The sequence below is a fragment of the Schistocerca cancellata genome, chromosome 7 (genome assembly GCF_023864275.1).
Source record: "Schistocerca cancellata isolate TAMUIC-IGC-003103 chromosome 7, iqSchCanc2.1, whole genome shotgun sequence".
NCBI classification, from domain to species: Eukaryota; Metazoa; Arthropoda; class Insecta; order Orthoptera; family Acrididae; genus Schistocerca; species Schistocerca cancellata.
In genome coordinates this window covers 203,380,807-203,452,895 of record NC_064632.1, presented here as the reverse complement: position 1 = coordinate 203,452,895, position 72,089 = coordinate 203,380,807, and positions in this window count along the sequence as shown.

Genomic DNA, 72,089 nt, shown 5'->3' with positions numbered 1-72,089 from the left:
TATTAGAGTATCATGTAAGAATCTGATAAGTCGATTAAGGACTTTTTAAGTTTTCTACTAAACTTTCCTTTATACATTATGTATATATACCACATGAATTAAAATTTATCTGACCATATATTACAGTATTATGTAAAAATTTGAAGTAAATCAGCCAGGCATTCTTTTATATACTCCAACAAGCAATTAAAGTTTTGATGAGATTTGATGAACTCTATGTACCAGATTTTGTGTGTGCAATAATTACAATTAACTGTATCTAGTGCATAAGACATGAAATATTAAACACAATGATTTACAATTTAACACATATGAGATAACAATTAGAAACTCATATTCTGTCTGTTATCAATTCTGTAATGCAACAGGAAAAATTTGGAGTGTGGCAATGCCCATTCATCACCTAGGATCAATCACCCAAATGACTGAATAATGCACGATATCATAGGAAGCTTCTTGCAGAACAAAAATGAAAGTGTCTTCTTCAAGATCTAACCGAAATCTGCCTAGAATCGCTCCCTTGAATGCACAACTCGAAAAGTGTCTGTTTCCACTTCACTTGAGCAGCGTTCCGTCACTGTCTGCTTCTTCATTGGCTTAAGGTCACCCCTATTGTTCTGAAGTTCTATAGAAATGATCTGACTCAAACTGACCACTTCCCAGACGGAGCTGACACATTACAACAATATTTGGCTAAAGAAATGTGCTCATGTTAAATGACAACACATTGCTTATTCCCTTTAAATTTTGTTTGAACAGTTATTTACGTCTTTTGTCACTATTTGCGATACTGGTGTCAGCTAACACATGCGACTGGCCACTTCTTAAATTACCATGATTTTGTGTTAGCAATTTTAATCAATCATTAAAGAAGTATCTGGCCAAAATATAAACAGACCTTTGCGTAATGAAAATCTATAAAAACGTAACAAATCAGGAAATGAAATAGATACAGATACTTAACTTTCAGGGATGATAACTATAGTACAATGCTATTATCTGAGAAATTGTTTGTTGAGATCGCATGAAGCATTTAAAACTTGCTAATTCAGAGGCTCAGTGCGAAAATGTTTTGTTACTGGAAAATATTACTTGTATAGTTTTAAAGATATTGAAAATATTTTTGTGTCATTGGATGCATCACACATTCTCTGAGATGGCAGATGTGTTCAGATTCACTCTAATATTTGACCGAGAATTATTACAGATTTCCTAAGCATTACAACTTAGCCATCATTCAGATTGTCCCAAAGTATGCCATTTCTGGTGCATTCCGCATTGTGAAAAGCAAGCAACCACTGTCCAGCTCTGCTCTTCTCATATTTTCCCCATTTCTGGCCATGCTGGTTATCTTCATACCTGGTTGGGCCATACTGGTTGCTTAGCTGGACTAGCTACATCACACCCTCTGCCCTGTGACCTCCAGGTAGCGTTTAGCTGTACAAGCAAATTCAGTTCACCTCATAGCAACTCCAGGTGGCCTATTAACATGTCTACATACAATCTCGTTTCATCTGCTAGTCCAACCAGTAGGAGAGTTACAAAATAGAGCAATATTCTAGGAAGGGTAACATAAGTGTTTTTCAGTCAGTCTCCTTTGTAGACTGATTTTCTCCACTGTTCAGTCAATGAATCAAAGTCTCACATATGCTCTACATGTGAGTGAGCTTATGACATTGTTCCATTGCAAACTACTCGCTACTGTTACACACAGGTATTTGTGTGACTTGATCAACTCGGTTTGTGAATAATTGATACTTTCATTGTAAGACATTACGTCTTTTCGTTTCGTATAATGCAAAATTGTACATTTTCGAACATTTAAAGTAAGGTATCAATATCTCTGTCCAATTGCATGGCCTGCTCATTGACAAGACCTCAGCATGTGACATACCTGGTTATGGGACCATCTCAAAAGTACTATGTATGCAGAGCCCATTCCAGACATGGAGACTGGAGCAGTATATCTATGCTGCCTTTGACACTGTTCAGATGCATCCTGGCTGATGTGAATGTGTGAGACAAAACACTCTACTGCTCATATGCAGATGCGTTGAGGCACATAGAAAGCATTTTCGATACATACTGTAACTGTGGTTGCATAGTACAGCACGTATTAGACCATAGTCCCTGTAGCAATGCATGACTGAATAAATGGTCTGTAGCATAGGAACCGCACATTTCCAGACATAAGTTCATTAGATCTTTTTTGTTCCATATCCTTTCATTGATTAGTCCCCAGAGTTTGTACACAGTGGAAGAAGTCACTCTGTATAAGTTTTATCAGTTATACCAATTGACAGCCATATCTTTTTTAATATTATTGGACAGTTAAGATATAACATGGGTCTTGTACTCAAAACCACATGTGTTTTGAGAAGTAAGACTATTTTATTTTTGTGTAAAGTATTGTATATTACAATAATGACTGGTATGTATGAATGTGTGTGAGTGTGTGTGTGTAATTGGAATCGTTACTTATTTTGATAATTTTTTTTCTTTGGGAAAGAGTGTATTTTCGAGATCAACTTTTCTGTGTTATTCTAAGATTATCTTTGGCCACGTTTCATCTCTGCCTTGTTTCACTACTATCTTTGGTCATGTTGGCTAGTATGTAAACATTTCATATTATTAAGTTCTCCCTGTGTGTCATGAGAAAGGCAGTTTATTGAAGTATCACTATAAAAATCTCATCAAAACATCTTTTCCCATCTCATACTGATGCTTGCTCAGTTTGTTTGTCTTTTGGCTATATTGTGTTTTTTTTACATGTCATATTTGGGAGCATTACAGTTAGATTTTAGCATCATTTAATGGGTGGCAATGGAAAATGAGTCTGTAAACGTTTAAGACATCTTTGGCACTATAGTTCTGACTGATAAATATTGCAGTCTTTGTCAGAAGCAGTTTTTGTACATAACCTCAAGTAGGCCACATCGTTTGTAAACAAAAAAAAGTAATAATGGCCAACCAATGTCATCAGTTATATTTTTGCTGTGTACAACACCATGCATTATCTACTTCCATCCCAAAACTGTGCTTGCTAAGGGGAAACATGTGGTACAGCATTGTACACAATGGTTCTGTATTCAAAACTCTCTTACTGAAAAACTTGTAAAAATATCAGCTGATGATACTTTGCTCTATGAACCATCTATAACACAGCCTCATATTGAAGTTCCAATACCCTTTACGTATTTTAGAAGTGGAGATACTATTGTAACACTTAACAAGCGCGATAGGTGTGTAAACATTCAAACTGAGAGTTCAGTGTGTCATTCAAGAAATTTGGTAGAACGATTGACCTATGTAGGTTCACAAGTGCTGTTTTCTGTTGGCAATGACAAGCAATGGGAACATAATGCAGCAGTTGATTTTATTTCACGTTTTAAGGTTTTGCACTTGAACTAAGATTCATGTTTGACAACTATATAATTCTGATTTGTTAGTTACAATGGATGGGTAAATTTTGGTTTTCAACCATTTCAGGTCAGTATATATTGTATTCATTCCCACAGTCAGCAAATGCCATGTGGTTTCCAATGAAAGTCACAGACACAAAATGAAATTTACTAACGAGGTAGTACAGTAGTTGACATAAATAATTTCTTTGAGTGGAATATAAAAACAGAAAGACAGAGAGAAGAGAGACATTAAATGTGTGTACGTGTGCACTTATATATTTAGTGCATTGTAAATAATGCTACACTATAGCTGTAGTCATGGACGATGGTGGTTGAGTTTAGGCTTGTTCTGCACATCTATGTCACGGGTTCAGAAGTGTTCTGGGCACTGTGCTGTGAATACCCTAGCGAATGCGAGCATTGAACTCTATCGTAGCAGACTGTTTAGTGAATTTCTATTTCATTTGTTGTGTGTTGTCAGTATTGATGGTGTGGTAAGTGATAAACTCTGCATAAGGAATCAAGAGACATAATTTGCAGAATATATGCTTTCTTCGAGTGGGAAGCACGCGCATGCGCGTATCGCAACTGTGGCTTGGAATCGCCAACAATCGTTCGTGGAGCGGACTATTGTACTGTGAATACTGCACATTCTTTAATATGACGCAAAATATAAATCATTTGAGTACTTTTGAACATGGTGCAAAATAGTGTTTGTGTGTGTGTGTGTGTTATGCTGACGTATTTGAGATGTGGAAATACTAGAAGTTGCAGAAATTATGTAATTTTTTGGATAAATACTTTCGAATGTGATGCACGAAATTCAGGTTGTTTGGATACTTTTGAGCACAGCTAAGATGACTTCTCTGGGACTACATTGTGACTGGCTGTTTCGTTTTAATGTCCACAAAAATACTATGATATGATTGACTTTTAAAAAAAATATTATGCTGTTGTTGGATGGAGAGAGGAGAGGGTGGGGAGAATATATCTTGTCCCATGTTGACGATATCATTGATAAAGGTGATGACATTATTGATCAGGGTAATAATTTCATTGATAAGGTGGATGGGCTTGTGACATCATGGCTAGGGCACTGACCTTCTCACATGACATCACAAATGTAAACGAAGTGGGATGCTGTACTGCTTCCATGTATTTATAAATGTGAGGATAGTTTGAGAATTTCTTTGAATGGGATATAAAGAAAAGATTTATCCCAGTGAAACTATTTCTGGTTTTTGATGTAGTCTTTCCATACTCTAAACCACTTGGTCCAGCGATAATCTAATGGCTTGATCCCATCTCTGAAGCTGGATTCCTCCAGGCCTGCAAAATACACACCAAGTTTGGCTGTCAGTGCTTTGTTTGAAGAGAAACTCTGTCTACTGAGAAAATTTTGAACTTGGAGGAGATACAGAACTTTGATGGAGTCAACTCAGGCTACTAAGTCGGGTCTGACTAAAATTCATCTCTTATTTCATGCCTTTTTGCTACGGTATCGACAGTTAGGTGTGCGCGAGCGATGACTTGATGAAAGATGACTTTCTTCCTTCAACTTGGCCTTTTTTGGCTGTAGTTGGTCCAGGAGGTTAGAGTAGTGGTGTACCTTAATTGCTTGACCAGTGGGAAGACAATTTATCAGCAGAATCCCTTTTACATCCCAGAAAACTGACATAATGACCTCTCCAGCCGACTGTATTGCCTTTGCTTTCTTTCGTGGTAGTGAGTCAACATGTTTCCACTGCTTATCTGTTGTTTTGTCTCTGGTGCATAGTAGTCGAGCTAACTTTCATCTCTGGTCACAAATGGGCGCAAAAAATCTTGTTGGTTGCTCTGAAAACGCGTGAAATACTGTTCAGACATTTCCATTCTGATACGTTTCCAATCCTGCATTAAGAGTCATGGCACCCATTTAGCAGATAATTGTCTCATGTGCAATTCCACTGATCAAAAGTTATATTCTTTTTCAGATGACATCCCTACAGCTTCAGTATGCACTTTCAGACAGTGATGCTCTATGATCATTTCATGCACTTGGGCAATAATTTCTGGTGTAGTGACACATCCACTGGGTGGATCATCGTTACAGGTGAACAACAACAAAGTGACGTCCATGTTACAGATATATCCAGAGCACTGATGTGTCACATGTTTACTTATAAAGGATGACCTATTATAACAAGAGAACTTCATTGCATTGGCACTAACACCTGGTGGTAATTCAGAGAAATTTTCAAGTTACACTCGTAAATGCACACCTATGTGATATATATTGATAATCTATAAATTTTGTTGTGTAAAATATACCTCAGTTCATATAATATTATGCTTGCATGAACTTAGAACCAACAATTACATATCATGCTTATCCCCACACAGGGATTAAGTCTGTACAAAGTAATAACACATCATTCCGGATAATTATTTAATAAAATTCTTAGATATCTATCTGTTTTCCATTTCTGTCTTTTGAATAGAAGCTTAACAGTGCATAGCTACACTTAGTCAAGGTTTTGTGATATTATGTATCGTTTAGAACTGTCGACCAGGCATACAAAATTTATTGAAGAAACAAAGTTCAGAAAACCATAGTTTCATACAAAGTCGCTGAAATTCACCACAGCCCTCTAGTTCATGATTTAAATGATATAACCACTCTCTACGCTTTCTGGAGGAAGGTACAAATTAAAGTAACAATGGCTTGTCCTCTTGTTTACCGCACAGCAGCTGTCTCCCTCACAAAGACCACCATGCAACAACTGTGCCGATCACACTCTGTTTTGCCACAGCCAACTAGTGTGGGCAGTCCCATCCCTGTCTGTGTCTTAAGCCTGCACAAGGAAGAAGAAATCTCCTATGAAGTTATGCATTTACAGAGTAACAGCACACTAGTCTACAATGGTTTTGTTACAGACAAAGTAAATATTAAAGTTGATTTTATATCGTAATAACATTAACACCATTCAAGGGTTCAGCCTTAAGCCTATCTGACTTTCTGACTGCCGCCTACATTGCAGTACCAGGTTGCAGAAATCAGTGTGCCCATCAGGTCAAGTTTAAAAGTTGTGAGACGCAAGTGATGTAACTGTTGTGAGATTCATTATATAATTTTAAGTGCTTTACGTTCAAAAGCAGTGTGTAAAAATAAGTGACCTTTTGACTCTTAACATAATTTAATAAGAGGTACCATGTTGCCAACCCCTCTCCCCACCCCCGCCAATGAACCATGGACATTGCCAGCGGTGGAGTTGCTTGTGTGCCTCAGTGATACAGACACATGTACTGTAGATGCAACCATAATGAAGTGGTATTCATTGAGAGATCAGACAAATGGGTGGCTCATGATGAGTGACAGCAGCCTTCCAAGTAAATGGATGGCAACAGTCTGGACGATTGACTGATCTGTCCTTGCAACATCAACCAAAAGATCCTTTCTGTGCTGGTACTGTGGACAGCTGAAATCAAGGTAAAACTGCAGCTGTACTTTTTCCCGAGGGCATCCAGCTCTACTATATAATAAATGATGGCATCCGCTTGGGTACAATATTCTGGAGGTAAAGTAGTCCCCCATTTGGATCTCAGGGTGGGGACTATTCAAGAGGATGTCTTCATCAGTAGAAACAAAACTATTGTTCTACAGGTCGGATTGTGGAATGTTAGATCTCTTAATTGGGGAGGTAGGTTAGAAAATTGAAAAAGCATAGTTCATAGGTTGAAATGAGATATAGTGGGAATTGGTGAAATTCGATGGCAGGAAGAACAGGACTTTTGGTTAGATAAATGCAGAATTATAAATACAGAATCAAATAGGGATAATGCAGGAGTGGGTTTAATAATGAGTAAGAAAAGAGGAATGGGGGTAACCTACTGTGAACAGCATAGTGAATGCATTAAAACATAGCCAAGATAAACACAAAACCATGGCTACAACTGCCAACTGCCAAGTTTATATGCCAACTAGATTAATAGATGATGAAGAGATTGAAGAAATGTATGATGAAGTAAAAGGAATAATTCAGATAGTTAAAGGAGACTAAAATTTAATTGTGTGGGAGGACTGGAATTCGAGAATACTAAAAGGAAGAGAATAGGGAAAGAAATGAAAGAGGAAGCCACCTGGCGCAGTTTCCACAGAGCATAATTTAATCATCACTAATACTTGGTTTAAGAATCATAAAAGAAGGTTGTGTATGTTGAAGACACCTAAAGACACCAGAGCTTTCAGATTAATTATATGATAGTTAGACAGTAACCAGATTTTAAATTACAAGATATTTCCAGGGGCAGGTGTGGACTCAGACCACAATTTACTGGGTGTAAACTATAGGTTAAAAGTAAAGAAATTGGAAAAAAGGAAGGAAATCAAGGAGATGGGAAATGGATAATTTGAGAGAACCAGAAGCTGCTGAGAGTTTCACAGGGAGCATTAGGTAACAGTTGACTAGAACAGAAAAAAAGAAAACAGTAGAAGACGAATGGGTAACTTTAAAGAGATGAAATAGTGAAGACAACAGACTATCTTATAGGTAAAAAGACAAACCCTAGTAGAAATCTTTGGATAATACAAGACATACTGAATTTAATTTATGAAAAAGGAAAATATAAAAATGCAGCAAATGAAGCAGGTGAAATGGAATATGAACATTTAAAAATCATATTCACAGACGCTCAAAATGTCTAGGCAGGAATGACTAGAGGACAAATGTAAGGATTTAGAAGTATAGTTCACTAGTGGAAAGATAGATACCACCTACAGGTAACTTAAAGAGGCTTTTGGGGAAAAACAGAAGCAGATGTATGAATATCAAGAGCTCAGATGGAAAATCAGTGCCAAGCAAAGAAGGGAAGGGTCTCTCGTAGCTCTGTCAGATTCTTCTGGCAGTATCATATCTCCCATCTCATCTTCATCTACGTCCACTTCCCTTTGTATAATATTGTCTTCAAGTTCATCTCCCTTGTATAGACCCTCTACATACCCCTTTCACCTTTCAGCTAGATAGTTAGTTCCATGGGTCATTTTGCACTATAGACCATAATGATGTGGAACCAGTCATTATACATTCACATCACGAATTAATTTGTACATATGGTTACATTCTGAACATTTCTATTTCTTTTACAAAAACTTAAAGCTATGTGAGTTAGCAATTCCTACCCACTGCTCTTTAAACATAACAGTAATAGAAATTCTTCTGTGGAAGAGGAGTTGTGAAGGAGAAACTTCCTCAGTTTGTTGTCAAATTTTACTTTGCTGTCTGTCAGATATTTTATATCAATGGGTAAATGGTCAACAGATTTGTTGCAGCATTGTGCACCTGTTTTTGTGCTAAAGAAGAACCTAATGTGTAGTAATGAATGTCATTTTCCCTTTTGATATTTTAATTATGTACCTCATTGTTGCTCTCGAACTGTAGTGCTTTATTTACAACAAACTCCATGAGGGATTTAATATACTGTGAAGCCGAACTCGGAATGCTCATCTCGTTAAACAGATGTCTACAAGATGATTGTGGGTGAGCACCACATATTATTCTCACAGCACATTGTTACACAATGAAGACTTTTTTTCTTAAAGGTGAGTTACCCCAGAACATAATCCACTATCACATTATTGAACGAAAATATACAAAATATCTCAACTTACTGATTTGTCTCTCCTAAAATTTGCAATGATTCTAAGTGCAAATGTGGGTGAAATAAGTTGTTTTAGGAGTTCCATAATGTGTTTTTTCCAATTTAAATTCTCATCAATATGGACCCCTAAGAATTTTGAAATTTCCACCCTATTTATTATTTCCTCACCATGTGTTACACTTATCATTGATGTAGTACCTCTAGACCTTTAAAATTGAGACCATTCACAGAAACTCAATCAATGATACTTTTAAGAACATTATTTACAATTTCCTCTATTTCTGTATGTATGCTTGCATTGATTACAATACTAATGTCATCTGCAGAAAGAACTAATTCTGCTTGCTGCACACTAGATAAAAGATCGTGTAAATATATGAGGAACACTAGTAGACCTAATATTGAACTTTGGGGAACCCCATACATGATTTCTCCACAATCGGAATTATGTCTCTGAACTAAATTGCTTGAATTACTAAGCACAATTTTGTGCATTATTTTGCTTGAATATGATATTATCCATTGGTTGGCTATACCATCAATCCCATAAAATTTTAATTTATTTAGTAGAAACTGTGATTCACACAGTCAAATACCTTAGAGAGGTAACAGAAAATACCAACTAGTGGTATTTTATTATTTAATGATTGTAAAATCTGGTTAGTGAACATGTAAATGGCATTCTCAGTAGAGCAATCCTTCTGAAACCTAAACTATGGTGTGCTAAGGATATTATTGTTGCTAAGGTGAGATGCTATTCTATAATACATCACCTTCTCAAAAATTTTGGAGAATGATGTCAGCAGTGAAACAGGTCAGTAATTATTGACATCTTCCTTATCACCTTTCTTAAAGATGGGTTTAATAATGGCATATTTCAGTTTCTCCAGAAAAATGCCTTGAGTCAGTGATGCATTATATACTTCAGATAGTACTGGACTTATTACATGGGAACAAATTTTTAGTACTCTATTGGAAACACAATCAAAACCAGATGAGCTTTTATTTTTGAGAGAATGTATAAGTGCCTTATTTTCAAAAGGAGGAGTTGGTGATACATTCATTTGACTGAACTTTATGAAAGTTAAATTTTCAACATACTCTATGATTTTGTTCTTGAACCATTTGTCCCTAAGCTTCTGCTACATTTAAGAAATGATTATTAAATGCATTTGCTACCTGTGACTCGTCATTTATAGCTCTTCCATTCTGTCCTGTAGTGCTTTTGTGTTGTTTTGTGGCTCGCTGGACAGTCTCTCACTTCACTACATTCCATATTGACTTAAGTCTTTTGACAGAAGACATTTCTGACATTATGTGCAAGTTCTTTGATTTTTAATAACCTTTCTAAGTAATTTCGAGTATTTTTTGTAGTGTGCAACTACTGCAGGATCCCTACTCATTCTTGCCAAAAGATACATTTCTCTTTTCCTTTCACAAGATGCTTTAATCCCTCTAGTGACCCATGGTTTTTTAATTGGCTGTTAAGTGTCGCTTCTCAGTAGCTTATGCAGGAAGCTATTTTCGAATAATGATATGAATTTACCATGGAAGAACAGATTAAATTTTATGTTAGCATTTGGTTCATTATAAAATACATCCCATGTCATCTCCTGTAAACTATTCTTTGTCCTGGAGCCATTAATTATTCTGATTTCCAGTCAGGAGTATCCATACTGTAAGGTGCTGTATTATTTATCCTAACTAACTGCACGTCATGACCATTTGTTACTGGGTAAACAGATATTTTCTTACTTAGAGTTTCAACAAAGAAAACACCATAAACTAGGATCCTACTGTCTTTATCCACCTCTGTTGCATCACTGAGACCAAATTGTAGGACACAAATGAGGTTTCTATATCATTTTTCCTATCGGAATTCTTTAGAAAATCTATCCTGAAGTTACCACAGACTATTGACTGCTTGCTGCTGTCTGACACATAGCAGTGTAAGGAATCCACATCCCAGTGGGGATGTATATACAGCTACAATTAAAGGTGAACTATTTTTCAGAATTAATTTGTAAGCACGCACTTCTATGTGCTGATCACTAAAAATCTATTTGATCCTATGTCTTTGAAATTGTGCTCTGTCTTAAAGTATGTAACAACTCCTCCTTTTTCTAGGTTACTTTTGCATCAGTAAGCTGCGATAGTGTAATCTTTGATATGTAACTCATCTAACCTTCTGGTTACATGCCAGTCAGGCAGGCACTGGATGTGTCTTTTCAGAGCATTTTCTAAACAGACAAGAAGCTAGCTTCTACTTCCTACTCAGTTCAATAATATTTTCATGAAATAAGCTACCCTTAATTTTCTAAGCATTGCAAAGCGTTTTATAGGGCTCTACCGTTATTTCCACTTATTTCAAAAGAGGGTGCCTGAATCCTGAGTCTAACCTAAGAAACGCGCCTCTCTGGCACCAATTACCACAGGGACCTTGCTATGTTTGATGGTGGCTCCAGCATATTATGTGCAAGAAGCTCAACAATATTTTCCTTTCCTGTTCAGGAGAGTAGATAATATTTCGTCAGAATCACTAATAGCCTTGGGAGAACTAGCCATGACAAAACTTCTATCCGTTGTGCAAGATGTATGAGACAATCGAAATACCCTCAGACTGGAAGAAGAATGTAATAATTCCAATTCCAAAGAGAGCAATTGCTGGCATGTGTGAAAATTACGGAAGTACCAGTTTAATAAGTCATAGCTGCAAAATACTAACACGAATTCTGTACAGAAGAACAGAAAAACTGGTAGAAGCCAAACTCAAGGAACATGACTTTGGATTCTGGAGAAATGTAGGAAAATGTGCGAGGTGATGCTGACCTTATGACTTACCTTAGAGTACAGGTTAAGGAAAGGCAAACCTACATTTATAGCATTTGTAGACTTAGAGAAAGCTTTTGAAAATGTTGGCTGCAATGCTCTCTTTTACATTCTGAAACAGCAGGTGTAAAATACAGGGAGCAAAAGGCAATTTACAACTTGTATAGAAACCAGACAGCAGTTATAAGAGTTGAGGGACATGAAAGCGAAGCAGTGGTTGAGAAGGGAGTGAACGGAGTTATAGCTTATCTCCGACATTAGTCAATCCATTGGCTGAATGAGCAGTAAGGAAAACGAAGAAAAATATAGAGTAGTTATTAAAATTCAGGGAAAGAAATAAAAACTTTGAGCTTTGACGATGACATTATAAATCTGTAAGAGACAGCAAAGGGCTTTCAAGAGCAGTTGAGTGGAATAGACAGTGTCAAGGAAGGAGGATATAAGATGAACATCAACAAAAGCAAGACAAGGATAATTGAATGTCGTCGAATTAAATCAGGCAATGCTAGGGGAATCAGATTATGATACGAGATACTTAATAGCTGAGTTTTGCTATTTGGGCAGCGAAGTAACTGATGATCTCTGAAGTAGAGAGAATATACAACATAGACTAGCAATGGCAAGAAAAGCATTTCTGACAGACAGAAATTTGTTAACATCGAATATACTTATAGATTTAAGTGTTATGAAGTCGTTTCAGAAGGTTTGTCTGGAGTGTAGCCATGTACGGAAGGGAAACATGGACGAAGAGCAGTTTAGACAAAAAGAGAAGAAAAGCTTTCGAAATGTGATGCTACAGAAGAATGTTGAAGACTAGATGGGAAAATCGCATAAGGTAATGAATAGAACTGGGGAGGTACGAAATTTGTGGCACTACTTGACCAAATGAAGAGAGAGGTTGACAGGGCACATTCGACATCAAGGGCTCATAAATTTAGTGGAAGGCAGTGTGTGGGATAAAACTCGTAGACAGAGACCAAGAGATGAATACAGTAAGTAAATCCAGAAGGATATAAGTTGCAGCAGTTGTACAGAGATAAAGAGGTTCATACGGGATAGAGTACCGAGGAGAGCTGCAACAAATCAGTCTTCAGACTGAAGAACACACTAACAAGAAGTAATGTTTAAATATGGCACACGTTGTGTATTTATGTGCCTCATCCAATTAGCACCATACTTTTGCTTATCTTATTATTGTAGGGCGTCTATTAAATTGTATATACCACTTCTTTCGAAAATCAATAAGGCCAAAATTAATATGACTTTTCTCACACTTGGCTGTACAGACATTCATACTTATATAGCGCAATTGAACGGTTTGTTTCATTTAATACATTCTAGGTTAGCAGGAGAGATACTGAAATTTATGCTTTCATGTATAATTTGTTATGTTCCGTCGAAATCACCTCACAACGTCACAACATCACAAAAAAATGAATAAAGTGTCGAGTAGCCGCTGTCACTAAGCTCTCAAAGTGACTTACTTTATCTGACCTGAAAATAATTTGCTAATCGAAAAAGACGTTCTTTGTGAGCAACTACTACGAGCGAACTGGCTGTTTTGATTAAAATCAAACGACTTGGAATAGGTACGAGAATATGTATTTAAGCATTTCCACGTACGCATCAAGCTAACCCTAAAGTTTTCTTTCTTATATTACCTGATAGATCTGATGTTTCACTTGATTAAGTTTACGAAAGGAGCTAAACTGAAACAAAGATGTGAGATTTCGCTAACTTAATAATTATTATTGACCTCATAACTTACAAAAGCGTTGTACAATTAAACTGATTAAGGTACAATCATCAGATGCTCTCTGCATAGTCATAGAAAGATCGGTTCCTTAATATACGTTTGAAAATGCCATGAAAAGTGCAAGATCTATTTGATGCATGAAGCACCAACTTACTACATCTAATCGAGAGTTAAATACAGTTCAGAAACACAACATGTGCTGCACATTGATAGTAGCCATTACTGCCAATCTGCTACCACATTAAACGAGAAGAACTAAGAAAGCAAGCTGCTTGAATGCGACACGCCAAGCCATTAAGAAAAAGTATAAATTTTCTTATGTTTTTTAGCAAACAAATAGAGAGGAGCAGTATATGTTTGTTGTTCTCACGTCCTCAACTCTTTACTACACTCACGCATAGCTCACTCTCTCCCTTTCGGTGCATCTTATTATAGCGACACTGATTACCATTTAATACCAATGTCACTCCCTTTAATGACAACAGTACCAAAGCAGAATACATTAGACAACTGTCTGGCCATCACATACAATTTCTAGCGACCATGTCCTGGTCTGTGCTATCTGCTTCCTCACCACGACAGTGACAAACACATTCCGACGGAGTGCCACACTCCAACTGTTACTTTCTCGTATCGAAAATTACCTTGTCCAAATAAGGCAACCACAACCTCGCTATTCACTGGCTGAGCCAAATTCGTTCGAAAGACCACAGACAAATAACTAAATTTATCGATGTAGCAGAGAAAGTGCGGAAATCGATAAGTTAGTTACTGATACAAAAGAAAAAGTGCATGCCAGTAATCCACGTGTAAATAAATGGAATCTATGAAAGATGGCTGATTAAAGCAGACACCTTTCATACTTACGTATTATGTAAGGTCAAATGCACTTTTGTTTTATATTTCAGGAATTGATTTGGTAACTTGCATTTGCTTGACAGTGTTTTGCATGCATAGAATATAAACCACAAAGAAATGAAGACATGCATGTAAAAACCATCCTCATACATTTTCTTACATACGCTGTGAATTCACGAGAAGAAAACATAGACATCCAATTTCTAATCTATTCAAGTCGTCGTAACTTTTATACTTCAAACGCCAACTGCGAGATCGGTATAAAGATTGGATACCTCACCTGACATGCACTAGGTCTAAGTTCAAACTAATACACTAGCTGAAAGGCAGTAAAGAGCACTTGCCATGCGGCATACCAATGATCTGTCTAGTGCCTCAAAACCATGTTGATGATTGATACTTCTATTTGACCAATATGAACGTCTTTTTACCAAAGAATAAAAAGAATCCTGAGTACGCTGGCCTATCCTCAGCGATTAGATCTGACCTCCATGGTGAAGGACCACCAGTGCCAACCTCTCAACCCATATTGGGAGAAGTTCCTGATTCAGACGCTAATTCAACAGCCACAGAGGAAAAGCAGTCTGTCAAGTGGACACTTTCCAGAAAAATGATCACATATAATAACACAAGTAGATGTGAATGATTTAGTTCGTGATTTATTCTTATCCAAGGAGTACACACGAATTTTTTATCTTCACATCTTAAGGAGCGGAATGTTTTAAAAATTACTCAGTTCATACAATGTAACAGGAATCTGGTGCTTTACAACCATATGGTGGGCACGTTTTGTGCTCTTAGCGTTGTAATAGTTTTAGTGATACACATCACATCATGCTACAGGTTGGCACTTGTGTACAGACATACCAAGACAAGTCTGATGTCTGTGCTATTAGAGTGGCAGCTTGAGCAAAGCTATACCAATGTGCTATAGCGTGGTGGTCTATATCCTTTTGACTTACAAGGGTAGTAATCATAACTAAATTAAATATATTAAGTCATGTATATACATTAACTGTTGAAATATATTTATATTTTGTAATTTATCGTTAAAACTGCAAAGAATAAAATGAAATGCAAAAAATTGTGGTAGCAGCATTAAGCAAAACTGAACCAACGAACTGCCAATCAGTGCATTTGATCAGTGGGCTATTAGCCAATACGTGAACTGCTGATAAATATTCTTCATACTCTCTGCATAAATCTTTAGAGAGCATTTTACCTTTTTCCTATAGCTCATTCAGGTGAAATATTGTAGGAACTTGAAATGGGCATCTACCTGCTTCTACTCATATAGTATAAGCCAACAGGAGGGTGTGGGATGAAGCTCACCAATTTGGTGAGCCTTAGCTCACACCCTCCTGGTTTTATTCTTACATATGGAGAAGATACACCTAAATCTTTAAATCTTACTTTCTACTCCAAAGAGTTCCTCGAGAAGGGTCACTTTAACATATTGTCCATAGAAAACACTTTTGTACTAAATTTACTCGTATACTCATATTTTTTAAGATCATCCACAGCTTTTTGACTTAACAAGGGTAGTATTCATAACTAAACTGAATACATTAATTTTACATTTGTAAATTAAACTGTTGAAATATCTTAAAATTTTATAATGAATAGTTTAATTTTGTGATGAATAAACAAAATTAAAAAAAATGATGAAGGCAGCGGGAATGAAACCCATGCTCACGAACTATCAGTCAGTGAACTTGACCACTCAGCCACAGGTGTGCTCTAGGGAAGTGTGTTGAGACTTTTTTTGTTGATGTTGTGCATGAATGACCTCACACACCATATTAATAGTCATATCTGACTTCTTGCAGATGATGCAGTTATCTACAGTTAAGTATTTTCTGAAAAAAGCTGCACAAATATTCAATCAGATCTTGATTGTATTTCAAATTGGTGCAGAGATTACAAATCACTTGAAGGCTTCAAAAGTGTGAAACAGCGCACTTCACAAATCGAAAAACCATGGCATCCTACCACTACAGAATCTGTCAACTCAGACAAATACATTACATATAGATATTAAATGGAATGATCACGTACTCTCAGCCATAGACAAGACAGGTGGTAGACTAAGTAGATAAAATCAGTCTACAAAGGATATTGCATATAAAACACTCGTGCGACCCTTCCTAGAATACTGTCCAAATGTGTGAGATGTACACCAGATAGCACTAATAGGCGATACTGAAAGCATACAAAGAAGGGCTGAATGAATGGCCTCAGGTTTGTGTGACGCATGGAAGAGCGGAATCTGGCAGACACTTGAAGATAGATGCAAACTATCCTGTGGAAACCTGCTTAGAAAATTTCTAGAGCAAACGTTAAATGGTGAACCTAGGAATATACTACAGCGCCCTGTATATTGCTCTCACAGGGATCACAAAGATTACACTTATTGTAGTGCACGCAGATGTGTTAAAGCAATAGTTCTACCCATGCACCATATGTGAATGGGACAGGAAAAAGTCGTAATAAATAGTTCTATCAGATGTGCCCTTCGCCTCTCCATAGTCGTTTGCAGAGTATAGAGGTAGATGTAAATATGAGTGCATTGTTGGTATTTCCTTTGTCTCTGGGACAACCGTGCATCAGATAAATATTGTACTAACAAACAGAGGCTACCATGAGAAGAGTTGGCCCAGGGAAAGAAAATACGAAATATGTACTTTGTTGGACACTCAAAATGCCTTACTTCCACCATTGCGTATAAAGCTCAGACTTATCAAGAGTATTGTAAAGGGGATGGACAAAAGTAGGAACGGTTTCATGCATCTACATCAAGTATTACCTGAATTAAGATGTGCAAAACTAAAGACGCGATTTTTATAATGCCACAGATTAGGAAGTTAACGCGCCATGACAATTTTGAAGAAAAATTAAGTCAGTTAGAGCTTGCAGTCTGCTGTTCTTTTAAGTAGATCGTTGAAAGATTACTACAGAATACGAGAGCAGGAAACAAAGACACCATGCTCTGGACAATATCTCCTTTACTAGTCTAGAGATAACTTATAGAGAACTATAAATCTTTGGCTGCAGAACGTCGCTGAAAAAGCACTTTCTTCATTCTTACTTATATATCTTTCATGCCATCAGGGACCGGTTAGTGAGGAGTACAGACATATTGCAGTTGGAAAGCTGCTTCAAAGGTATGTCGAACCCTCCAGTGTTAAGCGACTCCTGTTGGCTTTTGAAGTGTGAAGCATCTAGACCATGGAGAAGAGAATTGTCATCAACAGGACTCAACTATCCACCTACAATGTCATCATACAGCAAATGAATGCTGCTGTTTGATGTTAAAGATTGATACAGTAACATACTTTTGTGATGGTAAGTATGTTATAATTGTACAGAGGCAATGTAGGAATTATGTAGATCACTGTAGCCTCTACTTTTAGGTATAGCTATTTGAAATCCTCCATAACTAGAAATAGGTGGCTGATGGCGAAAAACTAAGTACATTTTCAGAATCAGCAGGTCAAATTTAGTTAGGCCACCATGTTTTATCTCTGTACCTGATTTTTAAAAATGTTGATTAGTATTATCAGCAGTGAAATGATTGTTCGAGAATCTACATGGAAAACGAGTAAGATATGGAACTATTTGATAACTTGTCGACGTATGTAATCCTCCCCAACTATGAGGAGGAACAAATCGATTTCCTTTATGAGACGAGACCTTGTCTTGCCTCCTAAGAGTACCTGAAGTTTGAATGATCCATGAAGATTTCTTTAGAATTTGCAGTGAGGTGACATAACCTGCTGAAGTGGAATTTGTTTAAGCTGGTGACGTGTTGCATGCTATATACAATACCAACTAAGGTTTCCACAGTGAATAACTATGGATGTAGACTTCATTATTTGTAGAATTGAACATCCAAAATGCTCATCATAGTTGTTGTTCACCAGTAGTGGAAGGCTCATTCATGTATGGTGCCAGCAGTGAGTGGAGTAGAATGCCCCACCATAGTCTGTGAAAAGGGGCCTTTTGCTGGTCTAGACAACAGCAGTCGTCGCCATTTGTTCACAGAGATCCTTTTGCCCTTCCCTGAAATTCTCCTCGTGACAACCAAACTGCTTGTTGGTGTAGCAGAATGACTGGCAGATTTCAGAAACTGCTGCCACAATCTCTTTTTGCTCGCTTTAATAAGAAGACGCCGATTTAACCTCACAATCTGAAATGTTGCAAAGTCCTGAGGACACCAAACGAAAAATGAGTTACCACCAGGAGACAAGACGCTGTTACTATCTAACACCACCACTAGCGTTGGTAACAGACTCAATCCGGTGATGGAGAGAGTCCACAAGTTTCTTTCGGTACGCCATATCCAATAAAAGTTCAATTAAACCATTCTCTGTGTCCATCACTCTTATTATTTCACGCCACGACGCATTTTTAGAGTTTACAATCTCATCTTCAGGTGGAACAGTGATATTATGCTACAGTATTGCTAGCTAGATGCAGCCGGCTTTTTTGTTGTGGTTTCATTTTCCTATAAAAACGTATAAAAGGCTCTTATTGGAGTAATATGGCACTAAGGTATAAATTTTAAACTGTGGCTGAGTTACTTAAATTTCTTCCAGTGCACAGAGCTCTGTGGTTCGTCATAAACTTCCATTTTGAACTTTGAACTTAATTTGTCTCGCAGAACGCAAACCAATAAAATAAACCTAAGAATATAATGATGTAATGATATGGTACCTTTCCCCTGAGATAATTCTTTAGTTGAGTCCTGTTAATGATAATATGATTCCTTTTCCACTTGGGATTTTTGTGAATGTGAATCTAATTATATTTATGTATCTTAATATTCAATTACTTGAAAATTCTGATCTATCTGTTAAAAAACAAAAGACGAAATAATCTGTTTATACCGACTGTGCAATGGCGTGAAAAATCTATTTTTCGTTACAATGTGTGCAATTTTTGTTGCACGGTAATCGCCATAGAAACGTTTGTAATATAGCCTGAACTCTTATTCCACTATGGACAAAATAACGCAGATGAAGATATAAACGAAAGAAAGATTTGTAAGTAGAACGAAATTCAAGCAAAATGGGGAATAGATATAATGAACGCAATAACCAGGACAAAAAAAGAGAATGATAAAAAGAAAAGAAATAATATCGAAATTAATACATAAAATTAATTAATAACACATGTACAAAGAAATAAAGTGGAAATGATAGGAAGAAAAATGAGAGCAAACGAAGTAGTTGACATTATGATTGAAATGATGTGGCAAAGGAATGGAAATAAAAATTATATTTAAATCAATTAACTGAATAAAAAGGATGATAAAGTCAGTTTGATAAAGATTTAAAAATGAGAAAGAATTAATGCAAGTGACAGATTCGAACCCACATGTGGAACCCTCAATATATTCATTACTCCATTCAACCAGTCGATGCAATACAACTCTTTTAATGGCATTAAGTGTCACACAAAATTTCGAATTATTTTTTAAATTACTCACAAATGAAGGCCCACCAGGATGAATGTGTGATACCTGGGATCTTAACCTACATAACCATATAGATAGTTTCAAATAGTCGATCTCACCATGGGAGACCATCCAGTAACTATACACCTGATTTTTCAGCCTTCCTCACTGCACGCAAATTTTGAACGGTTTTGGAATGACTGCAGTTCTTGACATTTGCCCTTTCTCCAGTACAGTGACATGAATCACTGTGGATTAACGCGTTTAGACGATCTTCATTAAACCCCAGAGGTCTTTCTGAAAGTAGAGAGTCATTGGTGTCAAAACGAATTTCCTTAAAACGAGAAAATGATTTTATTACAGTGCTTTGACCAATGGCATTATCGTCACACGTGGTGCAAATGTTTATGCCTGGTTCCTCGACTTTCACCCCTATACTGAACTCAAACAGAATTATTCGGTTTGTACGTTCTTCAAAGTCCTTTATCTTTGTCTGAAGTCGACTGTGAAATGTTTTCTTCCAAAGTAAATAATCACTGATGTCTCGAAATAATGGCTGCAATTAGAGAAATGTACTTGCTTGCTCACCACTGCCTTCTGCAGCAGCTGACTCTCACAGATGTTCAGCTGTCCACAGATAGATGAGAGTTAGCTATCTCGTAAATGAACAAATTAATTTAGGAAAATACTGTTAATTCTCATCGTCACCCTGATGCGCCATCTTGCGTTGTAGACTTCACTGATAAACCTCCTATAACTTTGTAGAAAGAAAACTGGAACATGATGTGCTATGGTAATATATGAACACTTTTTTTAAAGCTAAACAATGGATGCTCATGTAACTGTGTATTTGAGTGGTGTGCTGTCACTTTATTAGTGTTTCACTGTTAAGTTTGGAGCTGACTTTGGCTCTCACACTGAATGCCTTTTAATGTTAGTTTGATCAGTTTTCTCTGTCCACCTTGCTTTGTAAAATGCTAATCAATAAATTGTCACCTCTTGTAACACATTCCATTTTACCACAGTAGTTCACAGTGTCTCCTCTTTTCCTAGCAAAATAAAGGCTTTATCCACTTAGTACACGGTATATGTTAGTTCTTTCTGTCTGTCTTTACATAGCCAAGTCCCAGCTTCAAATAACTCACTTTCATTTAATGCTTCCATCTTAACAAAATAAATAAATTTATCCTATTGGACCAAAGCATTCCCTTTTTCTTATAAATTGCATACACTGGAAGTTACACAGAGTATAACAAGATATTTACAGAATCTATATTTAAATAAAAAACTAATGTTGTTCAGAATATATAAAATATCAGAACATACATTGTCTATCATTGATAATGCACTGCAATAGTTTGTGTGGAGAAAATCTCCACCATATGTTAAAATTATGAATACTGCATATGAGCGATTTTTGTATCAGAATTTGAATGCTGTATTTGAATTTTAATTAAAAAGTTCAATGATATTTTTCCCCTTTGAAAAAAAAATGTAAAATTTCATTATTTATTGATGCCCATGAATAATTATTCAAATATATTGGACAACACATTTTCTTACTTTGCTTTTGATTTAATGACTAGACTTTCAGTTTTACAGTAACAAAGAGTAAGCCGGCCACAGTGGTCTAGCGGTTCTGGCGCTGCAGTCCGGAACCGCGGGACTGCTACGGTCGCAGGTTCGAATCCTGCCTCGGGCATGGGTGTGTGTGATGTCCTTAGGTTAGTTAGGTTTAAGTAGTTCTAAGTTCTTGGGGACTTATGACCTAAGATGTTGAGTCCCATAGTGCTCAGAGCCATTTGAACCATTTGAACAAAGAGTAAGTGTTGGCTATCCACGGAAACAAGACAATAATATGTATTTTGGCACATGGTCTATGAAAGTGGCATTATTTGTGTGTAATAGATGGTATGGGTACGTACTTTACTTAGATGAAGGAGTGTTCTTTCTGTAGTTGATCTCTCATATTTTTATCTCAAAAATTATTATTAAATTTTTAATTTTTTCAGCAGACCCATTTTAGATACCAGAAAAACATAATTTGTTTTAGAATTAGGAAAAATATTTTTGAAATCACTGAGCTTATTAAACAAGATAGTTGTAATTTATTTTTTGAAATGTACTGAAAGACGCAAAACTATTATGACGATTTACTCAGAGGCTGGGTGGAGAAAAGCGAAATAGTGTGACGACTACTGTGAGGACTGCAGCCTGCTTGTCGACCTACTTGCAAATTTTTTTTTTCTGAGTGGAGTTGTTGGAGGTCACAGGAAGATAAATAGGTAAGTAGTGAATCTTCTTTTTCTGGCCTAACTTTGTCCGTGAAAGATACAATGATTGCACTGCAAATTAAATAATCTGCCACTGATCACATCTCATCTTTGCAATTATCTTTTCAACTGTGTTCTAATTTTAATTTTAATTGTTCTGAAACAGTTCCTGTGTCAAATGGAATACAGTGCTTGCTATATTCAGAGCTAGTAAATATCTTTGCCCTAGAACTTGAGCAGAGCAATAGAGTTGTCTGACGGCAACGCCAACCAATATAATGTATTTCTGGTCTTTATTGACTGGTAGTTTATATTTTGTTTTCAAGGAGAAAAGTTTTATAGTTAGTGCATTGATGGTCAATCGATGTTATATTGTGTTCAGTACTTTTTGTTTAAATTCATAAATTCTCTAAACGTGGGATTTTTCTACTCACTTTTGGTTGCTACTAACAGATACTCGTAAATATTTTACAGCTGCAATTTTTCCCAGTGGTTAGTCACTCATGGTGTAATCGAACAGTTATGAATCTTTCCGCATGTTTACGTGTAACTGTATCCATTGACAGAGCAACATCTCGTAACTGACACTGAATTCAATCTGCAGTAGCAGCCCGAAGGCATCATTATGTAACTGGAGGGCTTTATATTTTTAGAGGCTCACGCTTTGACATCTTTTGTTGGAAAATGTTTTTGGTAATAGCAAGCGGCTCGCTATTGCTATAGTTACTCGTTCACAAATTGGACATGGTGGGCCTGAAACTTCATTGACGGTTTGGGATAACAAAGAAAACTGGATTATTGCGGAGTGTACCTTATGAAGTAATCTGCGGAGACAAACCATCTGAAAACTGTAATTTCCCTAATTCCTCTAAGTCTGTGAGAACCGAAGTCAATATGCTATTATCTGGCCTGCAGCTTCTCTGCTCTAAGTTCACATTCTAAATGTTTCTACATATTTGCCACTCAATCAGTTAGTTAGTTCCATAGATCATTCGAACGATTCTTTTGTCAAAATGAGGAGGAACGAGCTAATTTGCAGGTTGTGTGTACTTGATTAGTATTAACATTAATGAACATTCCTTCTCATGCAACTACACTTAAAAACAAGCTTATTTTTTTATACTTGCTATCAGATTTTATGAAGAAATTCGTTAGTGGAATCGAAGGAGTTGTCCAGGTGAAATGATTTTAAATTCTATTTAAACTTTGCTTCGACACCTGCCAGACATTTTTATGTTTTAGGTCAAATGACCAAACATTTTTATTGCTGCAAGCTGAACTACTCACCGAGCCACTGCAGCTTTAACAATGGGTAATAAAGGTCATTTTTCCCTCTAGTGTTGAGGGTATGTACGTCACTGTTCTTCTCAAATTGAGATGGAATATTTATGAGGAATTTCCTTAGTGTTACGGCGCAATTTAAATGCCTAGCTCCTTGAAGAGGTACCTCCATGCTGTCTGTAGGTGAACACCACATGCTTTTGTGCACTCAGTACTTTCTTTCTAAGTTATAAGTTACTTCAGGGAATTATTCAGTGCTACATTATTGAGTGGAATTATGCAGAATATGTCAGGAGGCTGATACGTTTCTTTCCAAGATTAGTGGTTATACGAAGAGCAGAAGTAAATGAACTTAATTATTTGAAATTATTTGAGAAGCTCAATTATCTTCTTCAAGTTCAGTTTTTCATCAATATGCACACCCCAAAATTTGGAGCTTTCTACCTTCTTAATGTAGTGTTTTTTTTTTCAAAATTTAAGGAGAGTCCATTTTCAGAGAAACACATGACGATTCTTTGGAAAATACACTCCTGGAAATGGAAAAAAGAACACATTGACACCGGTGTGTCAGACCCACCATACTTGCTCCGGACACTGCGAGAGGGCTGTACAAGCAATGATCACACGCACGGCACAGCGGACACACCAGGAACCGCGGTGTTGGCCGTCGAATGGCGCTAGCTGCGCAGCATTTGTGCACCGCCGCCGTCAGTGTCAGCCAGTTTGCCGTGGCATACGGAGCTCCATCGCAGTCTTCAACACTGGTAGCATGCCGCGACAGCGTGGACGTGAACCGTATGTGCAGTTGACGGACTTTGAGCGAGGGCGTATAGTGGGCATGCGGGAGGCCGGGTGGACGTACCGCCGAATTGCTCAACACGTGGGGCGTGAGGTCTCCACAGTACATCGATGTTGTCGCCAGTGGTCGGCGGAAGGTGCACGTGCCCGTCGACCTGGGACCGGACCGCAGCGACGCACGGATGCACGCCAAGACCGTAGGATCCTACGCAGTGCCGTAGGGGACCGCACCGCCACTTCCCAGCAAATTAGGGACACTGTTGCTCCTGGGGTATCGGCGAGGACCATTCGCAACCGTCTCCATGAAGCTGGGCTACGGTCCCGCACACCGTTAGGCCGTCTTCCGCTCACGCCCCAACATCGTGCAGCCCGCCTCCAGTGGTGTCGCGACAGGCGTGAATGGAGGGACGAATGGAGACGTGTCGTCTTCAGCGATGAGAGTCGCTTCTGCCTTGGTGCCAATGATGGTCGTATGCGTGTTTGGCGCCGTGCAGGTGAGCGCCACAATCAGGACTGCATACGACCGAGGCACACAGGGCCAACACCCGGCATCATGGTGTGGGGAGCGATCTCCTACACTGGCCGTACATCACTGGTGATCGTCGAGGGGACACTGAATAGTGCACGGTACATCCAAACCGTCATCGAACCCATCGTTCTACCATTCCTAGACCGGCAAGGGAACTTGCTGTTCCAACAGGACAATGCACGTCCGCATGTATCCCGTGCCACCCAACGTGCTCTAGAAGGTGTAAGTCAACTACCCTGGCCAGCAAGATCTCCGGATCTGTCCCCCATTGAGCATGTTTGGGACTGGATGAAGCGTCGTCTCACGCGGTCTGCACGTCCAGCACGAACGCTGGTCCAACTGAGGCGCCAGGTGGAAATGGCATGGCAAGCCGCTCCACAGGACTACATCCAGCATCTCTACGATCGTCTCCATGGGAGAATAGCAGCCTGCATTGCTGCGAAAGGTGGATATACACTGTACTAGTGCCGACATTGTGCATGCTCTGTTGCCTGTGTCTATGTGCCTGCGGTTCTGTCAGTGTGATCATGTGATGTATCTGACCCCAGGAATGTGTCAATAAAGTTTCCCCTTCCTGGGACAATGAATTCACGGTGTTCTTATTTCAATTTCCAGGAGTGTATAATTTAGTAACTCTTCTGCTACTTTCTCTCATATCTCTCATGTTCCCGCCTAGCCATCGAAATCTCGCCAGAATATCAGGCGTTTTCTTTAAAAAGACCTTTTCCCGTCCTCATCCTTCTTCAACAAACAAATTCTCTCTCTGATAACCTCGCTGTCGATGAAAAGTTAAATAGAGCCTTCATTCCTTCCTTTCGCACACAGAATGCGTTCGACGTACGAAACAGTCGCGAAGTGTCTCAGTACTCTTCTGGCTTAAAGAGCGAGCTGCGACGCGCCTCTCGGCAGCTGACTACTGACAGGTTTTGGGCGTAGCCCGGCAAAACCCACTCAGGTCTCTCCTTTAAAACGTTTGTCCTTGACCGCCGCGAGCCCGGGGGCCGATAGGTCATTCAGAAACGGCTTGCCACCTCGCTCAACACTTCCCAGGAAGTGTAATGACTGCCGCTGCTTAGACTTAACAAACCGGCAGCAGCCGATAACATTTGCCTGGAGCGTTTATTGACTGCCAGTATTCTTACAATTGAGCCCTCAGAATAGATTCAGGCTTACTGAGACTCTCAAATGCTTATGATCTGTATAATACGTACTTAAAATGCTCATTATTCAGCTCATGGGAAAAGTAAACACAGTTAATGACTACCGGAAAGTATTTCGCAAGAACGCAGGTTTTATGCGTCTTTTACTAACCGTAAACCGGACTTGCTTGAGTTCAATTTTGGCAGTTTTCCAGAGGACTTTACAGCGACGTTCAGAGTGTTACATGATCCAATTGCACAGATACTGCAGTCTAGTGTAGTGGTTCTAAGTCCTCCCAATTTAGCGCCTTCCTTTTGTCTTGGAATAGGGGCCAGAGAACCCTCCCCGCTCCCCCCTTTCCTTCCGCACCCCTTATCTGTTGAGAGACATTGCCACCTCAAGTTTTCCTAGTTTAAATATAGTCAGTTTCGCCTGTGGACAAAGTTCTCCCACTATAAACGGTGGAAAAATGGAAAAGTATTTACAGATAGTAATTTCATATTAACGTAAGTGTAGTTATATCCAAAAAGCTCTTTTTATAATTTCAGTGAAATTTCTGTAACTTTACTTGACAGAACTAATCGTAGATTTCTGATACCAAATACATTTTGATAAAATTTGCTATTACCAGATAAGCAATAATTCTGAAAACAACGTAAGAAGTTTTTCAACATCACCTTAATGCTTTCTGTCGTTCCTTAGCTGCTTCTATACTATTATTATTGCTATTATTATTATTATTATTTATATCTTTTGGAGATGAGATCCTTCTATGCAACTAAATGAAAGGCTGCTTTCCTGCTTACACCAGGATGTCTGTGCCTACAGAACAAATAAAGAAGTATCAGTGTGCAGGCACCAAACACAAACAAAAGACGAACGAAAAACGCACAGCGACGATTGGCAGCTCTCTAAAGAGCATACACACACAATAAACAAACTTTTTTAAAAAAAAAAAAAAAAAAAACGCACTCAGTGAAAATGAAACATTTACATGAAATGCGTTGTTCATAAACGCCGAAAATCGGACATCCTGGTCATCCTCGTGTGGGCAGGAAACGAGGTACAGTTATGATGCTATCGATATATAACAAGACCCCAAAAACTGTAAGCAGAATCAAACAGCAATTTAACTTAAACTTGTGCTCCAAATAATTGTTTTTCTTTTTTTTACCTGACAATAAGAGAATAACTAAAAAGCTATAATATAATTACATATCCAGAAACACATTCGTTATAGGCACACAAAAAAAAAGTTTATTACAGGCCAATGTGGATGCTTCTAAAGTAAAGTGAAGAAAAAGACGTAGGGCATAGAAACAAATAGCCTTTCAACCAAAAGAATGAATATGGTCCCAGAGATTTTCTCAAGTCTCAAACATCTATGACGCATCGGTACAGAGTGAAGTGATGAATTTGTAGCAAGGCTGGGATTCGAACCCAAGTCTTGGGCTCACGAAGCACATAAGCTAAGCACGCCAGCGTGGGACGAGGCTTTGCGCAGCTGCGCAGACTAACCTAGCGCATCTCTTTCCTCAATCCAAATTCCCATTCACGCCTGAGCCCACTTGTGGGGTAGGCACGCTAAGGTAGTCCGTGCTGTGGAAAGCCACTGTGCTACTTTGCTGTAGTGATTACCGCACCTGCTTACTGAGCGGAAGACCTGGGTTCGAATCCCAGTCTTGATACAAATTATCATTCCCTACTTCAGTCTGCACAAATACATCATATATGTTTGAGACTTGAAAATGTCTCTGGAACCAAATAGGATCATTTGATTAAAGCGCCCATGCCTGGGTTTCAGGCAGGATCCCTACTTTTCGTTCGATACTAGGTGCTATTCCAGTGCAGTTAAAGAGCCTCTGCAATGTTTTTCGAATTTAGGGAGAATACCAAGTGGACTGAGGCGTGTATGAGATTCTGGATTGAGGAGTGAGGTGTCCAAACCCACTGCGGCAGGGTGGCATAGTAGTCAGTGCATCTATCTAGTGAGAAGAAGACCAAGGTTCGAATGCAGGCCTTGGAACAAATTTTCATTCAGCACTTCAGCCTGCATAAATACAAAATAGCCTTTCATTTAGCAGCATAGATGAATCACATATTCAAGAAGATATTATTATTAATAATAAAGTATTTTAACACCACCAATAATCAAAAATAATTAAATTGTGATTCAAATAAGCAGTTCTGATGATTGACATTTTTATGAATGACTTTGAGAACAAAGGTTTCAGCTCTTTTCCAGAAATTAAGGAGAAGTTAATTTATCACAGACGGTATGTAGACGACACTATTTTATTATTCAAAGGGAAAAAAGAAGAAGTAGAGGAAATGACTAAAGTTTTAAACGAGCAGCATCCAAAAATTCAATTCACGCTAGAAATGGAGAACAATGGGGCGATTAACTATTTAGATTTGACCGTCAGAAACGAGGGAGGTAGGCACGTTTTCGGCGTCTATAGAAAAGACACTTGTTCTGACAACATCATAGAAGCAACGTCGCACCACCCGGCACAGCATAAAAGAGCGTACTTTCATGCAATGTGCAACAGAGCCCTGAGATTGCCACTAAAGGAAGATGAGTTGTAGAAAGAACTAGGTATTATTAGGCAAGTAGCAGCAGCTAATGGATACAGGACACAAGATGTTACACGTATGTTTAACAAGATCAAAAACAAATCCGCGGGTATCAGAAACGATTCCAGAAAAATTAAAGTTAAGAAGAAGTTTGTCACCATGACATACAAAGGGCGTGTGTCGGGAAGAATAGCTAAATGCTCTCCAAAAAAACATCGCTGTGGCATTCCAGAATGAAGGGCAAATGGCACATAAAGTAAGACATAAACCAGCAACGACAAAACAAATGAAATACAACAATTCCGGAGTATACAAGATAAAAAAAAATGGTTCAAATGGCTCTGAGCACTATGGGACTCAACATCTGAGGTCATCAGTCCCCTAGAACTTAGAACAACTTAAACCTAACTAACCTAAGGACATCACACACATCCATGCCCGAGGCAGGATTCGAACCTGCGACCGTAGCGGTCACGCGGTTCCAAACTGAAGCGCCTAGAACCGCACGGCCACACCGGCCGGCTATACAAGATCAAATGTGCTGAATGTGACAGTTATTATATAAGACAGACAGGGCGGAATTTTGAAATTCGATACAGGGAACGTTGCAGTCATAGCAATCGGACAGCATTTGGAGCACATGTAAAACGTAGTAAACATGAAGTGAGTAATATAAATGAACAAATGGAGGTGCTACATAAAGCTCCAAAAAGGCTCTATCTCAAAGTGCTCGAAGAGATTGAAATATACGCTCATCAAAGAAAATCCACAGGCTTACTATTTAATGAGCAAAGTGATTTTATGCACATGAGTTATTATGAGATTTTTAAAGACCTGTTTTAGGCTTACTCTTGAATGCAACAGCACGCTGCAGTAAGAACCAGCTGCAGCGGAACGGCCCTCAGCGTACTGGCGGCGAGGTGAATTGGGCGCGAGGACTTGGCGTGGCGTTGTATACGCTCTGACTTAGGGAAATCCTCTCCACCATCAATCAATACAAAGGAGGGGAAACGCACACTTTCGGAAAGAATATCTATATTTTAATTATATGTTTAAGTTTCTTTATAAAGAAATTTTATAGTGTAAATTATTTCGGTTCATGGTCCACTCAAAAAAGATTGTTCATAAGTTATTACTTTAAAAATTGTTTTATTAAAAAGTATATTCGCCACTAATATGTACGGTGAAATAATAACATATGCACAATTCTTATAGGTAGAGGGTACTTTTTACTGTTGCCAATCAGGTTTCCCTAAAGCTGCGATATAAGGTTTTAACAGATTAAAATTTACTTTAGTTATGACAGCGAACCGATAGTTCTGTACTGACAAGTTACTCTGTAACTGCAATATATGCTATGTTGGCATCTAGTACGTTCAAAAATTTCTTTTGTAAACTAAGATATTCCTATCACTAACTGTATCTCTCTTGTTAATTAAATTTTTTAACTTTGTCTAACAGATCTGAAGATGGGCAGCTAGCCTGAAACCGGTCATTGAAAATAAAAAATAGCGATCAGAGACTGAAATGCCATATTTTTAAAAACAACATTAATTTCGAGACGTTAAAGATGAATGCACAGTTAAGTAACCCAACATCAACTAGTTATTTACACTACATGCAGTAAATACATCTGCTCAGATATAACACATTAGCAACCAGTGACAATAATAATTTACATATTAATGACCACATGACAGTTACAAAAGAATACTTTGTCCTCAGAGCAGTAGTTCAAAGCACCCCCCTGCATGTCAAACATGGCGCAACCCACTGGATCATACAGCTCTGGACTCTTGGCAACATGGCTGCACCACAGATATAAGAGCAGCATGAAAACGCGTTATCAGTTTTTCCACATGTGCCGATGGAGAAGAATACACGTAGTCCTTTAAGTGTCCACTTGGGAAGAAATTCAGAAGATTTAGGCCAGGTTAATGCTGAGGCCATACAACTGGACCTTCCCCTCTGAGCCGTTTCCCTGGAATTGTTCTGTCTAAACACTGTTGCACATTAATTCCGAAGTGTGGAGGTGCCCCATCTTGTTGGAATCATAACATCTGCCAAACATGAAGTGGAACGTCTTTTAGTGCATTTGGCAAACAGAGGAATGCTTGATACCTTCGTGCAGTCAACTGGTCAAGCAACAAGTAGGGACCCAGCCTCCTGTCTCCCAATATTCTGGCCCAGATGTTGATGCCGAAGCGAACTCGCGGTTGTGGTCGCTGGTGACGTGAGTGTTAACGTCATACCAGTGGTGGGCATTGTGCATGTTGAAGACATCCTGACGAGTTAACTCTGCTTCATCTGACCTTATTACAATGTTTATGAAGTCGTCATTGGCTTCCCGTTATTGCTGGAACCATTCAAAGAAATGCATCCACATTCGGCGAACTGCAGGATGCAGGTGCTGCATTAAAGACTAATGACATGGGTGCAGCCCATGCTCATGTCGCATCTCAACAACCATGCATTGCGAGACACGCATCTGACTTGCTACGCTACGTGCACTTCGCTGGGGTTCTTGGTGTACGACCAGAATGGCCTCCTCGGTAGCTGGAGCACGGCGAGTCGGTGGACGAACTGTCACGCGGTGGCAGAAGGAAATAACTTGTCTCCTGAAGGCAAAGCTCCAGACCATGAAAATATTTTTATCTGGTTGACGTCGACCAGGAAATCTAGCCGTGGCAACATCAGCCCAGTTATCAGATGCACCAAGGACCAGAAGCATATCCACATATTCATCGTTTGTCTACGTCATACGCCTCCCACCCTGTTTTAGAATAACACAAGAAAAAAATGTGATATGTGTACGAATGTACAAGGAGTCTGTCACGGGCGAGTTAATCTGCTAGCAACTAAAGCGCGCGTCACCTAGGACGGCGGAGTGGAAAGGAAGAGTGTGTATGTGTGTGTGTGTATGTGTGTGTGTGTATGTGTGTGTGTGTGTGTGTGTGTGTGTGTGGATGTGTTTGAGTATAGTTAAGTGTAATCACTGCATGTAAAAATGAATTGGTGGTAGAAAAAGCTAATGTAAAAGACTATCGTAAAAATGGTCAGTAACTTAACATATTTTTTGCTGTTAATGGCCATTATGAGTGTAAACTAACGCGTTCGACTGTACATTGATAGACCGCATTTATAATCCATTGAACAAGCAAACAATTAAATATCATCTCCGAATAACTCCAGGGAATGCTGACCGATAACATCGAAAACCACTGGTACCTCGACAAGTAACTGTTACTGTCATTTTAGGGCCTTATCCAGTTCGTGCCTCGAAAAGGACATTTCAGTAGTTGCAGGGGCAACAGTCTGGATGATTGACTGATCTGGCCTTGTAACAATAACCAAAACGGCCTTGCTGTGCTGGTACTGCGAACGGCTGAAAGCAAGGGGAAACTACAGCCGTAATTTTTCCCGAGGACATGCAGCTCTACTGTACGATTACATGATGATGGCGTCCTCTTGGGTAAAATATTCCGGAGGTAAAATAGTCCCCCATTCGGATCTCCAGGTGGGGACTACTCAAGAGGACGTCATTATTAGGAGAAAGAAAACTGGCATTCTACGGATCGGAGTGTGGAATGTCAGATCCCTTAATCGGGCAGGTAGGTTAAAAAATTTAAAAAGGGAAATGGATAGGTTAAAGTTAGATATTGTGGGAATTAGTGAAGTTCGGTGGCAGGAGGAACAAGACCTTTGGTCAGGTGATTACAGGGTTATAAATACAAAATCAAATAGGGGTAATGCAGGAGTAGGTTTAATAAAGAATAGGAAAATAGGAGTGCGGGTTAGCTACTACAAACAGCATAGTGAACGCATTATTGTGGCCAAGATAGACACAAAGCCCATGCCTACTACAGTAGTACAAGTTTATATGCCAACTACCTCTGCAGATGATGAAGAAATAGATGAAATGTATGACGAGATAAAAGAAATTATTCAGGTAGTGAAGGGAGACGAACATTTAATAGTCATGGGTGACTGGAATTCGTCAGTAGGAAAAGGGAGAGAAGGAAACATAGTAGGTGAATATGGATTTGGGGGAAGGAATGAAAGAGGAAGCCGCCTTGTAGAATTTTGCACAGAGCATAACTTAATCTTAGCCAACACTTGGTTCAAGAATCATAAAAGAAGGTTGTATACCTGGAAGAATCCTGGAGATACTAAAAGGTATCAGATAGATTATATAATGGTAAGACAGAGATTTAGGAACCAGGTTTTAAATTGTAAGACATTTCCTGGGGCAGATGTGGATTCTGACCACAATCTATTGGTTATGAACTGCAGATTGAAACTGAAGAAACTGCAAAAAGGTGGGAATTTAAGGAGATGGGACCTGGATAAACTGAAAGAACCAGAGGTTGTAGAGAGTTTCAGGGAGAGCATAAGGGAACAATTGACAGGAATGGGGGAAAGAAATACAGTAGAAGAAGAATGGGTAGCTCTGAGGGATGAAGTAGTGAAGGCAGCAGAGGATCAAGTAGGTAAAAAGACGAGGGCTAATAGAAATCCTTGGGTAACAGAAGAAATATTGAATTTAATTGATGAAAGGAGAAAATATAAAAATGCAGTAAATGAAGCAGGCAAAAAGGAATACAAACGTCTCAAAAATGATATCGACAGGAAGTGCAAAATGGCTAAGCAGGGATGGCTAGAGGACAAATGTAAGGATGTAGAGGCTTGTCTCACTAGGGGTAAGATAGATACTGCCTACAGGAAAATTAAGGAGACCTTTGGAGAGAAGAGAACCACTTGTATGAATATCAAGAGCTCAGATGGCAACCCAGTTCTAAGCAAAGAAGGGAAGGCAGAAAGGTGGAAGGAGTATATAGAGGGTTTATACAAGGGCGATGTACTTGAGGACAATATTATGGAAATGGAAGAGGATGTAGATGAAGACGAAATGGGAGATAAGATACTGCGTGAAGAGTTTGACAGAGCACTGAAAGACCTGAGTCGAAACAAGGCCGCGGGAGTAGACAACATTCCATTTGAACTACTGATGGCCTCGGGAGAGCCAGTCATGACAAAACTCTACCATCTGGTGAGTACGATGTATGAGACAGGCGAAATACCCTCAGACTTCAAGAAGAATATAATAATTCCAATCCCAAAGAAAGCAGGTGTTGACAGATGTGAAAATTACCGAACTATCAGTTTAATAAGTCACAGCTGCAAAATACTAACGCGAATTCTTTACAGACGAATAGAAAAACTGGTAGAAGCCGACCTCGGGGAAGATCAGTTTGGATTCCGTAGAAATGTTGGAACACGTGAGGCAATACTGACTTTACGACTTATCTTAGAAGAAAGATTAAGAAAAGGCAAACCTACGTTTCTAGCATTTGTAGACTTAGAGAAAGCTTTTGACAATGTTAACTGGAATACTCTCTTTCAAATTCTGAAGGTGGCAGGGGTAAAATACAGGGAGCGAAAGGCTATTTACAGTTTGTACAGAAACCAGATGGCAATTATAAGAGTCGAGGGGCATGAAAGGGAAGCAGTGGTTGGGAAAGGAGTAAGACAGGGTTGTAGCCTCTCCCCGATGTTATTCAATCTGTATATTGAGCAAGCAGTAAAGGAAACAAAAGAAAAATTCGGAGTAGGTATTAAAATCCATGGAGAAGAAATAAAAACTTTGAGGTTCGCCGATGACATTGTAATTCTGTCAGAGACAGCAAAGGACTTGGAAGAGCAGTTGAATGGAATGGATAGCGTCTTGGAAGGAGGGTATGAGATGAACATCAACAAAAGCAAAACGAGGATAATGGAATGTAGTCAAATTAAGTCAGGTGATGCTGAGGGAATTAGATTAGGAAATGAGACACTTAAAGTAGTAAAGGAGTTTTGCTATTTAGGGAGTAAAATAACCGATGATGGTCGAAGTAGAGAGGATATAAAATGTAGACTGGCAATGGCAAGGAAAGCGTTTCTCAAGAAGAGGAATTTGTTAACATCGAGTATAGATTTAAGTGTCAGGAAGTCGTTTCTGAAAGTATTTGTATGGAGTGTAGCCATGTATGGAAGTGAAACATGGACGATAACTAGTTTGGACAAGAAGAGAATAGAAGCTTTCGAAATGTGGTGCTACAGAAGAATGCTGAAGATAAGGTGGGTAGATCACGTAACTAATGAGGAGGTATTGAATAAGATTGGGGAGAAGAGAAGTTTGTGGCACAACTTGACTAGAAGAAGGGATCGGTTGGTAGGACATGTTTTGAGGCATCAAGGGATCACAAATTTAGCATTGGAGGGCAGTGTGGAGGGTAAAAATCGTAGAGGGAGACCAAGAGATGAATACACTAAGCAGATTCAGAAGGATGTAGGTTGCAGTAGATACTGGGAGATGAAGAAGCTTGCACAGGATAGAGTAGCATGGAGAGCTGCATCAAACCAGTCTCGGGACTGAAGACCACAACAACAACAACATTCTCGTGCGTTATTAGATCACACAACATGGTGGGAGAAGCTAAATTTCTCCTTGGGCAATATGTTGAACATTATAGTCTGCATAATTAAAAAGATACGAAGTCCTAATCAGAAAAGATAGGAAGTTTTCATTATTATGTATGCAACTGATATGTTGACAAACACATTTTTTAAATCATGGGTCTTTAAAACTAAGAAATATTATTACTTTGTTCCAAAGTCTGCAATATAATACCATCGTCACTTCTATTTGAGTCTGTTTCAGAACAATCTGACTGTAAATTTACGATGATAGGTTGAAAGTTTACATCCATCATCACTTCCCTGACAAGTTCTTCTGTCTGAAGCTTTTCAGCAAGTCGCACAGACTGTGCCTACGTAATACTTGGGATGTTGTCTGTTGCCTCATGCACAAGCGATTCAGTGTATGTTATCTTGAATGATTTTTTTCCTCCCACATAGCCTTAAAATCCTTTGCCCAAATTAATTCCATGGGGCTATACTGGCAGTGACACCATTGACGTGCAAGGAAGTCATGTTTGTACGTTCTATCATGTGACTTGTATAAATTAACGAGCTGCAGGAATCGCCACGAGTCTGGATTGTATTGTGCTTAATATTTTTATTTTTACGCCGGGAAAAACATCCGCTTTTCTGGTGTTTGTACTAGGTGTTTTCTCTATAACAGTTGAAATATAACTGGTAATGACCGACTTCGAAGCAAAGTATGACAAGAATTGTGGATCACGTCACGAAACTTACAGCGTTTATTTCCGAATGATAGTCACTGCTGTTTTTCTTACACGTAAATACAAGTTTATCGTCAAGAAACAAAACTAGAAGAAGAGTCAGCATGCAGAATAATTATCCGAGAACCTATTCCTATGAGAACTTTAAAACCGCCAGTACCATCACTCATTTTCCAGCAGATCTTCCTGGAATGATTCTAATTGACCCATGTTTCATCAAGGTAATACACTATTGTGCTACCTCCTTCACTTGTATCGTGAATCTTAATGTGGGATATAGTTCATGCTGCATCTATGGCACTTCTTTGAACTAAAGACTCTCTTCTTAACATATCTGGAACCAACGTCTTTTAAAATTCATTGCATTGACAAAGCGCTTGCCACTGAAGCCTGCATAACTGTAATACGTTTCTGTGATGTCAGGCGTTCATCATTCACATGGAGCACTTTAAGCATCGTTGTTAAAACTATCCATATATGTTACAGGTTCCTAGCGATTTCGATTCTTTCCAGGAGACATGAAACCAACTTTTTCTACAGTCCCTGTATCTCTGACACTTTCGTTTACAGTTCTCTTGCCGACACTACATGGTGGTGGGATCTATTCTTGTGTTTTCAGATATCAACAGAAGGAGACCTGCTTTCAAACTCACGTTTGAAAAAGTTATAAATGCGGTAAATAATCCCCCTCGCCGGCTTGTGAAGCACTTTACATTTGTTGCTGTCAACTGGCTTTTTTTAAATTGCACTTAAACTTTTACATCTACACATTCACAGCGATATTGCCGCAAGAAATGAAAGGAAAAAAAAGAAGAAGAAATTGACAGTTGAACGAATAATTTGGTTGTCGCGAAGTATGGCAACAGTGCAGCATGCGAGCGAGATTCTCGCTCTCTAGGCTGTAACTCTATGTTAGCCGCCCGGAAAGAGAATGGATATTATTGGCTATCAGTGGCTAGTGGAGGGGGATGGGCAGAATAGCTGAAAATTGGTCCGCCTTCTTACATGACGAGAACAATAGTCCCTAGTTTGGAAGTTATTTGAAAAGCATGTCGCTAGGCGTACTAGTGACGCAAGGCCCAACGTAATGTAATGGACCGGGACCTGACACGAGTAATGGTTGGTAGTAATCGATGGCAACGTTGGGGTAGTGTACAGAGAAAATAGGTCTGGAATCTAGTATCTGCAATGGTGCGAAACAATTCGCGTCCATGGCATGCAAAAAGGCTTTCTTAAAAGCTGACCAATGAAAAGGATTATGGCTCCATTTCTGTGTCAGTAGTACGTAAGTGCAAATGTTTTGTAGAAGAATCACTATAATCGCTGTATGACGATGAAGACGCCAGATACCGTACCGTGCAGACTATATTTAGCAAATATGACGGAAGTAGTTACCTTACACGTGATTACTGTGCTGACAAACGGCCAATCTTTGACATCCATTTACTGCCGGGAATATGCGCAGGATGAAATTTTGTGACTGACATTTTTGTATTGCTAGTATTTGAGGAATCGCGTTACGAAGCCCGAGTGCACGAATTTTTTTCTCCCTGTATAATAAAGTTAATGGTTTATCACACTAATAATTATTTAGTAAAAAACTAAACAGTGTTTGTTTGTTTTTCCTCTGCTTCATGAGCGTCGCTGAGATTGGGCGAGGTGGAAGGCTATTCTACGTGCAGCATGGAAATTTCATGTCGCTGGATTCAGTATTCACCTGGTCGACGACTGCCCATCATAAGAAGAATTCTGAAACTGCATCATATCTCCTACGGCGATTATGACTGTACAATAAAAAAAAAAGATTATTGGAAAATGTTTGAATATCGTTAATGTTTTAAAACAATTTTGAGTTTGATGTGCTGCAATATATGTTAATCAGGTAAACTCAGTCACTTGAAAATGGCATAAAAGGCCGAAACCCAGGTCGTAATTAAATAAACAACAATACAGTCAAATGGCGGTGAGTTCATTTAAAAATTATTGTATGACTGTTGCTCAACAACATCAAAAAACTGTTCTAAAACGCTTTCTGCCTACAATCAAGCCAACTTCTACTTTACTGCAGGTTCTTTTAATATGGGATGACATTACTATCCTCAATGAAATTGAGTTAAGAATTATAGGAAATCTTGGATGGAATGAACAGTCTACCAAATCTAGAATATGGATTTTGAGTAAACCAAAGAAGCCCACCAGGTTAGCCGTACGGTCTAACGCACTGCTTTCCGGGCAGGGAAGGCGTGCCGGTCCTCGGAACGAATCCGCCCGGCGGATTAGTGTCGACGTCCGGTGTGCTAGCCAGTCCGTGGATGGTTTTTAAGGCAGTTTTCCATCTGCCTCGGCGAATGTGGGCTGGTTCCCCTTATTCCGCCTCAGTAACACTGTGTTGGCGATTGCTGAGCAAACACTTTCTCCACATACGCGTACACCATAATTACACTCCCACGCAACCATTGGGGTTACACTCGTCTAGTGTGAGACGTTCCCAGAGGGGGCGGAACCGCACAGTAACCCTGGGTTCGGTGTGGGTCGGCAGTGAGGTGAATGGACTGCTGTAGCCTGTTGTGTGGTTGTGAAGCACTGATGGCTACGGCGGGGATTAAGCCTCTCCGTCGTTTCTAGGTCCCCACTTCCGTACAATGCAATACAATACAATACAATACAAACTAAACAATGACGAAATTAGTAGCAGGAGCAAAATAATGTAAGCGACAAGCAACATCAAAACTGGGGACCACTTAGCAGACCAAGAAGACTGCATGGCACAGGCGCAAGAGAGTAACCCTCATCAGGAGAGGCGTGATAGTATCAAATATAAGCCTTAATCTGAGAAAGAAGTTTCTGAGAATATTCACCTGCAGCACTAAGTTGCATGTAATTGAATTACGGTCTGTAATAAAAATGGGAGAGAAGAGAGTCGACGCATTGAGATTTGGTACAGAAGGACGCTGAAAAGTAAATGGACTGATGCGGAATGAGGAGGTTCTTCTCAGATTCGGCAAGGAAAGCAACATATCGACAGCGAGGAACGAAGGGTGTTAAGAAATCAGGCAATACCTTCCACACATGGTCGGTTAGAGAGCATTTTTCCGCCCAAGCGAAACATAATTTTACACCTTCTTCCCCCCGTCTTCACACATTAGTTGGTTATCTTTAAGCTGTTGGTAACACTTTTGAAAATGAATATGAAAGTTTAGTTTTTTAAAAATAAATAAGTATGACACAGACATTCCTCTGTAACAAAAATAAATTTCTGGGGCTTGTTCCAGGCCTAACTAATAAAAGAAAAAATAATTCATTAGGATTTAAGCTAACTCCTGAGGTCTTTAAAGGCTTTTGCTGAAAGCATAAAGTTTGAAAATGCAACTTTTTGCTTCTGTAACTGGTTCATTTCAAATCCGTAATAATGCAACAGGGAATCAATAAAAATCATGTAACCTTAAGTTGATGTTGTTGTTATGGTCTTCAGCCCTGAGACTGGTTTGATGCTGCTCTCCGTGCTACTCTATCCTGTGCAAGCTTCTTTATCTCCCAGTACCTACTGCGACCTACATCCTTCTGAATCCGCTTAGTGTATTCATCTCTTGGTCTACCTCTACGATTTTTACCCACCACGCTGCCATCCAATACTAAATTGGTGATCCCTTGATGCCTCAGAACATGTCCTACCAACCGATCCCTCCTTCTAGTCAAGTTGTGCCACAAACTTCTCTTCTCCCCAATCCTATTCAATACCACCTCATTAGTTATGTGATCTACCCATCTAATCTTCAGCATTCTTCTGTAACACCACATTTCGAAAGCTTCTATTCTCTTCTTGTCCAAACTATTTATCGTCCATGTTTCACTTCCATACATGGCTAGACTCCATACAAATACTTACAGAAACGACTTCCTAACAGTTAAATCTATACTCGATGTTAACAAATTCCTCTTCTTGAGAAACGCTTTCCTTGCCATTGCCAGTCTACATTTTATATCCTCTCTATTTCGACCATCATCAGTTATTTTGCTCCCCAAATAGCAAAACCCCTTTACTACTTTAAGTATCTCATTTCCTAATCTAATTCCCTCAGCATCACCCGACTTAATTCGACTACATTCCATTATCCTCGTTCTGCTTTCGTTGATGTTCATCTTATATCCTCCTTTGAAGATACCATCCATTCCGTTCAACTGCTCTTCCAAGTCCTTTGCTGTCTCTGACAGAACTACAATGTCATCGGCGAACCTCAAAGTTTTTATTTCTTCTCCATGGAATTAAATACCTACTCCGAAATTTTCTTTTTTTTCCTTCACTGCTTGCTCAATATAAAGATTGAATAACATCGGGGAGAGGCTACAAACCAGCCGCGCGGGATTAGCCGAGCGGTCTGAGGCGCTGGTCCCGGCGGAGGTTCGAGTCCCCCCCTCGGGCATGGGTGTGTGTGTTTGTCCTTAGGATAATTTAGGTTGAGTAGTGTGTAAGCTTAGGGACTGATGACCTTAGCAGTTAAGTCCCATACGATTTCAGATACTTTTTTTTTTTCTTGCTACAACCCTGTCTCGCTCACTTCCCAACCACTGCTTCCCCTTCATGTCCCTCGACTCTTATAACTGCCATCTGGTTTCTGTACAAATTGTAAATAGCCTTTTGCTCCCTGTATTTTACCCCTGCCACCTTTAGAATTTGAAAGATATTCCAGTCAGCATTGTCAAAAGCTTTCTCCAAGTCTACAAATGCTAGAAATATAGGTTTGCTTTTCCTTAATCTATTTTCTAAGATAAGTCATAGGGTCAGTATTGCCTCACGTGTTCCAACACTTCTGCGGAATCCAAACTGATCTTCACCGATGTCGGCTTCTACCAGTTTTTCCATTCGCCTGTAAATAATTCGCGTTAGTGTTTTGCAGCCGTGACTTATTAAACTGATAGTTCGGTAATTTTCACATCTGTCAACACCTGCTTTCATTGGGATTGTAATTATTATATTCTACTTGAAGTCTGAGGGTATTTCGCCTGTCTAATTGCCTAATTGCTCATCAGATGGTAGAGTTTTGTCAGGGCTGGCTCTCCCAAGGCTGTTAGTAGTTCTAATGGAATGTTGTCTACTCCCGGGGCCTTGTTTCGACTTAGGTCTGTCAGTGCTCTGTCAAACTCTTCACGCAGTATCATATCTCCCATTTCATCTTCATCTACAACCTCTTCCATTTCCATAATATTGTCCTCAAGCACATCGCCCTTGTATAGACCCTCTACATACTCCTTCCACCTTTCTGCTTTCCCTTCTTTGCTTAGAAGTGGGTTTCCATATGAGCTCTTGATATTCATACAAGTGGTTCTCTTTTCTCCAAAGGTCTCTTTTATTTTCCTGTAGGCAGTATCTATCTTACGCCTAGTGAGATAAGCCTCTACATCCTTACATTTGTCCTCTAGCCACCTCTGCCTAGCATGCATTTCTGTCGATCTCATTTTTGTGACTTTTGTATTCGTTTTTGGCTACTTCATTTACTGCGTTTTTATGTTTTCTCCTTTCATCAATTAAATTCAATATTTCTTCTGTTACCCAAGGATTTCTATTAGCCCTCGTCTTTTTACCTACTTGATCCACTGCTACCTTCACTATTTCGTCTCTCAAAGCTACCCATTCTTCTTCTACTGTATTTCTTTCCCCCATTCTTGTCAATTGTTCTCTAATGCTCTCCTTGAAACTCTCTACAACCTCTGGTTTAGTCAGTTTATCCATGTCCTATCTCCTTAAATTCCCACCTTTTTGCAGTTTCTTCAGTTTTAATCTACAGTTCATAACCAATAGATTGTGGTCAGAGTCCACATCTGTCCCTGGAAATGTCTTACAGTTTAAAACCTGGTTCCTGAATTTCTCTCTTACTGTTATATAATCTATCTGATACCTTCTAGTATCTCCAGGCTTCTTGCATGTATACAACCTTCTTTTATGATTCTTGAACCAAGTGTTAGCTATGATTAAGTTGTGCTCTGCGCAAAATTCTACCAGGCAGCTTCCTCTTTCATTTCATCCATGACTATTAAATTTTCGTCTTCCTTCACTATCTGAATAATTTCTTTTATTTCATCATATATTTCTTCAATTTCTTCGTCATCTGCAGAGCTAGTTGGCATATAAACTTGTACTACTGTAGTAGGCGTGGGCTTCATGTCTATCTTGGCCACAATAATGCATTCACTATGCTGTTTGTAGTAGCTTACCCACATTCCTAGTTTTTATTCATTATTAAACCTGCTACTGCATTACCCCTATTTGATTTTGTGTTTATAACCCTGTATTCACCTGACCAGAAGTCTTGTTCCTCCTGCCACCGAACTTCACTAATTCCCACTATATCTAACTTTAACCTATCCATTTCCCTTTCTAAATTTTCTAACCTACCTGCCCGATGAAGGGATCTGACATTCCACACTCCGATCCGTAGAATGCCAGTTTTCTTTCTCCTGATAATGACGTCCTCTTGAGTAGTCCCCACCCGGAATCCGAATGGGGGACTATTTTACCTCCGGGATATTTTACCCAAGACGACGCCATCATCATTTAACCATTCAGTAAAGCTGCATGCCCTCAGGAAAAATGACGGCTGTAGTTTCCCCTTGCTTTCAGCCATTCGCAGTACCAGCACAGCAAGGCCTTTTTGGTTAGTGTTACAAGGCCAGATCAGTCAATCATCCAGACTGTAGCCCCTGTAACTACTGAAACGACTGCTGCCCCTCTTCAGGAACCACACGTTTGTCTGGCCTCTCAACAGGACACTCAACAGGAGACTCAACAGGAGACGGTTGGTAGCCCTGCATAAGGCCGCACGTACGGAGACAGAGTTCTCGTGAAAGTTAAGTAATGTAGGTTGTAATTAATTGTAGTTGAACACTTTTAACTAGTTAAATACGTTCTTTAGTGTACTCTCCAACTCACCATTAAAAGTTTTTCTTTTATTTGTGTAGTGTTCTAGTAATCGCGAAAAGTTAGTTTGTTTACTTACTGCTGCTTAAGCCTAATTTTTCGAGTGTGCTTATTTAGCGTTATACCGCAATTGGAAGTGCATTTGCTGTAGTTTAACTGATTAAATACGTTCATTAGGGTACACTTCAAGCTCACCATGAAAGGTTTTTCTATTATTTGCGTATTGTTCCAGTAATCGCGAAAAGTTCGTTTTGTTTATATTTCGCGGCTTTGCCTTACTTTCCGAGTGTGCATACTTAGCGTTATACCGCAATCTTAAGTACATTTGGTATGGATTAACTAATTAAATACGTTTATTAGTGTGTTCTTCAAGCCTGCCATTAAAGGCTTTTCTTTTATTTACGTATTCTTCCACTTATCGCAAAAAGTTCGTTTTGGTTACATTCAGCTGTTTAGGCTTAATTTTTGATTGTGCATATTTAGCGTTATACAATAAATTTAAGTGCGTTTGGTAATAGTTTACTGAAATATTAGTTTCCAAAACATATTTAGTGTCCTTTTGCATTTATATTTAATATATTATCGTTATCACTTAGTAAATCTCTTAACTAATTTCCAAACTACCATGGATACTAAGTGTGTGAGCTGCAACAGGAAAGTTAGTTCAGGGGTTTTGTGCAGCTGTTGTGACAGGTGGTTTCATTGGGGAAATTGTAGCGGCGTGGGAACTGGGGAAGCAATCGAGACTCTTCCACTCTTTTGCAGGGTTTGCTCAAGAGATAGGACTATATCTGAACAGGAGGAGAAAATTAGAGCCCTTCAGGCTGATTTGGAAGGAGCGAGGGAGGAACTGAAGAGGTTAAGGGGGGAGGAGAGTAATCAGCGGTGGGAAGTTGTAGCTAGGAACAGGGGCAACAGAAAGAGGACAGTGTCTGACAGTTTCCCAATTGGCACAACCAATAGATTTGCCTTGCTACCACAGTTAAGTAAGGAAGAGGCTCCAGCAGAAGTAGATGTAGTTAAGATGCAACAGAATCTCACTAGGAAACCAACTGTTTCAAAAAAAGTAGGAAGTAAAAGGAAAGTTCTGTTGCTAGGTAGCCGCCATGGAGGAGGTGTGGGCCAGATTTTGCAGGAAAAATTACCAGGTCACAAACTTTTTCAAGCCAAGTGCAAGTCTTAGCCAGGTGGTAGAGGATATAAGTTCCTTGTGCAAGGATTTTACAAAGCAGGATCATGTGATGATAGTGGGTGGAGTGGAAAACAGTATTAGTAGGGATCAAGGCTACAGTATTGTGTGTGACCTGGTGAAAATAGCCTCGACAACGACCCATACCAATGCTGGGCTGGTGCCTGCTTTCGTGCAGCATGATGAGCCCCAGTTGAACCGCTCTGTCAGGAGGGTAAATATGTAGTTGGATCAGTTGTGTAGGGCGGCCACTCTGTCAGACATTGGATTGGTTCCTATCGAGGCTATTGATAGGAGGGATTTCACAAGGCATGGACTACACCTCAAGAGGAAAGGAAAGGGTAAACTGGCAGGGTTGTTAGTGAAATCCATAAGGGGGGACACTAGTACTCATGGATGGACCTCTTTTTTAGACTAATATCAGTCTCCAATGAGAAGTTCAAGCAGGCAGGTGCTAAAGAGGTCCAAAACTCACAAAATTCTCACAACAGGAAAGTAAATAATAATGTTACCATATTTAACCAAAATATTGGTGGATTAAAGAAAAAAGTAGATTCTCACAAAAGTAAAGTAAAAAATAATGTTACCATTTTTCACCAAAATATTCCGGGATTAAAGAAAAAAGTAGATGAGCTCCTGGTTTGTTTAGATGACATTGAATCAGATAATGTAATAGATATACTATGCCTGTCTGAACATCACATTGTGTCTGATATGTGTAGGCGGTGGGTGCGACCACTTCTGACACCAAATCTGTAGGCGCCCCAGTGGTCCCGGTCGCCTACGGTGGACTGGATGGCCGAGCGGTGACCTCTCCAGTGTTCAGGATGCTAGGAAATGGCTGTAGAAGCGTCAGAAACGCCAAACGCCAAAGAAACATTATTAATTCATAACAACTTTATTCCTGCCGAGTACAATGTGGCTTGGTGGTATCAACTACCTTCCCTGAGTCCTCGCTGACTCGTAGCGATGACACCAGATCTGGGCCGCGCAGTCTTGCTAGCGCAGCGCCGCGTGGTGTGACGTAGCGGAGGAATGCCCTTGTCTGCTGCTGGATGGGCCATCCTTACTGCAACATCTCCTTAATAAAGATTAACATGTCGATCACCGAGCTGAGCGCTATGCAGCGACCCAGTACACATCTAACTGCAAGTCTAACTGCGAGTGCGAGTGCCTTGTTGCTGTCGAAGCTGGTGTATTTAAAGGAAGCACGAGCGACGTCCTGACGTCATGCTCGTTTGTAATGACCACATTCATTCCACTTATACTGCTGATTCATCTGTCGTACTCGCCCCTTAGGCGCTCTTGCGACAGAGTTACGTGTTGTTGCGGCAGACTTACGCGAAGTTGTGAAATGCAGTACAGCTGACGCTATACCTCTGTCTTACACTCTATGAAAGTCTCTGTCCAATACAAACCTGCGTGCTAAGCAATTCTCTCTCGCCTGTTGTGTGTAACCAGGCCATTGCTCCTGCATGATGACACATTCCGATATATGTGCAATCCTCTTAGCTCTTGGCTAACGTACTGCCTCTGGCTCTCGGCATACGTAACGAAACTTTGACAATATTCCACGTTTCCAACTCTTTACTACTCTGCGACACTACATATGTAAAAGGTAAATATCAATGGTTATAAACTAGCTGCACATATGAGTAGAGAGAATAAGGTGAGAGGAGGAGTTGCCATATGTGTCAAAAGTTATCACTGTGTAGAAAGCTTAGATACAAAAAAGTTTTGCGCAGAGCAACATACAGAAGCATGTGCTGTCAACTTAAACTGAGGGAGCGCTCTTTTGTAATTGTAACAGTATATAGGTCCCCTTCAGGGAACTTTCATTTATTCCTGGAAAACTTGGATGCCTTGTTGTGCTATCTGTCAGATAGGGGATAGCAAATTATTATTTGTGGGGACTTCAATGTTGAGTCAGTGAAAGAGTGTAATGGGAAGAATGACCTGGAAGTCTTGCTCGGTCTCTCAATTTGACATCTGTCATTGATTTTCCTACTTGGGTAGTAAAGGACAGCAGCACATTGATAGGTAACACTTTTATAGACCAAGACAGGTTTAAAAACACAAATTCTTGTCCTGTTGAGAATGGGCTGTCTGATCATGATGCTCAGCTAGTTACAGTATATGACATAGCTCCATTCAGTAATTCAAAACTACCTTCCAAAGTTGTGCATTCAATGAATGACTCAACAATTAGAAATTTCAGAGAAAATCTTCAGCAGTTAGACTGGGATGAGGTGTACAAGGAACCCGATGCTAATTTAAAATATAACTTTTTTCATGATACACTTGTAAGAGAATTTGAAAACTGTTTCTCCAAGAAAGTAATTAAATCTAATTATAAGAAACCATGCAAAAAACCTTGGCTTACTAAAGGAATAAAAATATCTTGTAACCACAAAAGGGAACTGTATCTAACAATAAGAAAGAGTAATGACCCAGAAACAGCCAAATATTATAAAAACTGCTGTGCTACATTAAGAAAGGTTATTAAAAAGTCCAGAAGCATGTGCATCATGTCTGAGATTGATACATCTGATAACAAAATCAAAACAATTTGGAATATTATTACAAGGGAGACAGGGAAACCAAGAGTACAGGATGACGGCATCACCATCAAAGCGAATGGAAACTTGATAAACAACAAGCCAGAAGGTGAAAACATTTTGAATAATCATTTTTTAAATGTTGTAGAGAAAATGGGATCTAAATGTTCATTAGAAGAAGGAAGGCAGTTAATGGAAGAGGCCTTACCCACACCATTTGATACAATTCAAATTCCACCCACCTCTCCTGCTGCAATTAGGAAGACAATAAACTCTCTCAAGAATAAAAGCTCACATGGAATTGATGGCATTTCCAGCAGGATAATAAAAGCTTGTTCCCAAGAAATAAGTGGTATTTTTAGCCACATATGTAATAGCTCTCTGAAGCAGGGTATGTTTCCAGATAGACTGAAGTATGCCATTGTTAAAAAAGGGGATACGTCTGATGTCAACAACTACCGCCCAATCTCTCTTGTGACTGCCTTATCCAAAATTTTTGAAAAAGTAATGTATTGTAGAATAGCTTCACACCTTTGTAAAAATAAAGTTTTAACAATATGTCAGTTTGGTTTCCAGAAGGGTTTTTCAACAGAAAATGCTATATATACTTTCACTAATGAAATATTAAATGCTCTGAGTAACCGGAAGTCACCTGTTGGGATTTTTTGTGATCTATCAAAGGATTTTGATTGTGTAAATCATGGAATACTTCCAGATAAGCTCAAGTACTGTGGTATGAATGGGACAGTGCTCCAATGGTTTAAATCATACCTAACAGGAAGAGTGCAGAAAGTTGAAATAAGTAATTCACATAATATGCAAAAAACTGGTGATTTCTAAAACTGAGGAACAATCAAGAATGAGGTGTCACAAGGTTCGGTCTTGGGTCCTCTGCTGTTCTTAATATATATTAATGACTTGCCATTCTATATTCACAAAGATGCAAAGCTGGTTTTTTGCCGATGATACAAGTATAGCTATCACACCCAACAGACAAGAATTATCTAGTGAAATTGTAAATGATGTTTTTCAGAAAATCATTAAGTGGTTCTCTGCAAATGTGCTCTCATTAAACTTTGACAAAGCACAGTATATACAGTTCCACACAGTAAATGGAATGACACCATTAATAAATATAGACTTCGATCAGAAATCGGTAGCTAAGGTAGAATATTCAAAATTTCTAAGTATATGCATTAATGAGCGGTTGAACTGGAAAAAAGACACTGAGGATCTGCTGAAACGTTTGAGTTCAGCTACTTATGCTATTAGGGTCATTGCAAATTTTGGCGATATACATCTGAGTAAATTAGCTCATCATGCCTGTTTTCATTCTCTGCTTTCGTATGGCATCATATTCTGGGGTAACTCATCATTGAGTAAAATAGTGTTCATTGCACAAAAGCGTGTAATCAGAGTAATTGCTAGAGCTCATCCAAGATCATCTTGCAGACACTTATTTAAAGAGCTATAGATCTTCACTGTAGCCTCAAAATATATATATTAACTTATGAAATTTGTTATTAACAATCCAAACGAATTCAAAGTAATAGCAGTGTACATGGCTACAACACTAGGAGAAAGGATGATCTTCACTACTCAAGGTTAAATCTAACTTTGGCTCAGAAGGGGGTAAATTATGCTACCACGAAAGTCTTTGGTCACTTACATAATAGTGTCAAAAGTCTGACAGATAGCCATATAGCATTTAAAAGGAAATTAAAAGAATTTCTTAATGGAGACTCCTTCTACTCATTAAATGAATTGTTGGATATAGTAAGTGGGTAATTTCCCCAACCCCACAAAAAAATGAAAAATGTTAAGTGTCATGTAATATTTTGTGTAATGTGATATCTTGTATAGACACCTTTTATTAACCTGACACGTTCCACATCATTACGAAGTGTTGTATTCATGATCTATGGAACAAGTACTAATCTAATCTAATCTAAACAGATACCGCTCCATTGTGGTAGCACCTACGGTACGGCTATCTGTATCGCTGAGGCACGCAAGACTCGCCACCAACGGCAAGGTCCATGGTTCATGGGGGTGGGTTGATGTATTAAACATAAAGACACTGTTTAACTGGATGATTAGCATGTAACAAGTGTAGAAAACTCACTAGTAGGTAGACAAATTTTAGAAAGTTTGCCACGAAAGTACTGAAATTTGATGAAAACGGTCAAAAATTTTGTGTTTGCAAATAGAACGGAAGACGCAAAATTTTGAATGTTGCCAAAGAAAAATATTATTAATAACTACATGTATAATTCTCACAGTATATGTACTGACAAATTTTCCTTGGATAAAAACAGAATATTGCAATTTTTCTAGTCACTTATATAAAAAATCTTTCAAAATAGAAACTGGCTTCAAGACATCACATCCAGTGGCTAAAGCTAATTGTCAGTATTATCACTCATAACAAAATGTGACCTAAGGTAGGTGTTTCTCAACTTGAGCTCTCAAAAACTCCTTTCACCAGCAGCTAGGTAAGATAAGGTATTAGATGGGGACATCGACAGATGTAAATTCCAACTACATTTTTATTGACTTTGACAATATTTGATACTGGAATCAGAGGCGATTCGTAACCACAAATTTGTAATTATCACGCAAATGGCCCGTTGACAGACCTGTGTTTACTGGAAAGTTTTTTCTTCTGCTGTTGTATACTCTCACCCGTATTCATTTTCGCTGTTAGCTGTGATACAATCGGTATAAAGATTCTGCACTGCGGCCTCTCTTGTGCCCTCTCAGCTTGCTCCCCTCCCCCCACTCCCCCAACCCCACGCGGCGTCGTGTTTCGCTCGGTTCTTAAACCGGCCCTGCTTCCATGGTACTAGGTGGAGCCCTAGTCTACAGAAGATGTAGAGGACTTCATAGAAAAAAATAATTGCTGGTGTTGGCTATAAGCACTATTCTGAGATGGTAGTGACTAGTGAGAGAGGGATTAGCCGAGCGGTCTAGGGCGCTGCAGTCATACACTGTGCGGCTGGTCCCGGCGGAGGTTCGAGTCCTCCCTCGGGCATGGGTGTGTGTGTTTGTCCTTCGGATAGTTTAGGTTAAGTAGTGTGTAAGCTTAGGGACTGTTGACCTTAGCAGTTAAGTCCCATAAGATTTCACACATATTTGAACACTTTTTTTTTGGTAGTGACACAGGACAGGAAATCATGGCCGCTACAGACAAGTTATAAGACTGACGACCTCCACCGCCATCCAAAAGATCCCAAAGTGTTTGTTCTTGAACATAAATAAATAAATTTTATCGAAGTCATAAAATTTTTGAGCAAATTTCTTATTAAAGTCATTATAGCCTTCACTATAGCCTCTTGACCACTGCGTGTCCGTGTAATTTCCGTGTCTTGTTTGACATTTACACCTACACTCTTCAAGCCTTGGAAACAATAACCGAAAGAGACAGGGGTAAATGAACACTTATTATACACTCCTGGAAATGGAAAAAAGAACACATTGACACCGGTGTGTCAGACCCACCATACTTGCTCCGGACACTGCGAGAGAGCTGTACAAGCAATGATCACACGCACGGCACAGCGGACACACCAGGAACCGCGGTGTTGGCCGTCGAATGGCGCTAGCTGCGCAGCATTTGTGCACCGCCGCCGTCAGTGTCAGCCAGTTTGCCGTGGCATACGGAGCTCCATCGCAGTCTTTAACACTGGTAGCATGCCGCGACAGCGTGGACGTGAACTGTATGTGCAGTTGACGGACTTTGAGCGAGGGCGTATAGTGGGCATGCGGGAGGCCGGGTGGACGTACCGCCGAATTGCTCAACACGTGGGGCGTGAGGTCTCCACAGTACATCGATGTTGTCGCCAGTGGTCGGCGGAAGGTGCACGTGCCCGTCGACCTGGGACCGGACCGCAGCGACGCACGGATGCACGCCAAGACCGTAGGATCCTACGCAGTGCCGTAGGGGACCGCACCGCCACTTCCCAGCAAATTAGGGACACTGTTGCTCCTGGAGTATCGGCGAGGACCATTCGCAACCGTCTCCATGAAGCTGGGCTACGGTCCCGCACACCTTTAGGCCGTCTTCCGCTCACGCCCCAACATCGTGCAGCCCGCCTCCAGTGGTGTCGCGACAGGCGTGAATGGAGGGACGAATGGAGACGTGTCGTCTTCAGCGATGAGAGTCGCTTCTGCCTTGGTGCCAATGATGGTCGTATGCGTGTTTGGCGCCGTGCAGGTGAGTGCCACAATCAGGACTGCATACGACCGAGGCACACAGGGCCAACACCCGGCATCATGGTGTGGGGAGCGATCTCCTACACTGGCCGTACACCACTGGTGATCGTCGAGGGGACACTGAATAGTGCACGGTACATCCAAACCGTCATCGAACCCATCGTTCTACCATTCCTAGACCGGCAAGGGAACTTGCTGTTCCAACAGGACAATGCACGTCCGCATGTATCCCGTGCCACCCAACGTGCACTAGAAGGTGTAAGTCAACTACCCTGGCCAGCAAGATCTCCGGATCTGTCCCCCATTGAGCACGTCCAGCACGAACGCTGGTCCAACTGAGGCGCCAGGTGGAAATGGCATGGCAAGCCGTTCCACAGGACTACATCCAGCATCTCTACGATCGTCTCCATGGGAGAATAGCAGCCTGCATTGCTGCGAAAGGTGGATATACACTGTACTAGTGCCGACATTGTGCATGCTCTGTTGCCTGTGTCTATGTGCCTGTGGTTCTGTCAGTGTGATCATGTGATGTATCTGACCCCAGGAATGTGTCAATAAAGTTTCCCCTTCCTGGGACAATGAATTCACGGTGTTCTTATTTCAATTTCCAGGAGTGTATCAGGACTGCTGCAACACAGAAAGCTGAATAGACATCTCACGGTTAACAGTGAGATAACAGTCAACAACGCGACCACCTAACAATGCCTGACAGTAACCGAAATGAGCACAACCACTTAAGTGCATAGTGCACTATTCATTCTGAGTTTAGATATATGCGAACTTGGTACGATGTCACAGATGCAAAAACCATATTCAGTGAATGATAAACTAAAAATTATTGAGTATGTGAAAAACGGTGATAATAAAGTTAAGTTTAGCGCGTTTGCGTGGGTTACCTGAAGAAGCAATCTACGGCTGTGTGACAGAAACAGACAGAAGTTTTGTAAATAGAACTGAAAGTGATATGGGAGTGGACAGAAAAACGATGAAATTAAGAAAAGACAGTGAACCTGACAAATGTCTTTATACTAATAAAGCGAAGTGAGGATATGTCAGTTTGCTGGCCAGTTATTATACGCTTTCTTTGTTAATCGCACACTGATCATACCTCGCCTCACCTCTGGAAGATGGACAGTAGTGTACGAAAGATAGTTACGGATTTTGTAGTCTCTGCAGACAGACAATAGGGTGCTCTGTTGTATTGTCACGCGACAATCGAATCGCCACAACGTTGGATAGTTAACAGCCTAATAATATGTTTTTAGCAACTTTATTCTGAGTAACCTGAACCTGTTTCTTCGTGTAATGTGGACATAATCTCTCAGAACAGTTTACCATGTAGAGATTTTGCTTGCCAAGCTCAAAGAAAAATTGAAGTGGTTTCCCATAGACTTCCTTGTTAAAAGTTATGTGTACGCGCTTCACGACGTAGCGAGATAACTTACGAGATGGAGTTGTTCCGTCTCGTATGACAGTTCACCGCTGAGTCTGACAGCTGTTCGCCGCGGTAGCTGGGAGGCTAGCGTGGATGGATGCCAGCCGGAGGGGCCCGGGTTCAGTTTCTGCTCGGTGTAACGTAGCTAATTACTACGAAGTGTCATCTTGCATTGAAAGCATAGCTTGCCGTGGAGCCGGGAGGTGAGCAGTTTGGGTTCTCACGCTGGCACAGCTAACTCTGGCTACTGGGCCGAGCGGGCCGTCTACTTTGTCTAACGCTGCGTGCAATACGTTACACATACTGTCTTCTAACCTGAAGAAGTACTATTAAATTTTAATCGACTTTTTCATACTTAGTGTACCAAATTCTGTGGATAACACAACCATACCGTTAAAATTTCAAATCAATAACTTCCATACTTTTTGGAACACAAATTCTTATCTAAAACACTTAATAACTGTACTGGCAATTTGAAACTGAGTTAGGGACTGTAATGTATTCATTTACAGTATCAACTGAAACTACAACCAAGAGGATAGGTTCATATAATCTAATTTTCTGGAATTTCCCTTAGTTTCGATACCACAGATTTTTGACGTAATTAAAAGTACTTTGTAAATTATTATTTCATCGTGTGAGTGTTCTGGAGGCACCCAGATAGTGAATGGAGGACACACGTAAAGTGAGAAGGTGACATTGTATAAAAACTATTTAAATGCTCGCGTGAGAAAGTTGTCTTGCAGTAGAGGAATTTGTGAAGTTATGTCCGAGTGAGCCTGCTTTTGTAAAAGGCAACCAGAAGGAGCGTTGAGTATTAAATTTATCAGTAATTTATTTTGTGGAAAGCAAACGTATTTTGCTTTCATTAAATTTTATTTAGTTTCGGAATTACGAGATTTCGAGTCTAAATTACTTGTGGTCATCTGATTGGCTGAAATTAGAAGTACCGCCAGTATAGAAGTGCTCTAGATGACTGATTGGCTGCTTAATATACTAGAAAATCGGAACCCAGCACTTCCCGCGCTTTGTGCCTCAAGTCTATGAGTCGAGATAGTCGCGCGGGGACCTTTTTCTGGAAAACACCTATGTTAAATCGCGCTGATCAAATTTGTACCAAAATGATGAAATTCGGGCATTTGATCGGTCCTCCTGTCGCTGACGAAAAGCGAATACAGTGTTGAGTATTTTGTGGAAGTTTGAGCTTTTTGAATGATTTATTTTAGGCGATATTCGCATGTGAACATTTCATGTAGACATTTTATGTAGACGCTACATTTGTTTTCTGGACCCATGGGGAAGAGGAACTGGATGCCTTCCTGTTACAACTGAATAATATTAATCCAAGAATTCAATTCGTTATGGAAAAGGAAATCGATGGTCACCTGAACTTCTTATATGTGACTGTAATCAAACGAGAGGACCGTTCATTGGGTCATAAGGTATCCGGAAAAGACACACACACTGATCGTCACCTGCAGAAATATTCTAATCACCACCCAAGACATAAAAGGGGGGTTATTAAAACATTAATAGACAGAGTGCACAAAATATGTGAACCAGCTCACTTAGATGATGAGATTGAACACCTTAGAGCGACCTTCAAGAAGAATAGGTATTCCAACAGGGAGATAGATCGTGCACTACGCCCTAGACTGAGAACTAGGACGGACGAGGATCGACACCAACCCAAGGGGAGAGTGTTCTTACCATTCATCAGTAAGGTCACTGACCGCATTGGCAAAATTTTAATCAAGTACGACGTGGAAACTGTATTGAGACCCACTACGAAAATAAAAGAATGTTTAAAATCCGCAAAAGATAAACGACATCCTCTAGCTACACCAGGTGTCTATAAAATTCCGTGCAGTTGTTGAAAGGTCTTCCGGTATATAGGCACAACAAAAAGAAGCGTCAACACCCGTCTGGGTAAACATAAAAGGAACTGCCACCTCGGACATATTGATTAATCGGCTGTAGCGGAACATGTGTTTCAGGGAGGTGATCATGAAATAAAGTTTAGTGAGACGACCGTCATAGCAAAGATGTCGCATTATCTTGCGCGAATGTAGAGAGAGGCCATTGAGATTGCCAAACACTGCAATAATTTTAATAGAAAAGATGAAGGCATTAAGCTGCATAAGATGAGGATGTCAACATTGCAGCAACAGCGTGACAATCGATTAGTTTCAATTGAGAAAGTTGGCAATATCAGAGATCATAGCACAGCCGACGTCAGGTGATGGACAGCGGCGTCCTCTGGATTTATATATATGGGTCTCACTAGTGCAGTTGCAGTTCGCCGATTGTCATCGGAGGATGCCTTCCGCAGTCGAAGGCGAAACGTCAGGGGAGAGTCTTATGTATGGACCGCGGCATCTCAGCTCGGAAATGTTAAGTGATGACAACACCTGCCGTGAAAGCCTTCATTCTATGTTCATTCTATGATTTCATGTCGTACATAAACTCCGCGTGCTGTGTTTAGTGCAGATAACGGAACATCAAGGCGAGCACTCATTTAGAAGAAGCCTACAGAACGACTATATGTGTTAACTCGCAAGTAGTCGTGGGTCAGTGGCTGTTTAGGACTTTCGAAATATCGGGTGGGGCGAAATATCTTCTGGCTGCTTTCGGGTGTGAACTTGTAATAAAGACAGTCAGTAACATTGAATATTTGACGTCGGGATATTAAATACAGACTTGATAGCCATTTTCCATGTTTTAAAGACAATACACCATCTTTAAGGAAATTTTGACATATTTCAAACGACTCGTGCAAGAATCCCGAACGCTCGATAGTTTAAATAACTTTCAGATGCTGCTGATGGAGTGGAGTTATGTGGCTTTCACGTGTAGGTATTTACTCGAATTTTCGTCAACGCTGCTTTTGTCGGCTAAGCCAGTATCTACCAAGGCAGAACGAAGGGGCAGACAACCTGAAACCTAAACAGGTAGATGGACTGATTGTTTAAAGGTTAGTGAGCGACCTGCCCGCCCCGCAACATCGTGTTGGGGATTTCTTCCGGTGGAGGACTGGTTGTTGTGTTGTCCTCAGCATCATTTCGTTGCAAGTGGCTTGAATGGCGTCAACTAAAAATACACTCCTGGAAATGGAAAAAAGAACACATTGACACCGGTGTGTCAGACCCACCATACTTGCTCCGGACACTGCGAGAGGGCTGTACAAGCAATGATCACACGCACGGCACAGCGGACACACCAGGAACCGCGGTGTTGGCCGTCGAATGGCGCTAGCTGCGCAGCATTTGTGCACCGCCGCCGTCAGTGTCAGCCAGTTTGCCGTGGCATACGGAGCTCCATCGCAGTCTTTAACACTGGTAGCATGCCGCGACAGCGTGGACGTGAACCGTATGTGCAGTTGACGGACTTTGAGCGAGGGCGTATAGTGGGCATGCGGGAGGCCGGGTGGACGTACCGCCGAATTGCTCAACACGTGGGGCGTGAGGTCTCCACAGTACATCGATGTTGACGCCAGTGGTCGGCGGAAGGTGCACGTGCCCGTCGACCTGGGACCGGACCGCAGCGACGCACGGATGCACGCCAAGACCGTAGGATCCTACGCAGTGCCGTAGGGGACCGCACCGCCACTTCCCAGCAAATTAGGGACACTGTTGCTCCTGGGGTATCGGCGAGGACCATTCGCAACCGTCTCCATGAAGCTGGGCTACGATCCCGCACACCGTTAGGCCGTCTTCCGCTCACGCCCCAACATCGTGCAGCCCGCCTCCAGTGGTGTCGCGACAGGCGTGAATAGAGGGACGAATGGAGACGTGTCGTCTTCAGCGATGAGAGTCGCTTCTGCCTTGGTGCCAATGATGGTCGTATGCGTGTTTGTCGCCGTGCAGGTGAGCGCCACAATCAGGACTCCATACGACCGAGGCACACAGGGCCAACACCCGGCATCATGGTGTGGGGAGCGATCTCCTACACTGGCCGTACACCACTGGTGATCGTCGAGGGGACACTGAATAGTGCACGGTACATCCAAACCGTCATCGAACCCATCGTTCTACCATTCCTAGACCGGCAAGGGAACTTGCTGTTCCAACAGGACAATGCACGTCCGCATGTATCCCGTGCCACCCAACGTGCTCTAGAAGGTGTAAGTCAACTACCCTGGCCAGCAAGATCTCCGGATCTGTCCCCCATTGAGCATGCTTGGGACTGGATGAAGCGTCGTCTCACGCGGTCTGCACGTCCAGCACGAACACTGGTCCAACTGAGGCGCCAGGTGGAAATGGCATGGCAAGCCGTTCCACAGGACTACATCCAGCATCTCTACGATCGTCTCCATGGGAGAATAGCAGCTTGCATTGCTGCGAAAGGTGGATATGCACTGTACTAGTGCCGACATTGTGCATGCTCTGTTGCCTGTGTCTATGTGCCTGTGGTTCTGTCAGTGTGATCATGTGATGTATCTGACCCCAGGAATGTGTCAATAAAGTTTCCCCTTCCTGGGACAATGAATTCACGGTGTTCTTATTTCAATTTCCAGGAGTGTACTTGCATCCGGCGGCGAGCCGCTGCACGAGAGAAGGAGAGGCGGGGGACCCAGACAGTTCCATGTTAAAACCTGCTGTATTGCTCTGCAACAGATAACTGAGCAATTACAGCAACAAAAACAAAGTATAGTCAAACAGCTTTGTATCACGTTTTTCGCATGGAACTGACGTTTATGACGCTATAAACAATTTTTTAGTTATAAGAAGTACTTTTTATGATATGGAAACTAATTTTTTGTATTAAGCGCAATAAATGGCTGCCCCACAAAGCTTTAAGGAAAGGAGGAGCGGCGTTAAGGAGCTATGAAACCTTAACGATAATAAAGATTGAACTGTGGATGATCTGGCATAATCTCACAAAAGTCCAGGCTGGATAATAAAATGGCTGAATAGTTCTGTGAGTGGTCACTTATTGCCCTGTCTTTATCCTTAAAAACACATCTTACTTGTACAGGCTATCCCAGGATGAATGACAATGTTCAGGAATACGACAGGAACGATCGTTCGAAGCAAAACGTCTAGTAAACAAGAGCTCTGAAATGCATACTTGAAGAGCTATGAGAACTTCTTCATCTTAGATACTGTGAAACAAATCTCTTCTACTGTAAGCTCTTTGCTTTCTACACTACTGGCCATTAAAATTCCTACACCACGAAGATGACGTGCTACAGACGCGAAATTTAACCGACAGGAAGAAGATGCTGTAATATGCAAATGATTACCTTTTCAGAGCATACACACAAGGTTGGCGCCGGTGGCGACACCTACAATGTGCTGACATGAGGAAAGTTTACAACCGATTTATCATACACAAACAGCAGTTGACCGGCGTTGTCTGGTGAAACTTCGTTATGATGCCTCGTGTAAGGAGGAGAAATGCGTACCATCAAGTTTCCGACTTTGATAAAGGTCGGATTGTGTAGCCTATCGCGATTGCGGTTTATCGAATCGCGATATTGCTGCTCGCGTTGATAGAGATCCAATGACTGTTAGAAGAATATGTGGGTTCAGGAGGGCAATACGGAACGCCGTGCTGGATCCCAACGGTCTCGTATCACTAGCAGTCGAGAGGACATGCATCTTATCCGCGTAGCTCCAGCGGATCGTGCAACCACGTCTCGATCCCTGAGTCAACAGATGGGGACATTTGCAAGACAACAACCATATGCACGAACAGTTCGACGACGTTTGCAGCAGTATGGACTATCAGCTAGGAGACCATGGCTGTGGTTACCCTTGACGCTGCATCACAGACAGAACCGCCTGCGATGGTGTACTCAACGACGAACCTGGGTGCACGGGTGGCAAAATGTCATTTTTTCGGATGAATCCAGATTCTGTTTACAGCATCATGATGGTCGCATCCGTGTTTGGCGATATCGCGGTGAACGCACATTGGAAGCGTGTATTCGTCATAGCCGTACTGGCGTATCACCCGGCGTGATGGTATGGGGTGCCATTGGTTACTCGTCTCGGTCACCTCTTGTTCGCATTGACGGCACTTTGAACAGTGGACGTTACATTTGAGATGTGTTACGACCCGTGGCTCTACCCTTGATTCGATCCCTGCGAAGCCCTACGTTTCAGCAGGATAATGCACGTCCGCATGTTACAGGTCCTGTACGGGCCTTCCTGGATACAGAAAATGTTCGACTGCTGCCCTGGCCAGCACATTCTCCATATCTGTCACCAATTGAAAACGTCTGGTCAGTGGTGGCCGAGCAACTGTCTCGTCACAATACGCCAGTCACTACTCTCGATGAAGTGTGGTATCGTGTTGAAGCTGTATGGGCAGCTGTAACTGTACACGCCATCCAAGCTCTGTTTGACGCAATGCCTAGGCGTATCAACGCCGTTATTACGGCCAGAGGTGGTTGTTGTGGGTACTGATTTCTCAGGATCTATGCACCCAAATTGCGTGAAAATGTAATCACATGTCAGTTCTAGTGTAATATATTTCTCCAATGAATACCCGTTTTATCATCTGCATTTCTTCTTGGTGTATCAATTTTAATGGCCAGTAGTGTATATCTTGAAGGGTGGTAGTACGAAGAAAAAACAAATTGTCCAGTAAACAAGAGTTCTAAAGGGCACACCTTAAGAGCCATGAGCACCTGTTGTATTCATTTTACTACTGTGAAACACATCTCTTCTACTGAACTGGTGCTCATGGATTATGCATTTTGGGACTCATGTTTACTACACTATTTTTTCTTGTTTTGGTAAATACTACATCCTCCCAAAATACGAAAAGCAAAGAGCTTGCAGTAGAAGAGGGTTATTTCTAGTTATCTAAAATGTAGGTGTGTTCTTAGCTCTTAAGGTACCGGCATGCATTTTGGAGCCCACGATTATTAGTGTTTTGCTTCGAATGGTCGGCCCTGTCATGCCCCTAAATAATCACCATCCGTGCTGGGATACACTGTATAAAATACACTCCTGGAAATGGAAAAAAGAATACATTGACACCGGTGTGTCAGACCCACCATACTTGCTCCGGACACTGCGAGAGGGCTGTACAGCAATGATCACACGCACGGCACAGCGGACACACCAGGAACCGCGGTGTTGGCCGTCGAATGGCGCTAGCTGCGCAGCATTTGTGCACCGCCGCCGTCAGTGTCAGCCAGTTTGCCGTGGCATACGGAGCTCCATCGCAGTCTTTAACACTGGTAGCATGCCGCGACAGCGTGGACGTGAACCGTATGTGCAGTTGACGGACTTTGAGCGAGGGCGTATAGTGGGCATGCGGGAGGCCGGGTGGACGTACCGCCGAATTGCTCAACACGTGGGGCGTGAGGTCTCCACAGTACATCGATGTTGTCGCCAGTGGTCAGCGGAAGGTGCACGTGCCCGTCGACCTGGGACCGGACCGCAGCAACGCACGGATGCACGCCAAGACCGTAGGATCCTACGCAGTGCCGTAGGGGACCGCACCGCCACTTCCCAGCAAATTAGGGACACTGTTGCTCCTGGGGTATCGGCGAGGACCATTCGCAACCGTCTCCATGAAGCTGGGCTACGGTCCCGCACACCGTTAGGCCGTCTTCCGCTCACGCCCCAACATCGTGCAGCCCGCCTCCAGTGGTGTCGCGACAGGCGTGAGTGGAGGGACGAATGGAGACGTGTCGTCTTCAGCGATGAGAGTCGCTTCTGCCTTGGTGCCAATGATGGTCGTATGCGTGTTTGGCGCCGTGCAGGTGAGCGCCACAATCAGGACTGCATACGACCGAGGCACACAGGGCCAACACCCGGCATCATGGTGTGGGGAGCGATCTCCTACACTGGCCGTACACCACTGGTGATCGTCGAGGGGACACTGAATAGTGCACGGTACATCCAAACCGTCATCGAACCCATCGTTCTACCATTCCTAGACCGGCAAGGGAACTTGCTGTTCCAACAGGACAATGCACGTCCGCATGTATCCCGTGCCACCCAACGTGCTCTAGAAGGTGTAAGTCAACTACCCTGGCCAGCAAGATCTCCGGATCTGTCCCCCATTGAGCATGTTTGGGACTGGATGAAGCGTCGTCTCACGCGGTCTGCACGTCCAGCACGAACGCTGGTCCAACTGAGGCGCCAGGTGGAAATGGCATGGCAAGCCGTTCCACAGGACTACATCCAGCATCTCTACGATCGTCTCCATGGGAGAATAGCAGCCTGCATTGCTGCGAAAGGTGGATATACACTGTACTAGTGCCGACATTGTGCATGCTCTGTTGCCTGTGTCTATGTGCCTGTGGTTCTGTCAGTGTGATCATGTGATGTATCTGACCCCAGGAATGTGTCAATAAAGTTTCCCCTTCCTGGGACAATGAATTCACGGTGTTCTTATTTCAATTTCCAGGAGTGTATTTCAGGATTTCGCTGCCGTCTTAGCAGATTTCTAGCTGGTTCGTTTCTTAGAAAAAGGTTATTGTCGACAGTTTCCTGACGTTTTACTGGCATCCGCGATCAGGATTGTCAAAGGTACGAATGGTAACATTATTGAAAATATCGACCCTACGAAAGGAAATATTTAAAATGGCGCTGACTAAAAGGTTGGCGAAACGTCTGAAGGAAACCGTTCTGTCGAAGGCGGCCAGGGAAACGAAACTACCGGTGATACACACGTTTCTATTCAACAAAATATACTCGAATCAGTATTTTTCTGACTTTTTAATACAGGTCAGTACGTCTATTAAATGCAGCGTACTTTTGAAAAGCAACTGCATGAAAAGATACCAAAGAAGAACTGTTGTATTTATTTAAAGATAAATGTTATAATACACTGCCGGAAGAAAAACTTAGTATACTTGGAAAGACGAGGTCCATTTTGATCGAATGATGGCATATGTCATCTGTAGAGTAGTAGACGTGCAAATAATAGTATCAACGTCGTCCGCCGGCAGATGGCGTAGTGATATAACTACCAGGGCGGCACTTGTGCGTATTCTACTCTACTGGCCATTAAAATTGCTACACCATGAAGAATAGCAGATGATAAACGGGTATTCATTTGACAAATATTTTCACACAATTTGGGTGCATAGATCCTGAGAAATCAGTACCCAGAACAACCACCTCTGGCCGTAATAACGGCCTTGATACGCCTGGGCATTGAGTCAAACAGATCTTGGATGGCGTGTACAGCTGCCCATGCAGCTTCAACACGATACCACACTTCATCGAGAGTAGTGACTGGCGTATTGTGACGAGCCAGTTGCTCGGACACAATTGACCAAACGTTTTCAATTGGTGAAAGATCTGGAGAATGTGCTGGCCAGGGCAGCAGTCGAACATTTTCTGCATCCAAAAAGGCCCGTACAGGACCTGCAACATGCGGTCGTGCATTATCCTGCAGAAATGTAGGGTTTCGCAGGGACCGAATGAAGGGTAGAGCCACGGGTCGTAACACATCTCAAATGTAACGTCCACTGTTCAAAGTGCCGTCAATGCGAACAAGAGGTGACTGAGACGTGTAACTAGTGGCACCCCATACCATCACGCCGGACCGCGATGTCGCCAAACACGGATGCGACTATCATGATGCTGTAAACAGAATCTGGATTCATCCGAAAAAATGACGTTTTGCCATTCGTGCACCCAGGTTCGCCGTTGAGCACACCATCGCAGGCGCTCCTGTCTGTGATGCAGCTTCAAGGGTAACTGCAGCCATGGTCTCCTAGCTGATAGTCCATACTGCTGCAAACGTCGTCGAACTGTTCGTGCAGATGGTTGTTATCTTGCGAACGTCCCCATCTGTTGACTCAGGAGTCGAGACGTGGTTGCACGAGCCGTTACAGCTATGCGGATATGATGCCTGTCGTCTCGACTGCTAGTGATACGAGGCCGTTGGGATCCAGCACGGCGTTCTCTATTACCCTCCTGAACCCACCGATTCCATATTTTCCTAACAGTCGTTGGATCTCGACCAACGCGAGTAGCAATGTTGCGATACGATATACCGCAATCGCGATAGGCTACAATCCGACCTTTATCAAAGTCGGAAACTTGATGGTACGCATTTCTCCTCCTTACACGAGGCATCACAACAACGTTTCACCAGGTAACGCCGGTCAACTGCTGTTTGTGTTTGAGAAATCGGTTGGAAACTTTCCTCATATCAGCACGTTGTAGGTGTCGCCACCGGCATCTTGTTCCTGTCGGTTAAATTTCGCGTCTTTAGCATGTCATCTTCGTGGTGTAGCTATTTTAATGGTCAGTAGTGTATTACAGAGAATGCTCACAGGCAGAAGGCTCAGTGCGGTGTATACGTGTGAAGCAAGCAGGCACGCATGCCATGGAGACGCACTTGTTTTACGTACAGCCTGAGCGAGTTTGAAATGGTTCAAATTGTGTCCTTCCGAGTGGCGGTATGGTCCTTTCGGAGAACAGCCACACAAGTCGGATCTGCTTGTATCAATGGTTACGTGAAATTTGTCAGACCCGTAGACGAGGTTTTGGACGTCTACGCAGCACAGACGCTCGCCCGGATCGTCGCATCGTGAGGGCAACAGCGCAGGTGTTACAGCTACTACAGCATAGATAAAAGGCCTCGTGAAGCAAGACTTGTCAACACTTACTGTTGCCAACCGGTTATTAGCAGTGGGACTACGGGAGCACACACCCCTAGCCCGTCTTCCACTCACGTCACAATATCGACGTGCACGGCTCGACTGGAACCTTCAGAAGATCGCTTGGAAGCGTTGAAAGCAGATTCTGTCTGCACGCAGGTGATGGATGTTAGCGCATGCGACGTAGATCTGGTGAGCGCTGTCGTGTAGAGTGCATTTGTCCAATACACCCGCCGCGACCCCAGGCCTTATGGTCTGGAGTGCAATGAATTACAACTCTCGTTCACCTTTGGTGTTTCTGGAGGGTACACTAACCATTTAGTACGTGCAGTATGTTGTTAGACCAATTATTTTGCCAACATTACGACAGGAAGGTGATGTGTTACTCCAATAGGACACTGCTTGCCCAAACAACTCAACGTGGTCTGCATTCCCTTGCTAGCACCATCTCCGGATTTGTCTCTGTTCTAGCATATGTCGGATATGATGGCACATGAAGTGACTCGTGTGACTCATCAACCAACAACTCTTACAGAACTAGGTGAACAGGTCGAGTAGGCGTCGCATAACGTATCCCAGGACAGCATTTGCCGTCTGTAAGATCTATTGGACACCACAGTCAGTGCCCGCATTGCCGCCTGTGGAGGCTGCACTACGAACTAATATGGGTGTTTCAGCATAGGTCGACACCTGGTACCTCAGAACCACTTGTGCTATTGATCTGTAAATGCAACCATTTCAAATAATCCATATGCACCGTTACAACAACAAAGACTGAGTAAATTAGAAACCTCTAAAAGGGCGTACTGTTTTTCCCCGGCAGTGTATTTAACTTAAACATACGAAAAATGAAATGATGCACATGATGCACAAGCAAATTTGCACTTTCCATGACTTAGTAGAGATTTGCACACGGTACTTAGGGAAATCGAGACAGACGCCCGCTTGCAATTCATACTCGAAGCTGTGAAGGTGTAGGTTGTGCAGTATATCGGGCTGGATAGTAGTAAGCCAGATAGTCGAGACTCTTACTACGTTCCTCATTTTTTTATGTATCATCTGACTTTTACTTCTTTGATTACAAACTTGTCTGCTGATCGTAAAAACGAAGAATTACACTAATAAAATTAATTTTTAATATAAATTCGCAGTTTTTTTTAGAAAAAAACGCTAAGTTTGGAAACAAATAAATAAAATAAGCTCTTACCTGGACCATCCATGGTTCAACTCTGAAGAAACGACAGTTGCAGCTGTATGGAGGTTATCACCTAAGCTCGCATCATTTGAATTTTTCGTTGCTTATAGATGGCGACGTAGGAAAAAAAGTTCATAGCCTTAGCTTCTTTAGCGTTTCCCTTCCTTTCTTATACTTTTCATTTTCTATAATACGTGCCAGAACTATCTCTTTTTCAAACGTATTTTTACCATTTGTCATGCCAGTCACTGAATTGGAGTCGAATGAAAATTTTTCTACCAGGCTCACAGCCGCTACGGATTGATTATTTACCTGTCTGTAATTGTACTAATAAAAATTTTGTTATTATATATACAGGGCGCATCACAATTAATTCTGTTAGGACAACAGTAGAAAAAACGGTATAAAAAGCAGACTAGCTGAAGCTTTATTGACGCGCTTCATCTTGTTGAGACATCTCCAGAATTCCTACTTGAAAGAAATACATAAAAACAAGGTAGGAATATGGTGCTATCTAGCAAGAGAAGGCGGTAAAAATTTCTTAAATATACTAAAAAACATTAAATTAAAGAGGGACTTAAGTTAAGGAACTACGGCTAACGCATTAGTCATAAGACATTTGGTCTGCTCCTAAATCACAAAAGTAAAGGATTTAAAAAAAAAAAAACCGTTGCCCTAGACTAGCAACGATGAGCCAAATTGGTAGTGGAACCGTGTAAGAGACGATGATTCTTACCTTCGGCGGAGACATGCAGCTATGCTTGGACAGAATCACACTTCTAGTCTTGGTACAAGTATTTGTATATATATTATAGTGGCCGCGAATACATGACCGCATGTCACATGAGACTGACAGGCAGGACATTGGGAACGGAAACTCCGCTAGGTGGCGTTTGATGTTTGAAAGTACGGTACTGTTTGAAAGTACAGTACATTGAGCCCCCATCTAATTGAGGTCAAATTTCACCCTCGAGTCTGCAGGAGTTGCACAAAAATGTGGAAACACTGCGAGGAATGCATGCTTGAACATAAATGCAGATGCTGGACAAGCCTGGAGCCCGTGTTCTATTGGACCACGAACGACACCTATGCATTGTCCTCAATACGCAGCAGGTGTGAGTCGTTGTCAGTAATAGGGCAGTTTATTTTTTTAAAAACATCGAGAATCCGATATATCGATATTTAAAAAAACATCATTATCGGGCCCTCAATACATCGGAAAAAGGTAAAAATGGAAATGAGAGTATGGCATCATTGGCCGGGAGGCCCCAACCGGGAAAGTTCGTCCGGCAAGTGCAAGTCTTATTCCAGTCGACGCCACATTGGGCGACATGCTTGCCGGTGATGAAGATGAAATGACGGTGAGTACAACACAACACCCAGTCCCCTAGCGGAGAAAACCTCAAACCCGGCCGGGAATCGAACCAGAGCCCGCTAGCGTGGTAGGCAAGCACGTTACTCCGAGCTAAGCAGACGGACATCGGAAAAAGGTATTGATATATCGATGGAGAAAGTACCGACGTACCGGTCTTCAAACAGTGAAAGTAAAATTATGTTCTACTATAATTTTCGAGAGAACAAACATTTACCGAAATTTCGAAAAAAAAATAATATCGGTACTCGATATTGCTATTTCCATATCGAAATATCGGAGAGAATGATACTGCCGATGTATATCGATAATTTTTGGATTGAATTCGTTGTACAGATATTTCATCAAAGCCCTAGTCAAAACAGTGTCCTGTGTGGTAGTGAAAACATTATATCGGTGCTAAGTGAATTCGAAAGTGGGCAAATTCTTGGTGCTCGTATTGGTGGGTGCTTCAGTAACCATGTTAACCAAGAGTCTGGCGTTTCAAGATGAATTGTATCGAAGATGTGTACTGCATACAGGTCAAGTAAAAAACATCGACCGCCAAGTCACAATACGGACGAGAGTGTGTGTTGAGTGGTCTTGATAGACGTCGCCATTGAAGAGGATTGCGACGAAAAATAAAGAGGACGACAGCTACAAAAGTAGGGTGACCAGATACAGAAGTACAAAAAAGAGGACAAACAGCTTCAAAAATGAGGGCAAAGTCAGGGAAAAGAGGAGGCACGGAAACTTATGTTCAAATATAACAAATGAATTAATTAATAAACATAACATACATTCCTTAACTTCTAATGGCACTTCTCTGAATATCAAATTTTCTTAGAAATGTAGGCTTGCCTAGTAATTAATTGCAAAAAGATACACCGGAAAATTTTAAATTATACTGGACTATCAAAATACCTTTAGCAGATTCAACGTTCCGCCTCTTCCTATCATCAGCCGCTGTACTGTAATTAGTGAAAATACTCGTTCTACATTTTCATTGTTTCCTGATATACTGAAAAAGTATTCGGCAAATTTTAACGATTCTGAGTGACAATCAACATACTTTTTTCACAAAAATACTTGGTCTATTTTTTACTACAAGATAAACCACTAAATTCAGTTTCGTTACTATTCTGTTTCAGAAATTGCCTAAAATTACAGAATTGGCCTAAGCATTTTACATCTTCAATTTCAAAATCTTTACATTTATCTTGTAAATACGAAAGGGTTTCCTCAACGTCACTGTGGACAACATATTTATTAAGAGACATCCGTTTGAAACAGGAAAATCCGTCGACATAGGAGCCATCGTTTTAAATGTTCATGGCACGATTGATACAGCAACGTATACTTCCTTCTCAAAAAGTTTAGCTTCTTTATCAAAGCTTTCTTCTGTTGCAATTTCCAGCTTCTGTTTAACCTTTAGGCAAATTAATTTTTTATTTAATCGGTGCTCAAGCACCTTACATACAGAATCTAAAATTTCAGTCACTTCAAGCACAGAATTGTCCTCATTTTCTACTTGCAGAATATTTGAACTGAACGCAGACATCAGTGAAAGCAAATGCTATACGTTTTCTTCAATTAACCTATTCTCAAAAAAGTGAAACAAAACCTTTGGTTTCTTGCTGTTAGACGGAAAGTAAGATTTCCGAGCATGAAACGTTGCCAGTAATTTTTCAATGGCTGGAGAGAGAGGCAACACGTGTTGCTCCTTTCTAAACCTGTCTCGAAAAGTAGTTATGAATTTCTACGAGCCAAATATTTTATAGAACTCACACGGTCACAATAAACAGCAAATCACACTCATATGTGAGTACTGAGTATGTAATATTCCCGGCTGTGGCCGCCAGTACTTTATTTTGCTAAAAGCTCGCCTTCATGCAACTTGATACAAGTGAAGTAGCATATGGTACAAAAGTGGAATGAGGTACAAGCGACAGATGGTACAGTATGTACCAGTCCCGTGGGAGAGTCCGCCAATTATACTGAACTTGCTTCTGATTGGTCGGAACATTCGGGTGCTAAGCGTCAATACACCTAACTTCTCTTATTAATTATTTATATACTTTTCATTGTATTTAATCCAGTTTTTAATATGACAATGTCTCATGATTATCCTATGAGTCTGTCTTTTTTGTTTGTTAAATTTCACTAGTTTTGAGAAACACAAGAGTAACGATATTGCAATCGAAGTGCTTCAGACACCTTCGGGTCGCTTTGGTGACCTTGGGAGACGAAGTACTTGGGCTGTGCTAGTCGCTCTGTTTCGGGCGTTCTGGAGGGATGGATATGTCATAATCTATATCTGAAGTTGAATGGAAAAGTTACCGTACAATTAAGAAAGCTATGTCGAGTGTTGTAAAAGACAGAGTAAAATGTGTGAATATTTAAACAATAAACAAACAGGATACATTAATGAGAAGTTTAGCCTACCATATTTGTCAGTACTACAGATCATGCCCTCTGTAGATACAGAGACTAAGCTGGGCAAGTGATATCCCATAAAAAAGCACAATCACAGGTTCAAGTTAACAGCGTAGCAGCCTCCGCCGAAGAAGATCCCACGACCGGCGAGGGCAGGGGTCGTAACATTGAAGACGACAGGCAGATGGAAAGAACGGTTAGAGACTCCTATTCAGTCTTTCCAGATCTCACCATCTTCCAGATCTGACATCCAAAGGACGCATAATTTATAAGTACATGACGTGAAACCTACACTGAAGTGCCAAAGAAACTGGTTCAAAATGGTTCAAATGGCTCTGAGCACTATGGGACTTAACATCTGTGGTCATCAGTCCCCTAGAAATTAGAACTACTTAAACCTAACTAACCTAAGGACATCACACACATCCATGCCCGAGGCAGGATTCGAACCTGCGACCGTAGCAGTCGCGCTGTTCCGGACTGAGCGCCTGGAACCGCTAGACCACCGCGGCCGGCCAAAGAAACTGGTATAGGCATGCGTATTCAAATGTAGAGATATGTAAACAGGCAGAATACGGCGCTGCAGTCGGCAACGCCTATATAAGACAACAAGGTAGATAGGTTACTGGTGCTACAATGACAGGTTATCAAGAATTAACCTGGTTTGAACCTGGTATTACAGCTGGGACACGAACGATGGGACACAGCACCTCCAAAGTACCGATGAAATGGGGATTTTCTCGGCGATCATTTCACGAGTGTACCGTGAATATCAGGAATCCGGTAAAATATCAAATCTCCGACATCACTGCGGCTGGTAAAAGATTCTGCAAGAACGGGACCAACGACTACAGAAGAGAATCGTTGAACGTGACAGAAGTGCAACACATCTGCAGATTGGTGCAGATTTCAATGCTAGGCCATCAACAGTTGTCAGCGTCCGAACCATTCAACGAAACATCGTCGATATGGGCTTTCGGAGCCGAAAGCCCATTCGCGCGCCCTTGACGACCGCACGGCACAAAGCTTTACGCCTCGCCTGGGCCCCTGAACACTGACATTGGACGGTTGATGAATGGAAACATGTTGCCTGGTCGGACTAGTCTCGTTTCAAATTGTATCGAGTGGATGGACGTGTACGGGTATGGAGACAACCTCATGACCCATTGACCCTGCATGTCAGCAGGGACTGTTCAAGCTGGTGGAGGCTCTGTAATGGTGTGGGCAGTGTGCAGTTGGAGTGATATGGGATCCCTGATACTTCTAGATATGACTCTGACAGATGACACGTCAGTAAGCATTCTGTATGATCATCGGCATCGTTTCATGTCCATTGTGCATTCCGACGGACTTGAGAAATTCCAGCAGGACAATGCGACACGCCATACGTCCAGAATTGCTACAGAGTGGCTCCAGGAAGTCTCCTCTGAGTTTAAACACTTCCGCTGGTCACCGAACTACCCAGACATGAACATTATTGAGTTTATCTGGGATGCCTTGCAACGTGCTGTTCGGAAGAGATTTCCAACCCCTCGTACTCTTACAGACTTATGGACAGCCCTGCAGGATTCATGGTGTGAGTTCCCTCCAGCACTACTTCACACATTAGTCGAATCCATGCTACGTCGTGCTACGGCACTTCGGCGTGCTCTTTAGCTCTTCAGTGCATAATGCCAAGCCAAGAAAATTTGAATCCGTAATTCAAAATATGGCACAGAAATTTCAAATAAATGATATTTGCACTTACTTATCGATAGATCCATTATCAGTAGTGAAAAATAGATAAAACTGACAATCGTGGTTGCCGGCTGTAGATAAGGTATTTCAGAATAAACCAATAGAATGAGAATAATTTCGAATATACTTTTGTTACTGTCAACTCTGTGAAAAAGGAGGACCCCTGAGAAAGAGATAGAAAGGAGGACATGTCCGAGTTTATCCGGACGTTTGATCACACTGTGCAAAAGTCACTGCAGAAGCGGATGTCGCACTCGCGAAAACGTGTCAGCAGCAGAACAACATGAAGCAGAGCCGTGCTAGATTTCCAGAACCACTCTTCAGTGACGCAGATGGCCATAACAGGAAAAAGTGGTGCAGGAGCCATAGAAACTGGACTACCTAGCAATGGGAAAAAGTAATTTGGTAGGATGAGTCTCGTTTCAAACTGTTTCCAACTTCTAGCCGGATTCATGTCACAAGAGGGAAACATGGTGTTCGGCTATGATCTGGGCAGCCAAATCGTGGTATTACTCTGCAAGAGGGCGTTACTGCCAAGGATTACGTGACTATTTTGGGTGATCAGGTACATACCATGCACAATGTTTGTTCCCCAATGGTGATGCTGCGTCCCAAGAAGACAGGATCTCTGCTCACACAGTTTGCATCGTCCAAGACAGGTTTTGTGACATCTCCCACAGCCACGACAGTCACCTGATCTCAATATTATCTAGCCACTGTATTCTACTTTGGAGAGGAGGATGCATGTTCGCTATCCACCTCTACCATCGTTATTTTGCAGAAAGAATGGTACAAGATTCGATTGCAAACGTTACAGAAGCTGTACTTATATTCTGAGATGACTTGAAGCTGCCAAAGGGGTTTCCTGTACCATGTTAGGCACATTTTCATCCAACCCCTTGTAATTTAGGTTTGGCCGTTACACTGTGGAATCCTGAGAATGGATATAAAAATGCGTAACAAGCATAAATGACGAAGGAGGCCGGATATGTTATTGAGTTTGTGAACGTAAAGCTGTCCGCTCATTTGGCTGTCGGCCGCAGTCATTGCTGCCAACGAAATACATCGGTGCACGTAAGCTATGAACGCGGCGCAGTGGACGGCGATGCAGTTGCCAACTGGCCTCAGCTCAGGGCATCAGAGGCGTTGCCAGGTGGCGTTCCATCTGCATCGTTGGCGGTGTGCAGGTACACGCTGCAGCGGGTAACAAGGGGGCCCATGAAATGAGACCGCTAGTATCTGCGTGTGTGCTGCCGGCCTCATGTTCAATCCAACGAGTTAGAAACAGCTTGCCTTAGGGAAGGCCGGCCGGTGTGACCGAGCGGTTCTGGGCGCTACAGTCTGGAACCGCGCGACCGCTACGGTCGCAGGTTCGAATCCTGCCTCGGGAATGGATGTGTATGATGTCCTTAGGTTAGTTAGGTTTAAGTAGTTCTAAGTTCTAGGGACTGATGACGTCAGAAGTTAAGTCCCATAGTGCTCAGAGCCATTCGAACCTTACGGAAGATTACCTTTGAAACTTGCTGTGGTAGGTGTACGCCTAGTTAGTGTTACTACCTGAATGTTGTTATCCATTCTCTGGAATGAGCGTCGGATGGACTGGAATACAGGTTGGTTGGTTTGGGGAAGGAGACCAGACAGCGTGGTCATCGGTCTCATGGAATTAGGGAAGGATGGGGAAGGAAGTCGGCCGTGCCCTTTCAGAGGAACCATCCCGGCATTGGCCTGGAGTGATTTAGGGAAATCACACTGGAATACAGACTGAATGTTTTCCCTCCTACGTTCAGCGTTATGTTCCACGAGGATAATTGTGATTAGTGCGTCTGAGGTGTGGTATTATGTTTGTGCGTCATGGATGTATGCTAATCGAATGATGGGAGAGGGTGAAAACTCGATAATGGTGAACGAACTTTTCCTTTCGAATAGCACTAACGACACTGCCGAGTCACCATATAGTACTATGTGACCTAGAGATGTTTGGGACTGACCATAGGAATATGATCGTCAGAAACACCACTTTGCTTTTCTGGGTGTGAAACTGCTGAAGGTGCCGTGATCCTTGTCTTCTGAGATAAGGTAACTTGACTAACAACCGTACTTTCTTGTGAAGAGTATTGCTGTTTGCAAAGAGCGAAAAACCGATTACGAAATATTCCGTGGAAATAAACAAATTATTGTGATTCTTGAGTTTCTCCCGGCGTATTTGATAATCAAAATATCCACGGGTGTACTGCAGGTCTACAGTGTCCAACGGGCACAATATTTCGGCGATCATACATGTCGCCATCATCAGGTGAACTGACGGACTGAGCTCCTGTGAACGTGCAGGCACGGAGATCCGTACGCTATGGCTGCTCAGAGGGAACTGGGTTCGGTCGCGGCGGCGGCCGATTTAAATACCCTCCGCCCGCGGCGCGCTCCCTCTGCTGTCCATGCCCCGCGCCACGGTCGCGCGGTGGAACAGATTGCGACGGCGTCTGAGATGACGTCGGAGTGATGGCTCTGTCCGCCGTGGTCGTCACAACTATACGTTTGCTCGATTTACTCTTGATTAACCCAATCGCTGGTTCCCAAGCCCTGCTAAGATTATAACCACAGTCACGGTTTATGAGGTCGTCAATGGTGCGAATTTCGATGGCCTCTCTAACAACGCTGTCCCAGTATCTCGACGTCTGTACCAGAATCCTCGTGCGTTCATACTCCATAGCGTGATTTTCCGACAAACAATGTTCAGCGACCGCCGACTTGCTCGGA